A 60,948-nucleotide genomic window follows, 5' to 3' on the forward strand; every position below is an offset into this window, starting at 1 on the left:
CTGCAAATTGACAACTTTTATCACACCGTTCGGCGGATACTGCTTTAAAAGATTACCTTTTGGTATTTCCAGCGCACCTGAAATCTTTCAACGCGAAATGTTAGCGACTCTGCAGGGGCTGGACTGTGTGGAGGTTTTCATGGATGACATGCTTGTTTATGGAACTACAATGAAGGAACACAATGACAGACTGGAGAAGGTCCTTAACTGTGTCGAGGCGGCAGGCCTGAAACTCAACAAAGACAAATGCTCGTTCAGATAGACCCAGCTACGCTTTCTGGGACACCTCATTGACAAGACAGAAGTTAGGCCCGACCCGGAAAAAGTGGAAGCCATTTGCCAGCTAGCACCACCTGAAAATGTGCAGGAGCTAAAGAGAGTCCTTGGCATGGTGAACTCTCGTGGAAGATATGTCCCTAACCTATCCACAAAGGGTCAGCCACTTTACGAGCTCCTTAAGAGTAAGAATACTCGAACGTGGGGCCACTCACAGCAGTCAGCTTTCCAGAGCATCAAGAAGATGTTAACTGCACCAGTTCTCGCATTCTATGATGTCGCCAAGCCCACTGCTGTGTCAGCCGATGCGAGCAGCTACGGTCTGGAGGGTGTGCTCCTCCAGTTCCATGGAAAAGAATGGAAGCCTGTTGCCGGCGTATGGGCGTGTGAGAAATTTGATAAGTACGTACCTCTGTGGCTTGGACCAGTTTAGACTTGAGACAGACCACAAGCCATTGGTACTACTTGTCAACAGCCGAAGCTTAGGCAATGTTACTGTGAGGTGACAAGAGCGAAATATGTACCGGGCAAGACCCTCATCGAGGCAAACACCCTGTCTCGCAACCCTCAAACACATGTAATGAAAGAAGCGGACACACATGAAGATGTGGTCTGCTACGTAGCCACAATGCTGCATAGCCCGCAAAGATGGAGAGCATCAGAATGGCAACAGCTACTGACGGTGAACTACAGGAGGTCGCCAAATTCATCAGGTCAGACTAGACGGAGTACGGCAGCAAACTTCCATTAGAAACTACGCAAAAGTGAAAAATTAGTTATCAGAAACTAATGGACTGTTAATAAGAGGAACAAGGATTATAGTTCCAAAGACAATGAGAGCAGAGATCTTATAGAAGATACATGAAGGACACCTGGGGCTAACAAAGTGCAAAGAGATAGGGCCAAAGCATCAGTATGGTGGCCTGGACTCTCGGTGGGACTCAAGACCATTGTTGCCTCATGCCAGACGTGTCTGGAGATGAAACGAAGCCAAAACAAGGAGCCACTTATTTCTACAGTGCTGCCAAATCGACCATGCATGGAAAAGGATTGGTCTTGATCCCTGTGAACATAACAAAAGAAGCTACCTCGTGGTCTCCGACTATTATTCTTTAAGGAGTTTCCGGAGATACTGCACCTGCCAACGACATCTACCACGCAGGTCATACACAGACTGAAAGCTACCTTTGCTCAATTTGGCATCCCGGATGAGGTGGTCAGTGACAATGGACCTAAATTTTCCAGTATGGAATTTCGACAGCTGGCTGTGCAGCGCAACTTCCTCCACATGATCTTGAATTGGAACTGAACATCACGTCCAGTCCTCACCACCTTCAGGGTAATGGCCATGCGGAGAGGACTGTCAAGACGGCAAAGAGGATTCTTAAGCAGGACGACCCGTTATTGGCACGTCCTATCGGTCGACTCCGTGCATCTCCACAGGGGTCAGCCCAGCGGAACTGCTAATGGGTAGTAAAATAAGAACGACACTACCTACATTGGAGAAAAATCTGCAACCTAAATCGCCCAACAGGTTGGCTGTCAAACAGAAGGACGTTATGGAGAAGGCCAAACAAACCTTTTACTACAATCGACGACATGGCACCAGACAGCTACCTGCCCTTCTTTCTGGAGCCGCAGTTCACACCAAATTGGATCACAAGAAGGCTTGGAAGTCCCCAGGAGTCATCGTGAAGGCTGTGAGGCTGCCTCTTGGAGATCTTACCTCTTCAATGTGGACGGTGGGATGGTGCTACGCCGGAACAGACTCCACCTCCAAGCGAGACCGACTCCTCTTCTGACGACCGCTGTCCAACCGCACCCTTTCAAAAGTACGGGGAATGATGTCCAGTCCACAGGTGTCACCACTTCAGAGGCGATCCCCTCTAAACCGAGCGATGTCACTGACCCAACACCCAGTCATGACAGGCTCTCGGAAGGTCGGGACACATCTGTCAGGGGGCTTAACCTTTAGGCGTGGGGGTCATGGTTTCTGTTTTGGACCCTGAAATGTAGTGAGAAAACGGGTGATGTAATGTGAATGTTCAAGTGTTATAATCTGATATCCAAATGCAGATTTCGGGTAGATTAATATTTTCTGGTTCTTTGCATGATTCATAATTGCAGGAGGGCTATCCAAGAGAGACCTGAAGAATTTATGTCTGTTACTGTTCAGAGAAAGGCAGATTGAAATTTTGGGATAGCTGCTGCTTGAGTTAATGTGTGAAAAGAAAAAGAAAAAATATTAACCTGAAAAAAGGGAGATGCCACATATGCAATGTAATATGTAATGAGTGTTTTGCAGCAGTGTCGTAACATTTTTGACGTCAGTACGCTCTACGGCAGTAGAATGCTCGATCTCTCCCCGACCTATCACCTGTCATGGTAACAGACAATAGACATAGTTTACGAACTCGGATCATGGTGTGAAAGACAATCGGCTTAAAATATGTGTTATTACTGGTTAAGCACATTTTCGTCACGTACTATGACAATCGACAGTCACATTGTTGATATTAGGTTTGTCTCTGTTCTTTAAGGTATAAGGCTTTACCACACAGGAACAATCACAACACTTTGATTACAAATCAACAGTGAGAAGCAGATGCTCAACACCTGACCTTTTTTATCCAGATAATAATGTGACCAGATTTGGGTTTCTGAAAAAGAGGACACTTTTTTTGGGAGGGGGGGGTGGTCTTTTCTAAGGGGGCGTGGTTATTGGGGGGGTCCTTTTTTTTTTTAATGTGGGGTCATTTGTGTCATGTTATGACACAAGTGACGTGGTGTCTGTATAGCAATTGCATTTATTGGCCCGAATAACACAGAACAACACATATACAATAACAAAAACATATTTATCCATCCATCCATTTTCTGAACCGCTTAGTCCCCACGGGGGTCGCGGGAGTGCTGGAGCCTATCCCAGCTGTCATCGGGCAGTAGGCGGGGGACACCCTGAACCGGTTGCCAGCCGATCGCAGGGCACAAAAACATATTTACACTAACAAAAACATATGTGTGCACTGACATTTTTGAGTTTTACAGTGGTGCACTAAGTAAAAAAAAGACAAAAGAAAGACGGCCATCGGTGCATTTGAAGAAAAAAAAGGGCTCCTCTTCAGTCTTCCTCTTGCGGCGTGCGTTGGCACCTTTAATTGCCACAGACACGTAAGTGCCTGCCTTGCATGTCAAGCACTCAGCTTCATAAGGATCATTACCCTGGCGAAAGCACGGGAATTTTTTTATTCTACTCCTCCGTGAACGTGCATCTTCGTTTCGGCATTGCTTGTAAACACTCGGTGTAGACTGGCCATCCCACCCTACTTCGTAGCAAAGTGACAAAATTTGAGGAGAAGGATGTGACTTATTTGCGAACGATACAGAAAAACCTGGAATTTAATTTAATAGAACGGAGTGGCAATTCTATTGACAATGTACTGTACATTAGGTTTGAGGCAGTCCAACAAAATCCCGGACGATTGTTGACATAACCCTAACCCTAACCCCCAGACGTTTTTTTAGGGCTCAAAAGTAGGACATGTCCAGGGAAAAAAGGACGTCTGGTCACCCTAAGATAATATGTAAAATTTCTGCCTTTCGTGTTGGTGGCAAGCATGGGTGGGAGTTGATTTATTTATTTTCCAAGTATTTTCTTACTTGTTTTCTCCATTAATCTTTGTTGGATTTTGTCCACAATTTAGGGAGCGTGCTATATGCGCCTCACGGCAAAAGCCATTGCCAATCACCTGTTATCCAATTTACTCACTGCGTGCTCGTTTGATTTCTTCAGATTCAGGAAAATGCTAAGACACTGAAGCAGAAATTAGACTTACACAGGTTGGTTGAGTTCAATCACAATTCTTGTTAAGAAAGCTCTGTTTTCAGGAAAGTACAATACAGCGCTGGGCCTTTCGTGCGACCATGCTCAAGAGCAGAAAGTCTCCATTCAGAAAAGGCAACGTTCAAGGTTCTTTGGTCAGCTTATATTCAGTTGCACATGCCGGTGTGGGCCGAGTTTGATGGGTGACGAGTCTTTGGGGTGGGGCAAGTTCGCAGTAGAGTTTGATTCCATGGGAGTGGGTGCTGGTTCGGTGAGAGCTGGTTCCGTGGGGTTGGGTGCTGATTATGGGCGTGGTTTTATCTCCAAGTGACCTTCCTGTAAACATTCTCCTCCATTCTTGCACATACACCGTCGCACCTCATCCATTCATCATTCTTTCAATGTTGTCATTTTGTACGGAATTATGTGAGCTTTTGGCTGTGACATCATCAATTTATTAATGTTCCCTGACTATGCAAAGTTTGTACTCACCACTTACCATGTTTTTGTTTGTTTGTTCTTTTGATACACCATGTACTTGCTTACGTCATCATATTCTTAGTTTAATCATGCTTTCAACCATATCTTTTCTTTGTTAGGCAAAATATTTCCCTCTGTCCAGAACGTTCAGTAGTAATCGAAAACTGGCGTCTAGCATTAGTCAAAACATAAGATAAAATCAAGTACTGAACATTTTTAGACGACTTTGGCAGTGTCCGTGATTTAGAAAATCATCAGGCATGCATTATTTCAAAGTGCTCAGAAATACAGATCAGATCATAAAGTTATAAAAAAGTTTGTCATTACCCCCTATCAAAAATGTGTAGTTATGTCTTCTTTATTGATTTGGTGTGTCGGTATAATTATATGCTTAAAATGTTTCTTTTATTGATTTAATATGTGAATATACTTTTCTGCTTATGTACTTTATTCAATGAGGTTCGAGCATATCTGGTTTTGTAGCTAGGCAGGACTTTTTGTATTTTGACCCCATTCCTTCACTCCCTCTGTTGACCTCAGTTTAACTGAGGTCACCAAAACCGTTTATACCACCAGGGTCCCTCTGTTGGCACACCACGTCCCTCTGTGGAGCCGCTTCAAGTCCCTCTGTGGGGCCGCCAATGAGCGAGAAAAATAAATATAGATACAATTCATACCCAGACATTTGTAAAAGATGGAGAGTGGAAAGGCAATTGGCCTAGACGACATTCCAGTGACAGCATGGAACTATCAAGGAGAGATGGCAGGGGAGATTCTTAAAAAGCAAGAAGATTCCTGGAAAGGTGCTGACTCCTATTTTTTATTTCCGACCACGGCGATGCGCAGAACTGTAGTAGCTACACAGGTGTTGTTATGTTGATTAAGCAAAGCATGAAGTTATGGGAAAGAATGTTAGAAGCGAGGCTTGGAAATCTCTACTGGCCAAAATAATGGAGAGTGTGGCAGAGATGAAGATGTTGCAGGACATGCAGATGGTTGGTGTGACAGGACAGAAAGATATGGAAACGATTGCTCTGCTGTCGCGGCCCCGAACAGGAGCAGCCGAAAGAAGTGGAAGATGAGAAAGAAAATGTGAGAGAAAAATACATAAACAAATAACGAAATACATACATACATATAGACAGCCAGACATCGAACGATCGCCCATTCGGTCACTCAGTCATTTGGTCTCGGTCATTCTGTCACTCAGTCACTCAGTCGGTCGGTCGGTCGGTCGGTCAGTCGGTCAGTCAATCAATCAACAAATCAATCAATCAATCAATCAATCTCACTCACTCACAAGTGTTAACTAATTTGTAATAGTATTGCAAGCAGTTTAAACTCTAATGGAATATGTGGATGTCCATATCAGTTTTATCAAATTCTAATCCTACTTTACCTTTGTATAAGGCACAGGTGTCAAACTCAAGGCCCGGTGGCCAGATGCAGCCCGCCACATCATTTTATGTGGCCCGCGAAGACAAATTGTGCTTCATATTGTCAAACGCGCACTTTTTATCAAAGTGCCACCCGCTCCCAGGTAACGGGTTCAATAAGCCGGGGTGAAGGGACTCGTCCGTATCTAACCATCCATCCATCCATCCATTTTCCGAACCGCTTAGTCCCCACGGGGGTCGCGGGCGTGCTGGAGCCTATCCCAGCCGTCATCGGGCAGTAGACGGGGGACACCCTGAACCGGTTGCCAGCCAATCGCAGGGCACACAGAGACAAACAACCATTCGCACTCGCACTCACACCTAGGGACAATTTGGAGACTTCAATCGGCCTACCAAGCATGTTTTTGGGATGTGGGAGGAAACCGGAGTGCCCGGAGAAAACCCACGCGGGCCCGTGGAGAACATGCAAACTCCGCACAGGGAGGGCCGGAGGTGGAATCGAACCCGCACCCTCCTAACTGTGAGGCGGACGTGCTACCCAGTGCGACACCGAGCCGCCACGTATCTAACCACCCGAGTTAAATTAATTCTACCAGAATCAATCTAATTTCTTTACGACGCCAATTCCTCTCAAGTCATCCGACGCGCGAGCCGAGTATCTCAATTCGAGGCGAGTCGTCGAAAGGACCGCGCCATAGTGATGGCTCCCTTCGGTTGTCTGATGCTTGTGTTGTGTTACAGATATTTTTAGATGCCTTTGTTAAGGCCTCAGGGATTCGTTGTTCTAGCGCACCCTTGCACTAGTTTTGCCGAAGTAACTTTTGATATGGATCCGCTCTACTTGGTTGCGGAAGTAGCGAGCCTACTTCTCTTTATTCGTAGAAAAATCAAATTAGTAGAAGTATGACAATAATAGTATTTGAGAAGGAGTTTAATGCATTAAATCATTAATTCTAACCATTATATAAATAAACACTTAACCTTGGGAATGCTTCAACCAACTCGATTGTTTAAAAGGATTAGTATTTCTCTTAATACGAATCAAAATGATTTACACGAATTATAATTATCCTGCAATTAATTTTGAAGGCAAATTAATCCCTCAAAATCATCCAATGTAGCTTTTGACGCGGCCCGACAAAAATATAAACGGAGCCGCGCCCGACGGACATTTACTAATTATAACTCTACCACTAATCCAAATAATCGAATTTAAACACCTCCGTTATTTTACTCAAATAAAGCAAATATTTAAACGAATTAAATGTTTAACGAGGTGCACTCATCCCTCAAATAATTATGAAGGCAATTTACTCCCCAAAATTGTCCGATTTGGCTTTTGACGCGGCCCGACAAAATAGGAACGGTCCCGCGCTCGACGGATAATTAAATTACTTTTAACTCTACATCAATTCAATTACCGTAATTATCCATGTATAATACACCCCCGTGCATAATACGCACCCTAAAAATGGCATGTCGATGCTGGAAAAAAGCCTGTACCCATGTATAATACGCACCCAAATTTTGACTCTTAAGTCCGTAAACGTAAAATTATTTCAGAAAAAAGATCATCTTCGGGAACAACCGGATGTTATTCTGCTGGTCAGTATCACTGCGCATGCGCTAGCAAACTCGATAGCGAAGAAATGTTTCGGATTTGTGTAGGGTACATTGGGACAGCAAACGAGCAGGTGATCGAGCAAGCGTCTGATACGAGAGCATTGTGTTCATATGGAGCGTGTTTGAAGTGAACAGAAGAGAAGAAAGGAACAAGGCAAAGTGTTGTGAAATAAAATATTACCTGTAATACGCATTTAGGTAGAGAACTGAACTCTCACTCTTTATATGTATAGCTGACGTGTCTTGCGCATCCGTTCTGCGCATCTGTAATGGCGGCCTCCGTATGATATCCGGTCTGCGATGGAGATTAAAAAAGGAACAAGGCAAAGTGTTGTGAAATAAAATATTACCTGTAATACGCATTTTGTTATTTGCTGATTGAAACTGCTAATTAAACTGTGAATTGAAACTAATAGGTAGAGAACTGAACTCTTGCGCTTTATATAGCTGACGTGTCTTGCGCATCCGTTCTGCGCATACTGTCATGGCGGCCTCCGTATGATATCCGGTCTGCGATGGAGATTAAAAAACAAACAATATTTGACAATAACACACCAGCAAGGATTGCACCCTCGCATCAAACGACGTGTCGTCAATTATGAATTTTACTGACTAAGTGTGTTGGGCAGGATGGCTGAATGCGATGCGCGATTGACAACAAACAAGAAGAAAGGTGATTTCAAGTTTTATTTCGAGGGAGATTTTCTTCAAAAATTGTTGTACCCATGCTTAATGCGCACCCCAGATTTTAGGACAATAAATTAGTTACATTTTGCGCATTATGCATGGGAAATCACGGTAATCTGATTTAAAAACCTTCGTTATTTTTATTTATTACGGTATGATTTCATACCATAATAATCTCCCGTCAATAAATCGAATTATCAAACCAACCACAAACAATCGATTGCATATATCATACAAATTAGCGCACAACGAATTAAATGAGTATATGAAACACATTTATTGAAGAAGCATGAAATAAAATTACAAATCTTAATTCCTCCAAATACTGAACAATTCCACTCACTGATACCCGTACAAATAAAATCATTCAATCTCGGAGTAATTTGATTGTAAAACATAGATCTGAAAAGAAGGAAAAGGTAGCTACCATTTGGGTGTTAATTGTTTTGGTGGAAATAGTCGAGTGATGAGTTCGAGCTTATTTCTAAAATTCCAATTTGGGAACTAGATTGGCCTCGAGAGGACCGATGACTGTCCCCCCCCTCGCGGAAATACAGAAAAAGTCATTCCCCTCACCTAGCTCCTCATGCAATGTTGTCCAGTCCAATTCTTTTGAGTAAATCCAAGTTAATCTAGGCAAGCGATCTTGCGTCTCACACAAAGATCTCAAAGGCTTTAGAAAAAGTCTTGGAACTCATATGGGCTTCTTCACGTATGAACGCGGTTTGGGAGAGAGAGCCCCGTAGCTGCCTATGGCGGTCTTTTTATAGAACTCTCTGCCCCCCCCTTTCGCTGGCCTCTATACTGCCCAGTTTCCCATGCTCATACACCTGCTGCTTTCTGGCAGCTGCTTCCGTCCTTCATCTGTCCCACGCCCTATCTTCCACCAAAAGTTCGGCCAACACCCTGGTGAGCCCCTTACTTCCTCTTTTCTTCACTTCTCTTTTTATAAATATAATACTTCAAAGTTACACTTCAATCAACCAGAAAATCAAAAATCAAAACCCTGAAGTTAATCTTTTAAAAAAAATTTAACACACCATTTTCATAGTGGTGGGCACTTTGGTCTAATTGTGTGATAATATTGCTTTAAGCTGTTACAGAATATATTTTAGCCAAGCAAATAAAATAAAATAAAATAAAAACCACATTTGTATCAATCTTTCAAACGACTTTTGTCAGGTGGCTACTTTCCTGCAGTCCAAGGGGATACAGCTGGACTGCGACAACATCGAAGCTTGCCACCCTCTGCCCAAGAGGAGCCCCGGAGACAAACCCGCTGTCATCATGCGGTTTGTCAACAAAAAACACAAGATTGCACTATTAAAACAAGGAAGAAAGCTGAGAGGAATCGACGTCTACATCAATGAGCACCTGACCAAGCACAATGCTGATATTGCCAAAAAAGCACGCTACCTGAGGAAGCAGAAAAAAATTCAACATACCTGGACTACAAACTGTAAAATATTTATCAAGCTCAATGGAACACCGGAGGAAGCAAAAGTGCTGATGGTAAGGAGTATCGAGGAGCTGGATAGATACCAATGATCATCATGCAGGACTGTAAGGTAAACTCTACTCACAACCATGACACACATCGAAAGAAATCAAGCATCTACACCTGAAGACAACGGTAACATAACTCAGAGGATTAGTGAACACGACAAACTGGAACTCCAATCATTTCAATACACTGACCACAGTTCACTGGATATGGAACATGATATAGACCCGGATAACAACTTCTTTAACTCAATCAACAATAACTGCAGTTATTATACTGATGAAGAATTTAATAGAATCAATAAAGATAGCAAACTGTCTATTATACATATTAACAGTCTGTATGCCAACTTTACAAACATTAAGGATTATCTTCATCAGTTTACTCGCCCATTCAACATTATTGCAATAACGGAAACATGGATCAACACAGTAAAAGGGGCGGACTTTGAGCTGGAGGGATATGACTTTATACACATAGATCGACAAATCAAAGGTGGAGGAGGAGTTGCGATCTATGTGGAAAAGACATTAAACGTCAGGGTGATACAGGATATGTCAATGGTAGTTAACAACATATTGGAATGCATAACAATTGAAATACTCAAGGAAAAAAAGAAAAATGTAATCATTAGCTGTATATATCGGACACCAGGTTCTAGCATTGAACTGTTCACAGAATGGATGGAGGAGGTGTTTTTAAAAATCTGTTGCAAAACAATTTTCATCTGTGGAGACTTCAACATTGATTTACTCAATCCAAACAAGCACAAACTGACCGAACACTTTGTTAACACAATATATAGCATGAACTTGTATCCAAAAATCACTAGACCAACCAGAATAACTTCTCACTGTGCCACTCTTATTGATAATATATTCACAAATGACATTTTAAACAACACCATAAGTGGGTTATTAGTCAGCGACATCAGTGACCATTTGCCAGTTTTTATGGTTTTTGATGACAACTATAAAATTATCCAACCGGCCAAAAAACAGGAATACAGAAGAATTAAAACAGAAGAAACAATTATCGCATTTAAAAATGGTTTAATGTCACAAAACTGGGATATTATATACAATGAAAATAATATTAACTGTGCATATGAGGAATTCTTAAAAATTTTCAAAAGGTTATATGACAAATACTGCCCTGTAAAAGTAAATAATAGGAAACTAAAGTATGTAGATCATCCCTGGATCACAAAGGGCTTACAAAATGCCTGTAAAAAGAAAAATACACTTTACAGAGAATTTATAAGACAGAGAACTAAAGAGTCAGAAAATAAATATAAACAATATAAGAATAAACTAACTAATATTAAAAGAGCTGCTAGAAAAGAATACTATAGTAAAATATGAAATGATAATAAAAATAACACCAAAGAAATATGGAATATAATGAATACCGTATTTTCCGCCCTAAAAGGCGCACCTAAAAACCTAAAAATTTCTCAAAAGCCGACAGTGCGCCTTATAGGCCAGTGCGCCTTATATATGGATCAACTGATGAATTTGTTGATCCATACTGGTTGTACACAGTGCTCTGCCAAAATGTTTCAGTACGTTTTAGCACGACTAGTAAATTACAAGGTCGCATCGCTTCCCAGCATTACGGCAACTGTAGTCAGGGGGCGTCACCGAATAGCTGTTGTACCCGCGAGGCTATTTCATGTCAAAATAGGCTGCTCTGTTAATGTTTCGAGTAAATCTACGGACCGATATGGAAGGGAAACATAGGTAAGTAGTACCAATGCGTTAGATCGAACTTTAGTCAGTTCCGATCATTTTATAGGAGATCGTTTGAGAAACGCGATTGTTTACACTTTGCTGAGGCTCATGGGAGATTGCGAGCTGAGGCTCGTGAGACTTTGCGGATGGCTAATGCTATTGCGATAGCTGCTATACGTACCAGGCTATTTCATGTCAAAATAGGCTGCTCTGTTAATGTTTCGAGTAAATCTACGGATCGATATGGAAGGGAAACATAGGTAAGTAGTACCAATGCGTTAGATCGAACTTTAGTCAGTTCTGATCATTTTATAGGAGATCGTTTGAGAAACGCGATTGTTTACAGAGGGCTCGTTGGTTATTGGCTAGTGGATGCATACCGCAACCCTAGTCAACCTCAGTTTGATGCAGTATAGCTTCTATTTTATGCGCCTTATAATCCGGTGCGCCTTATATATGGACAAAGTTTTAAAATGGGCCGTTCATTGAAGGTGCGCCTTATAACCCGGTGCGCCTTTTAGGGCGGAAAATACGGTACTGTAATAAAAAATGGCTCTAAAAAAATTAATTATCCTAAATATTTTATTATCAGGAATACTGAGAAGTATGATATGCAAGAAGTGGCTGATAACTTTAATACATTCTTTGTAAATACGGGACCTGATTTGGCCAAACAAATCCCAGATTCAGTAACAACTGAGGAGCAGTGTAATAGTTTAATAGATAGGAATCTGAGCTCAATGTTCCTCAAAGCAGCGGATGAGAAAGAAATTATAAAGATAGTTTCCCAATGCACAAACAAGACATCCAAAGACTGTGATGACATTGATATGATTACCGTAAAACGAGTGATTGAGGGGATCTCTAAACCATTAACATACATCTGTAACCTATCATTTCAGACCGGTATATTTCCAGATAAAATGAAAATAGCAAAAATCATACCTTTGTATAAAACCGGGAACAAACACCACTTCACAAACTACAGACCTGTATCATTACTATCACAATTTTCTAAAATACTGGAAAAACTTTTCAATAACCGACTGGACAAATTTATAGATAAATATAAAGTACTCACTGAAAGTCAATATGGATTTAGATCCAACAGAGCAACATCACTGGCACTAATTGACTCAGTGGAGGAAATTACTAACGCAATAGACCTAAAACAATATACAGTTGGGATATTCATTGATCTAAGAAAGGCATTTGACACAATAAATCATGAAATATTATTCAATAAATTACATCGGTATGGCATCAGGGGGAAACCATTAGAATGGATCAAGAGCTATTTAACAAAAAGGAAGCAGTTTGTGAAGTTGGGTGACACTTGTTCAACGTGTTTGGACATTAGTTGTGGCGTCTCTCAGGGGTCAGTGTTGGGCCCTAAACTTTTTATATTATATATAAATGATATATGCAAGGTATCACATATTTTGAAGATGGTTTTGTTTGCAGATGACACAAATATTTTTTGTTCTGGTAGTGATTTAGACATCTTAACAACACTAATAAATAATGAATTAAGCAAATTAAAGGTATAGTTGGACAGCAATAAATTATCCTTAAACCTAAGCAAAACAAGAGTAATACTTTTTGGTAATCACAGAACTAATTTGAAACTAGAGATAAAGCTGGATGGGGTTATTATTGAAAGAGTGAATGAGATTAAATTTTTAGGGGTGACAATAGATGATAAGATCAGTTGGAAATCACAAGTTAAACATGTACAAACTGAAATCTCAAGGTGCATCGCAGTATTAAATAGAGCAAAACAGGCTCTGGATCATACAACACTTCGCATCCTTTATAATACACTAGTTCTTCCATATTTCATGTATTGTGTAGAAATCTGGGGTAATAATTACATAAGCACAATATATCCACTTATTATTTTACAAAAAAAAGCAATACGGATCATTCATGGGGCAGGATACAGGGATCATACAAATTCATTATTCTTAGAGTCAAAACTCATCAAACTCAAAGATATAGTGGAATTCCGGACAGCACAAATACTTTACAAAGCAAAAAATAATCTGTTGCCAACTAATATTCAGAATCTTTTCATTGGGAGGGAAGGGGGTTATAATTTAAGGGGGACATTTAATTACAGGATAAGGAAGGCACGCACAACAAAAAAAACATTCTGTATTTCAATATGTGGAGTTAAGTTATGGAATACTTTGGAGGAAACGCTCAGGGAATGTTCAAACATCTATCAGTTTAAAAAAAGATATAAAGAAGAAATTATTTTTACAAGGTACAGAAATGAGGGTGTATGAGTATCATGGGGTGCTTAGTAATTATTGATTTACGTTTCTTTGTTGGTTTTGTTTGTCTGTCATTGTTTTGTTCAGGCTGTTTTTTATTTTTAGTTTTTATTTTGTTTATTTCTACCATTCAGGTATCTTTGTGTTGTATTTGAGGTATGTATGTCTGTTAAGTGTCTGTGTGTGAAATATACGTATGTATTAATAGTGTGTAGGTACATGTTTAGTGTCTAGCGAGCAGCAGGTGGGAGATAATTTAGTAATTTAGTATTTTGTTGGGATAACTGAGGCAAAATGATTTATGGCTGGGTATTTAGGGATTATTAAAAGGGGGTGGGATTAAATAAATTATACTTCTTCCTACTCCTTTTCAGACATGTGAATGTGACTTAAATGTGATTTAACGTCATGATGGCGCCGCGGATGGCAGCCACGGTGAGTCGCTCTCTGTTTATTTGTCTTATTTTGTGTGTTTTCTGTGTCCTCTGCTGTCCATCCCGGATCACTTTTACTAGAGAAGCGCTGTTAAACATCGGACAGTCTTCTTCTGGTATTTTCTCTCCTGTTCTCTTCGATTCAGACTGTTTGTCGGAGATTCTAGCCGGAGCGGCGGTGCTGTACAAGCTAGCACGACGACGGCGGCGCGGAAAACGAGCGGGAGCACTCGTAAGGCTGAGGCAGAGAGGGTTCCGTTCTGCCCTACCGTCAATTCATCTGGCGAATGTCCGCTCCCTGGCGAACAAGATGGACGAACTGCTGCTCCTCACTTCAAGGAACACGGACTTCAGCAGATCCGCCGCGCTGTGCTTTGTGGAAACGTGGCTCAGCGAACGAACGCCCCACCACGCCGTGGAGCTAGCGGGCTTCAGGCTAACGCGAGCAGATCGCAGCGCGGAGCTCTCCGGAAAATCAAAGGGAGGTGGTCTCTGTTTCTACATTAATGAACGTTGGTGTACTGATGTCACGGTGTTGAAAGAGTTTTGCAGCCCTCTCCTAGAAACACTTTTCATAAACTGCCGGCCGTTCTATTCACCACGGGAGTTCTCCTCGATCGTCATGGCGGCTGTTTACATCCCACCACACGCACGTGCGAGTGAAGCCACGCAGATGCTGGCTGACCAGGTAACAGACATGGAGAAACTTCTACCAAACTCACTAATCATTGTTCTGGGTGATCTTAACAGGGCGAACCTCGCACACGAACTCCCCAGATACAAACAGCACGTAACGTGTCCCACCAGAGGGGCACAGACTCTGGACCACTGCTACACCGTGATCAAGGATGCATACCACTCTGCGGCTCGTGCAGCTTTAGGACTCTCGGACCACTGTCTAGTTCATCTGATCCCGGCCTACAGGCAGAAACTAAAAACTTCTAAGCCTGTGGTGAGGACTGTGAGGAAGTGGACAGTGGAGTCAAGGCAGGACCTCCAAGCCTGCTTTGACTGCACCGATTGGGGAGCTTTCGAAGCTGCAACTTCAGACTTGCATGAACTCACTGACACTGTCACATCATACATCAGTTTTTGTGAGGATCTGTGTGTGCAGACTAAGACCTTCTGCACGTACAACAACGACAAACCTTGGTTTACACCGAACCTCAGGAGGTTGCGCAAAGTCAAGGAGGAGGCCTTCAGGAGCGGCGACCGCGACCTGTTCAGGCAGACCAGAAACACACTGAACCGAGAGGTCAGGAAAGCCAAGAGGTGTTACGGGGAGAACCTGAAGAGACACCTCTCTGCCAATCCTGATCCCTCAACAGTGTGGAAAGGTCTGCAGAGCATCACGGGCTACAAGAAACGAACCCCCCGTCCTGTGGAGAGCCCAAGGCTTGCTGACCAGCTGAATAAGTTCTACTGCAGGTTTGATCGGTCCTCCCACACAACGGGACTTCCTGCAGCACAATCTACATACTCACCTCTCCCCACAACTGCTCTGTCCACACCTCTATCATCGTTGTCACCCACTCTCTCTCTTGCAGAGGCCGCGCCCGCACTCCAGGTCCGCGAGGAGGAAGTGCGCCAGATGTTCCGGAGACAAAAGACCAGGAAGGCACCGGGCCCAGACGGCGTGTCACCTTCCTGCTTGAAAGTCTGCGCTGAACAGCTGGCGCCCACCTTTGCACGGATCTTCAACCGTTCTCTGGAGCTGTGTGAGGTGCCCTCGTGCTTCAAGAGCTCCACCATCGTTCCAGTGGCCAAGAAGCCCGCCATCACAGGTTTGAATGACTATAGACCCGTCGCACTGACATCTGTGGTCATGAAATCTTTCGAGAGGTTAGTGCTGAACCACCTGAAGGAGGTCACGGGCCCCCTGCTTGACCCCCTCCAGTTTGCCTACCGGGCAAACAGGTCAGTGGATGATGCGGTCAACATGGGACTGCACTACATCCTGCACCACCTGGACACTCCAGGAACGTACGCCAGGATCCTGTTCGTGGACTTCAGCTCGGCGTTCAACACCATCGCTCCTGACATCCTCCAACAGAAGCTCATCCAGCTTGCGGTGCCTGCCCCCACCTGTCAGTGGATCACCAGCTTCCTGACCAACAGGAGACAGCGTGTGAGGCTGGGGGGCATCACATCTGACACCCGGACCACCAATACTGGAGCCCCTCAGGGGTGCGTCCTCTCCCCACTGCTCTTCTCTCTCTACACCAATGATTTCTCCTCAGATGACTCTCCTGTGAAGCTCCTGAAGTATGCAGACGACACCACTCTCATCGGACTGATCCAGGACGGTGATGAGACTGCGTACAGACAGGAGGTGGAGCGGCTGGTCCACTGCTGCAACCAAAACCATCTGGAGCTGAACCCGCTCAAGACCGTGGAGATGACAGTGGATTTCAGGCGAGACCCTTCACCACTTTTACCCCTCACTATCCGCAGTAATACTATTCTCTCCACAGACACCTTCAAGTTCCTGGGAACCACAATCTCTCGGGACCTGAAATGGACCGGCCACATAGACTCTGTCCGGAAGAAGGCCCAGCAGAGGCTGTACTTCCTGAGACAGCTCAAGAAGTTCAACCTGCCGCGAGAGCTTCTGAAGACCTTCTACACTGCCATCATCCAGTCTGTCCTCTGCACCTCCATCACTGTCTGGTTTGGATCAGCCTCCAAACAAGACAAGCACAGACTGCAACGGACAATCAGGACTGCAGAAAAGATCATTGGAATCAACCTCCCTTCTATCCAAGACTTGTACCTGTCCAGGACCAGGAAACGTGCAAGGAACATCTCTACAGACCCTTCTCACCCAGGTTGCAGTCTGTTTGAACTACTCCCCTCCGGACGGCGTTATAGAGCTCGGTACGCCAAAACCAGCAGACACCGAGACAGCTTCTTCCCCCAGGCTGTTGCTCTGATGAACTCACACCACTCATAGAGTCTCAGAGGCATTACTGTGCAATAACATCCTGCTCTTCACACCTTTTGAATTTGTCTACACTGTTTTTGCCATTATTCACATGTCCTGAGTGTTGTTAGTCACCTATATGTTGAACAGAGGGTGTGTTTTACCGAAGTCAAATTCCTTGTTTGGCACGCTCAAACATGGCGAATAAAAACTCTTGAATCTTGAATCTTATGGTTCTTTTGCGGTTATATCTTTATTGCTACGCTTGTAGTTTGTGTGTATGGATGTGTGCATGTGTATGTGTACCGTAATTTTCGGACTATAAGTCGCGGTTTTTTTCATAGTTTGGGTGGGGGGGCGATTTATACTCAGGAGCGACTTATATGTGTTATTTTTTTTTTTTTTCAAAAAATTTCAAAAAAAAAATGAAACCGCGATAAACGAACCACAATGTAGCAAGGGATTACTGTAATTTGAATTTCAAGTGACGACAGCAGCACGAAACCATCTGCGTCACTCCAATTCATTAAATCCATCAATCGTCCTTTGTCAACAATGCGTGCGCGCCGCTGACGGCTTTTGCACTTAAAAATATTCCACAGGCCCATATAACGATATATAAATTATATATCAAATAACTATTATATAAGCAATAATGTTATCAAACCATCTGTGCACTCTAAATCATTAAATCCATCGATCAAATTCCTCGTCCTTTGTCAACATCGCCGCGCGTGCGCCCTGACGTCAGCCTCGTCGTTATTCCACAGATCTACTATATAACTATATTGTAGCGTTAACAAAGTTCAAGGAAAGACGTGGGTTTGGTAAACGGCTCTTTATTTAACAAAACAAACTTACAGGCGTGTGGCGGCGTGGACGTCCAGCCACGGAAGGGGACGAGAGCTCCATACGATAGGACCGGGCGTGCGTAGAAGCCATGACCGAGCCCCATGCACCGTCCTCGGACAGCCACCCGGCTGAGCGCCGGCCCTCGACTTCCATCCACGGAGCTGAAAGGCAGCTCGGTAGAGTAGGACCGGGCGTGCGTAAAAGCATTGTCCGAGCCCCATCCACCGTCCCTGGACAGCCACCCGGCCGAGCGCCGGCGCCCGACTTCAATCCACGAAAGTGAAAGTAAGCTGGATGAGTGACGCGCGACGTCGCGCTGCTGACGTCAGCAGCGCGACGCGACGTCGTGGTCGCGCGTCAGCAGCGCGACGGTTGTTTACATAAAGGACAAAGATCGACTCGTCCAGCTTTCTTTCACGTATGGAGCTCTCGTCCCCTTCCGTGGCTGGACGTCCACGCCGCCACACGCCTGTAAGTTTGTTTTGTTAAATAAAGAGCCGTTTACCAAACCCACGTCTTTCCTTGAACTTTGTTAACGCTACAATATAGTTATATAGTAGATCTGTGGAATAACGACGAGGCTGACGTCAGGGCGCACGCGCGGCGATGTTGACAAAGGACGAGGAATTTGATCGATGGATTTAATGATTTAGAGTGCACAGATGGTTTGATAACATTATTGCTTATATAATAGTTATTTGATATATAATTTATATATCGTTATATGGGCCTGTGGAATATTTTTAAGTGCAAGAGCCGTCAGCGGCGCGCACGCATTGTTGACAAAGGACGATTGATGGATTTAATGAATTGGAGTGACGCAGATGGTTTTATTAACGTGTTATTTATGTAATAGTTTTTTGAATAACTCTGAATTTTACGTCAGGGCCGTTCTCAGCTCTTAGTTTGTGTTTATGTCACGTTAGCATAGCTATCGTTTAGCCTGTTGTTGCTCGTTCATGACTGTTCTTGGTGTTGGATTTTGTCGAATAAATTGCCCCCCAAAATGCGACTTATACTCCGGAGCGACTTAAATATGTTTTTTTTTCACTTTTTTGGGCATTTTATGGCTGGTGCGACTTATACTCCGGTGCGACTTATAGTCCGAAAATTACGGTATATGTATATATATGTATATGTATATTTTTATATGTATATATATATATGTATATGTATGTATGTAGGTATGTCTGTATGTGTATATATGTATATGCATGTATTTTGTCATGTCTTTTCATTGTGTACAATAATCTTATTCTTTTTTCACATGTTTGAAATAAACGAAACGAAACGAAACTTTTAACACACCACCATTTTCATAGTGGTGGGCACCTTGGTCTAATTGAGTGATAATATTGCTTTAAGCTTGTCAAACGCGCACTTTATTAAAGTGGCACCGGCTCCCCTGTAACGGGTTCAATAAGCCGGGGGTGAAAGGACTCGTCCGTAGCTGACCACCCGAGTTAAATTAATTCTACCAGAATCAATCTAATTTCTTTACGACGCCAATCCTTTTTAAGTCATCCGACGCGCGAGCCGAGTAACTCTATTCGAGGCGAGTCGTCGATATGCCAGGTCCTCTGAGGATGCCATCTGCTCTGCCCTCCACTCGGCCCTCACCCACCTGGAGGGGAGGGACTCGTATGTGAGGTTGCTGTTTGTGGACTTCAGTTCTGCCTTCAACACCATTGTGCCGCAGCGTCTCATCAGCAAACTGGACAAGCTGGGCCTCAGTACCTGCCTCTGCAACTGGCTACTGGACTTCCTCTGTCAGAGGCCGCAGGTGGTACGTGTTGGCGACAAGATCTCCGCCAGCATCACGCTGAGCACAGGGGCCCCCCAAGGCTGCGTGCTCAGTCCGCTGCTCTTCACCCTCCTGACGCATGACTGCGCTGCCACCTGCAGCGGCAACCGCATAGTGAAGTTTGCTGACGACACGACTCTGGTGGGTCTCATCACCAAGGGAGACGAGACTCAATACAGGCTGGAGGTTGACCTTCTGACCGCGTGGTGCAGGGACAACAACCTCCTGCTGAACGTCGACAAGACCAAGGAGATTGTTGTTGACTTCCGGAAGGGTCACGCCCAACACCTGCCGCTGACCATCGACGGTGCTGTGGTGGAGAGAGTGAGCAGCGCCAGGTTCCTGGGGGTGCACATCAGTGAGGATCTCTCCTGGTCCACCAACACCGCATCGCTGGCGAAGAAGGCCCAGCGCCGCCTGTACTTCCTTCGGAAACTCAGGCGCGCGGGGGCTCCTCCGGCCGTCATGACTACTTTTTACCGCGGCACCATTGAGAGCGTCCTCTCCAGCTGTATTGCTGTCTGGGGTGGCAGCTGCACTGACTACGACTTGAAGGCCCTGCAGCGCATAGTGAAAACGGCTAGTAAGACTATTGGTGCTTCTCTCCCCTCCTTGAAGGACATTTACACCTCCCATCTCACCCGCAAGGCGACCAAGATTGTGGGTGATGTGAGTCACCCCGCTCACTCTTTGTTTGAGCTTCTGCCCTCTGGGAGGCGGTACAGGAGCCTGCGCTCCCGCACCACCAGACTCTCCAACAGCTTCGTACTCCAGGCTGTTAGGATCCTGAACTCGCTCCCCCTTTCGGCGTAGCGTCCTGTTCTTGCTGTCTGCTGTATGCACACTGGCTCGGTTTTGCCCCTCTTATTTATTGGTCTATTATTTATTCATCGCTCATTTTATTTTATTTATTATTTATTGTTTATGGTTTGTGCCTTCTTGTTTTTGTTTTGTGTCGCCTACTTGTATGTCTCGTCACCGTGGGATGGAGGAAACGGAATTTCGGTTTCTTTGTGTGTCTTGACATATGAAGGGATTGACAATAAAGCTGACTTTGACTTTGACTTTGACTTTGATATGACCGCGCCGTAATGATGGCTCCCTTCGGTTGTTTGATGCTGGTATTACGTTACGGATATTGTTTAGATGTCTTTGTTAAGACCTCAAGGATTCGTTGGTCTAGCGCACCCTAGCACTAGTTTTGTCGAAATAACTTTTGATATGGCCTCGCTCTACTTGGTTTGAGGAAGTAACAAGCTTACTTCCTATTTTTCGGAAGAAAGTCCCATTTGCGGAAGTATGTCAATGATAGTGTGTGAGAATGGATTTAATGCATTAAATCACTAATTCTAACATGATATATTTAAACACTTAACCGTGAGAGTGCTTCCACCAATTCGATTGTTTCCAACAAAATAATATTTTACTTAATACGATTTAAAATGATTTAATCGGATTATTATTATCTTGCAATTTATTTTGAAGGCAAATTAGTCCCTCAAAATCATTCAAAGTAGCCTCTGACGCGGCCCGAAGAAACAGGAACGGGCTCGTGCCCGAAGGACATTTACTAATTATAGCTCTAACACTAATCCGAAAAGTCGAATTTGAAAACCTTCCTTATTGTTATTTATTATGGTATGTTTGCATACCATAATAATCTCCTATTTATAAACTGAGTTATCAACCCAACCTCAAACAATTAATTGCATACAAATTAGCGCACCACGAATTAAATGAGTATATAAAACACATTTATTGAAGAAGCATGAAATAGAATTACAAATTTCAATCCTCCAAAAACTGAACAATCCCACTCACTGATACACTTGCAAATAAAATCATTCAATCCCGGAGCACTTTTGATTGCAAAACAAAAATCAGAAAAGAGGGAAAAGGTAGCTACCAATTGGGTGTTATTTTCTTTTTGGTGGAAATAAAGTCGAGTGATCAGTTCGATTTTATTTCTAAAATCCAATTTGGAAACTAGTTAGGCCCCGTGAGGACAGACTACCCGATGACTGTCTCCTCCGCTTGCGGACATACAGAAGAAGTCTCCCCTCACCTAGTTTCTCACGCAAAGTTGTCCAGTCCAATTCTTTTGAGTAAATCCAAGTTAATCCAGGCCAGCGATCTTGCGTCTCACACAAGGCTCTTGAAGGCTGTAGAAAAAGTCTTGAAACTCATACGGGCTTCTTCACGTATGAACGCGGTCCGGGAGAGAGCCCCGCAGATGTCCAAGGTGACCTTTTTATAGACCTCTCTGGCCCTCCCCCCTTTTTTCTATACTGTCCTCTATAATGTCCAGCTTCCCACGCTCATAGGCTATGAGTCACAACCTTGCGGTTTGAGCAGGTGTCCGCTTGCCTCTATACTGTCCAGTTTCCCACGCTCATAAGTTATGAGTCATAACCTTGCGGTTTGAGCAGCTGGTTCCGCCCCACTCTCTTTCCACCAAAAATCTGTAGAAACCCTGGCAAGCACCCCATTTCCTCTTTTCTTCACTTCTCCTTTCATAAAACCAATATTTCGAAGTTACACTTTTTACTCAACCATTTAAATCAGAAATCAAAACCCTTGAATTTATGTTTTAACCATTTTCTTAACACACCACTCGTGGTGGGCCTCTTTTCCTAATTGTGTGGTAATATTGCTTTATGCTGTTACAGAATATATTTCAGCCAAGCAAAGAAAATAAAAGAAAAATTAAAAGAAAAATAAAACTCATTTGTTTTTCCCTTTCCAACAATTTTTAACACACCCCTATTCTTATATGGGTGGGCAGCTTAGTCTAATTCTGTGATAATATTGCTTTAAGCGGTTACAGAATATATTTTAGCCAAGCAAGTAAAATAAAATTAAAATAAAAACCATTTTTGTGCTTCCATGTGTGACCCATAATCCGACCCCTCTTTCTCTTTGGTCTCCTGCACCGGTTTGGCTCCATCTTTTGGAGAATTTTGGAATTTCAGTTTTGCCAATTCATTCAATATTCCCCCACCTAATTGTGCACCATCTGCTGTTAAAATTTGGAATGTCAGCCCCGCCAATTTATTACTGGGAGCAATCCACACTCACTTTATGCACCATTTGTTTCCCCCCCCCCCACTCCATGTTACATGACACGGCCCCTTTGGATTGAGAAGCAGGTAATAAATCACCCCGTCCACAACCCACTTCATGAGCTAATCAGTCATTTCATCGTCGGAGATATTCACAACCTCAGCGGTTGTAGATGTAGGGCAGGCCGTTGTCCCATCCCCCTGTCTGGCGATCTCTGCAAGGGCGTTGATCAGGCGGGACAAGCGGTCAGAAGGGTCGTCGTCGTCTCTCTGAGCTTCCAACGAGAGGACTCTCAGCAGCGGAGGTGTCGAAATCCCAGTTGCAGTACTCACGGCGTCATCCTCATCGTCCGCCTCATCTCCGTGCCAATCGCGAGCCCCGACGTCGTCTTCAGACACAGACGGAGTTCCAGGTGAGGAGCCAGCATGTGAAATGGGGGGGATGTCGCCGCCGGAGCCAGGACTCTCACGCTGACGGATGCCGCCAGGAGCTTGACGCTCCAAGCACTCATCGCAGGGTACTCCGCACTCAACGAAGGTCCCATTTAGGGACCAATGTCCAAAACAGCGGCCCCGACGTGCAGGCCGGACAAGTCCCACCGGGGCTCTGTTGGGCTGCTCCAACTCTTGAGGCGAGCCGCGTCCTGTACGCGGGGTGGTGTAAAAGTCAGCAGACAGCCGCCGGTGAACCGGACTTACGGTCAAGCAGCGGCCACACTGTGAATGTGATGTGACGCATCGAGCGCCGTTCTGTTGGCGCCATGTCATGTGGGTTAGGGGCCAAATGGTGCCGTGAGCATCCCCAGCCTCCTCCAGGAGAACCGTACATGTAGACAGGGACCCTCTAGATGTGTCGAGCAGAGTTGCGGAGGACATTAAATCCGCATATCCCTCCCATCCGAGATGGTCCAAGCTGTACCGCTCCCCTTCCTTTACATAAATTCCGTCTGGGACTAGCCAAGCCACATTAAAGCAGGCCGGGTAACAACAGTCCCCCACATAAGCTTTTCCGACCACCCAGGCCAATTTCATACGGTTCACTCCGCATAGGATGCACTCCGGTGCATCCGCAACCCGGTGTACAATCTGGAACACATGGAAGCACAAATATAATATAATATGTCAAATCATAAACCCTCTACCTGCCCTATGGCGCACAGTAGGGGGGCTCCTCGGCTCCCCCCCTCTCGCCGTAAGAGACGGGAGAGGAAAAAAGACAGAGTATGTAAAAAACCATGTGGTCATCACAACTTGGTCCACTATTTCGCACCAAAGTAACACCGACAATAACCCCCATACTGTGCACCAGAGCATGAGTTTGGCCGTGCGCATTTTCCACGTGACAGAGGAGCGAACCTTTCGGTCCAGTTGTGACACTGTCCCAATTACATGCACGGCCAACCCTATTACTAACATTGCTTCCAGTATGATAACTCCAAATATGATATAGTGATAAAACATTGATCCTATTTCCAAAGCCATCCAAAGAAAAAGCAGCACAATCACCGCGATGCCTCTGGACGTTTTAGGATCTAAATATATTCGGCCATGCATATACACGACAAAGAGACCCAAGCCCATCGTGTATATTTTGTACAAAAATCTCAAAAGCAAAACTTTGAGAATTGCCATCACCAAAATCACCGGCCGGGTCATTTGTCGCGAGTCCCATGACCCTGAACAGCAGTAGGCTGCCCAGATGCTGAACAAAATCCAATATTGAGGTTCATTACTCACTTTTAGTGCTCCGGGCCTCCCCATTGGATTAATAAAAATACTTGCATTACTCGCCATGACTTCTCTTACTTCCCCTTTCTATCTTCCCCTTTTTGTCTTGTTTCTTTTTTTCTCTTTGAACACCTCAGTCCCTGAGCTTCTTCGGTCTGAATGTGCGGCCACCGCCCGACTCCTTGTTTTTAAGAAGAAATCTTGACTCCCCCTCCTGAGAGGGGTGTCACTCGCGTAGGTAGTGACGCCCCAACAATTTTCAGAAGTCGAAGTCTCTTAACATTTCCTTTTAAGGCAGTGCCCGCTATGATCGCGACCCCAATCAAAACGAACACCAGTAATATCCCCGCCCCGGCTGATTTCAGCACCACCATCAAAGCGCCAGTAATTACATCACCAATAACGCCCATCGCGGCGTCTTTAGCCGCCTGAAGTGCCGATCCGATCTTTTCAAACCAAGTGCAGTCGTGAATATTTTTTCCATGGCCACACTTGATCCAATGCTCCCCGGGGGAGAAACATGTTCCATTATTATAAATTCTATTTGGCCCTACCCAATCAAATCCCATAAATTGTTGGCCTTCGCAAAGGCTCTTTCGAAACGCCCGCCCTTCCGCAATCTGTATTAGAGCTGGCAGCCGATATGGAATTGACACAGGTCTACTCAGATTAAGCAATCCTTCATTATGTAACCAGGTTTCACACGGCTGTCGGTCGCTAGAGGGCTGACGCCTCCATGTTTTCTGCGGCGAGATGAGCTCCCACAAGGCTCCCTCCACACTTCTGTATTTCTCGTCTTGATATTTGTCTGCACAATATTCTTTCCAATTAGGCAATGTAATACATTGTTCACGAGCTAGGGCCACTAGGCACTTTGTTTTATCTGCGTTACAAGTCATTGACCAAGGCCGAGGATTCACATAGATATAGGGGGAGTACATGCCCGTGGGCCAAATATCAGTTTCTTTTGAATATACTGTCGCCATAAATTGGTATTGGACCCAATAATTTGTAGTTACATTTAAACAGGGTATCACCCATTGTTTCATTTCATACCCATTAAATCCCCACCACGTCTTGGCGGCATCTCTAGTGGCCACCTCAGACCATGCCTGTAACACCCCTTTAACCGTTCTGTTTGCCAAGAGACCGGTACAGTTGTGAACCCACCTAGTGCCCAAGACGGATCGTTTGATCTCATCCAGGTCACATCTTGGCGACTTTCCAACAGTCCAGTCCCTACCATGCAAATCAACATAAATCTTTCCCACTACACATTGGCCAATTTTATCAAATTCTCCCGGTATCACTGTAAATAAATCATCAGGCGTGGGCAACCGCTGAACCCATAAGTGTCTTGCGGACGCGTACAACCGGTGTCCCCCTTGGTACCTGGCTGGCACAGCAATTTCTCTTTCGACCTGCCACAGCCATGGCAACGATTCATTCAACCAAAAACTCAAAATCCACCGGACCTTTATTAGGGTTGAATATCCTCCCCGCCTTTGTCGAGGCCGTGACAGGGGCCATCAATTTTTGGTACTTATATGCCCACATTATAACATGGTAATTGTCACTGCAAATTTGTCCCACGTTAAAATAACACGAATCTAACCCACTATAAACCCTCTGGCAATCCCTAAATGCCGACGTCCTTCCGTTGGGCCGGCTCCTACGCACCCTGGTAAGCCGACGCTTTCCTTTTGAAAAATTTGGTGTTTTCTCACAAACTAAATCTAAACAACTCCAACACGGTTTCCAGCCGGGATAAGCACCGTGACAAGTGGAGTTTTTCATCGGAGCTGGGAATGAAAATTCCTCCGGCCTCCTACTGCCCTTCTCCCAATAACCACCTTGAGATTCGGGCAACGGGACACACGAAGCATTACTATACCATTCTGCGTGCTCATGGCCCTCCTTGTAAATCCAATTCCTCTTAACAATTTTCCCCTCCAGTCTTATTTTGCAAATCAAGCCCATTGTCAGATTGGCATAATTTCTGGGTGCCGTAAAATACAGAATATCACAAGCACTGATGTTGTGCCTGGCATGTCGTGTCCCATTTACATGTTCAAAATGGTCGGAAAAAAGAGTCACTTCCCTCAAGATGTCCCTCTTCGTCTTATTCCGTTTGTCTTCCTGATTACCAGGGAGCGGAAATGCCCCTGGTTTGAACGGCAAAGCGGTCATCTTTCCTGGTTGTCGTAGCATCGTTGTCCAAAGTTGCCTCGCAGAAATGTCAGACGCTGTGGAATCGTTCCATTCCACGGTGATGCTTTCAAACTCCACAGCCCAACAGGTCTGGTTGAAAAGCTGTGTTCCATCATATCTGACGTTGATCATCTCCATCAGGTCGTTCCGGGTTGTACTCATTCGAAGCGCGTAGCAGACCAGGACGCATGCCAAAATGACTGAAATAAGTACAGCCGCCAGCCAGTCCATCGTCAGGGACCGCCTCCTTGGTAAGGCGGGCCGAGGAGAGATAGTCGGCTTCCAATCAATTGTGTCCCAATCCACCGTAGGGTAGTCGAGCAGGTCCAGTGGCTCTTCGTAAAAAGGTGAGATTCGAGGAACCTCATAACCATCGTTTGCTCTGAAAGCCTCCCCTTGCTCCCGACGGTGGACAGCATATCTATCCACCGGTCTTGAGCTTGTTTTGTGGTCCAGGGGAGGAATCACCCATGGCCAGGCGCCATCCAGGTTTGGCCCTGGATTATTCCTCCCGGATGCTGCGTTCGCATAAATTGGCTCCAAAGTTATCCATTCCTTATTCACATATATTTCTTGCCCCTCTTCTTCCCGTTGTAAAGCCCTCTTCCCAAAGGCCGGATTGTTCCAGCCCTTTGCCTCGGTGTGTGGGACCCCTGGTTCTGCGAGGTCGCAGCCAGGAAGGACAGCCACGCAGTCCAGGAGAGTACGTGGTGCCCCACCACCCTCTAAGCTCATTGTTCTCTTTCTCTTGGCTCCGTGCGGGTAGTTCATGGCTGAGCACTCCTCGGGGTCGAATGAAGATCTGGTACCTCTCCTTCTTGTTATACAAGATTTCCTTCAGCCCCTCCTTCGTCACTGGCCACTCCCCTGTGACTTCATCCAAGTCGGATGCGGCACTCCTTCCTCCTGTGGCCCCCGCAGTCCTTGCTGACAGCTTCTTTCACTCTGGCTCCTACAGTCCATTTACAACACATTGTTATCATATATCATATATATATACACATTCACAAAAAAAAAAAAAAAATCTTTTTGTCTCCTCTATTCGTTGTCCCCGCCCGGGGAGTCGGGCCGACTCCACTGCTTAGTTAGCTCATCCACGGCGGCTCGTCGACTTTCCTCCCACCGCGGTGGTAGTGATTTGTCAAACCACAACATGTAATAGGAAGCTGCTCGGGCCAACTCTGCTAACGATGTGTCAGACGCGGATGGCCCTGGTTCCTCAGGACTGGTATCCACCGTATCCTCTGACCTGTCACTTTCTCGGCCGCCGACCCGTCCTCTAGTCTCGTATGCTCTTCGCTTCCTCACCGCTAATATTGGACACGACTTGAGGGAGCGGTGGCGGTCCGGTCCCCATCTGGTGCTTCCACTTCCATCACATCCAGGCGTAGGACACGCCTCAAGGGTCCCCGCATACACCGGACATGCTCCGAGCGAGCGGTGGGTACTCGACCCTGGTCGGGTGTTCCCACCCCCATTACAGCCAGGCATGGGGCAAGCTGCCGGATATGACTTCGTCAAGCACTGGGAGGGGGACGGGAACTTTCCGGTTTGGTGACTTGCGCCACCGTCTTCCGCGTTTGGGCTTCTCTAAATTCTCCCCTTGGTTTGGTGTGGTTCTGGGGAGAGAAGTGGTTAAATCCCTTAAGTCTCCCGCCCCGCGTTCTTTAACGTCGTTTTCCTTAGTTATTATCGACTGAGGCAGACCCTCCTGTGTCAACTCCAGCTCCGGGCTCTCCTGACGTTTTCCTCTCTCTGGCGGCTCCAGGTCATTCATTTCCTCAACCGTTTCTTGAGGTTCCCTTGCCGCTGCTGCGGCCTCCTGTTCCCCTCTTTCTTCGCGAAGAGGAATCAGGATTTGCTCTCGTTCTTCTCTTGCTCCGCCGAGCGGAATCTGGACTTGCTCTTGTTCCTCCCTCGCCTGTCTTGGATCCCTGCGAAGAGCCCGGACCAGGACTCCGGCGCCCATTATGGCGAAGAAATGGCTGAGACGTTTGGCTTCGAATGTCGCTCCCAGCGAATATATTCCTTCATAGGGAATGATTGCCATCTTGATTGTAATCCCTACCAGTGCTGCCTCATTCTCATTTACTAAAAGGCCTGATCCGACTTTGTTACCAGGGGCCAAACAAAACATCCCCTTCTTCGTCACATACTGAAATCCTTTGTTACTCATGTCCAATACACTTCGGTAGCAATACATATTGCTCATGACTGGGTTGGTCTCCGTAGGGGCTGCCCCCACTGCGACCAACGGTGCGTCCTTGTACGCCACTAACTGGGCTATTGCCCGGGCCCATGTGATTGGCTTCCACGGCTCGTTCAGCAGGTCTCCTAATGCTGTGCTCCCCCCTACTGGAATAATCGATGCACGAGCAAACAAGGCTCTTTCATCGGCCTTGTCCGTGAAACAGCCGGCAGGCCGGCCAGCTTGCCCCGGCCAGGGCCAGCAATATCCCAGGGCCGCGTATAAATTCTTCATGGCCTGTTTGTGATCGTACGCAGGCCAAGCTGCTCCCCCCAATACTGGATAGAGGGTTGCCAGGGGAGTCATGGCCTTGGTGATATGCCATCCATGTGCTTCACCTACTCTTAATAATCTTCCTGTTGCCATGCGATCCAAACACATGGGGCAATATGTCAGTATACCGCCGTCCCAAGCGCATGTACACGTGGCCACTTGTTGAGCCCGTGCATCTATGATCGGTCCGGTCACTGTGCAAAGACCACCATTCTTGCTAAGATGGTGATCCGGCAAGGGTGGCACACCATGGCATCCAGCACTTTGACCGGGAGCTTGTCCTCGTTCCTCAGGGCAAACTCCACGTCCCTTACGCTGGTGGTCATATTTGATGGCATCATGAAACCTACTCCTGACCACCTAGTAGGCAACAAATTGGGTGTCGAACAAATGACACATGCTTCGTCGACTCTTGTCCAGTGAAAATGTTCCGGTCCATCGGGAGTGCCCCCCCGCTTGGCCTGTTTCACTAGATTTAGGGCCCTTCCGGCTTGAATCCCATACGGCGACCGTCTTACGATGACCGCCCCCTTGTGCGCGGCCAAGCGCACGAAGGCCGGGAATGTACTGTAGTCGGTTGCCATATATCTTCTAAGTTACTTCTTGGCTTGAATAGGGTCAGCCGGTAACGGCTTCAGCTGTTCAACCCCCTGGATTCCTTTCCTTTTCAGTCGTACTGTGTTTTCATCCAAAACCGCACTGACTATGTCCAAGCAGTCGTATTTGGCCTTTACTGCAGTCTTGCTGTTCAGGTCTCTCGACTTGATCCACACCTTCTGTCCAACGCTGAACCGACACTTCTCTTTATGCTGGATCGAGCCGAGCCGTCTTGGGTTCTGCCCACTTCCTGTGACACAAAGCGCCGTTGGTTGAGTTCTTCGGACGGGGAGGGCCGGCTGGCCCTAGTCCTCCCGTTCAGGTCTGCAACCAAATCAAGTAGTTTAGTACTCCATTCTTTCCCGTTTGCATTTTTTCCCAGCCAGGTCTTAACCAGCCCAATGGTTCTCTCTGCAACCCCGTTAGCCTGTGGTGTGTACGGAGGCGAATAGACTCTGATTATTCCCCGCTCACGACACCACTTGTCCACCTGGGCATTTTTGAAATGAGTTCCATTGTCTGTTCTTAATTCTTTGGGAATTCCTAGCCACATGCACCCGTCTTCTAGTGTCTTGATCACGCTGTTTGCGTTGGCTTTCCTTACTGCTTTTAGTCCGACATGTCCTGACATCGAGTCAACAAGCACAACAAGGTATTTCTCACCTTTAGTGCCACATATTCCCAAGGGGCTGGCTACGTCCATACAAACCGAGCCCCACGGCACAGTACTCCTGATCGTCAATCTGTCCGTGCGATGTCCTCGTCGCCCTGCGTTGTATTTGTTGCACAGATTACAATCACGCAGAACCGCACGAATCGTCCTGTCGGGGACCCAGAGTTCCAGCGTCTCTAACTCTTTTCGCGTAGGCAATGGACCCGCGTGGCCTAGTGCTTCATGCACTGCCGACACGACCTGCCTTGCGCTCTCATCTGGGACCACTTTTCCGCGAGGGGTCTTGTCCCAGTTTTCTGCCCCTACAACTATTATTCTTCTTTCTTGGACGTATCGATCAACTTCATTATTCCCTTTCCAATGAGCTCCTTCTTTCACATGAGATCTTTGGTGGACGACATCAAGACACATATTTAGCTGCAACTCAGCTATTTTCTTCCACACTTCATAGTGGGCCACTAGTTTTCCCCTCGCGCCTTCAAAGCCATTTTCCACCCAAATGGCTAGGTCGAATTTGAGCGCTTGTGCACAATAATGACTGTCAGTTACGAGTCTCACGCGTCCAGCGTGATTTTTCTCCGCTTCTAACAGTCCTTCCAACACTGCCGTAGCTTCTCCTGCCTGCGCGCTGCCGGGTGTCCTACCTTTACGGCGGCAACGCTCCACTCCATTTTGTTTCAGAATGAAACCCCAGTGGGCATTCTGGTCTCCTTCCTTTTTTGACCCGTCAGTGTAAAGAGTCCATTCATAGGGCTTTTCTTTTTCTGTTTCCTTTTCCAATATCTGCTTTTTGGTGGAGTTTGTTGTCGGACCAATGTCCAAGTCGGGATCTAGTAGGATGTCCTCCCATCTTCCCCACCTGATATTGGTCGCTTTTGTGCTCTCGATTGTGGACTTCCGAAGAAAACGATGCACGTTACTTCCGGTTTGGACTTTGATACCTTGCCCTTGTGCCAGGTCTTTCAAATTGCTCCAGTACTTGGCTAAGACTGCAAGTTCTTTCTCCTCCTGGGGAAATTTCTTCTCGACACTGGAGAGGGTATAGGTCCACAAAGCCACTAAGCCAGCACCTTCGTTGCTGACCGTCACCATTGCATCATTTTCCTCGCAATGCACCCTCGCGACAAGTTTTACTGTCAAACTTCGTGGCTCAAGCCGCACGGCTTCTCGGACGGCCTGTTTCAAGTTATTCAAATTGTGAGTGTCATTTTCTGACCACTGCCACTTCGCCGTTTTTTGGCTCTCCGGAGTTTTCTTCAAGCGCGCGTACAGTGGCCTTGCATGTTTCTGATAGTGGGGAACATGATCCCGCACATAGTTGCACAGTCCAAGTATTCGCTGCAACTCTGTCTCCGATCCCGGAGGCGAAATCCGTTCGATTTTTTGTCGAAATCCTTCTGAGATGCCCAGATCCTCGGTCACCTGGAATCCCAAGTAATCCACTTGGAACCGGGCTAGTTGGCATTTCTTGAGATTCAGCTTCAGACCCGCAGCGGAGACTCGTTCCACAACCCTTTGCAGCAAGGTTAGATGTTCCTCTTCTGTGTCATTTGAAACAAACACATCATCAATATACACCGTGACATCCAAGCCATCCAAAACTTGTAAGACAGTCGATTGAAACACATTCGGGGAATTCTTGTATCCTTGCGGCAATCTTTGCCACACGTACGACTTCCCCCTGTGTGTAAATGCTGTTTTCCCTTGCGATGTTCTGGGTAGTCGTAATGAAAAAAATCCATTTGCCAAGTCAATGCATGACTTGTATTTTTTCACTCTCAGCGTCTTGAGGGATGCCTGGGGATTTATGAGGCTCGCTCGATTAGCCACCGTCCGGCGGTTAAGAGCTTTAAAGTTGATTACCGGCCTCCAGCCTCCTCCTGTCGCCGCTGGTTTCTTTACGGCCTGAATTGGGCTGTTGGTCACTGGATTAGGCTCTTCTCGAATGATGCCAAGCTGTAAGAGTTCCTTCACAATTGTTTCCATTTCAGCCACTGCTTCAGGGTTCAGGGGATATTGTCTTACCGGTGGATGAACTCCCCCCTCTATTGTGTGGATGTACTTTGATCCAAGGTCTCCACAGTCGTTCTTGAAATGCGCCACGGCTGCTTTCTCCAATATATTGGCAAGTTTCTGCTTTCCGTCCGTGGACAGGTCGCTGTCCTGGACCAGTTGGCTCTTGACGGATTCCACATCCACAGGTTTGTACCACTCCTTAAGCGGTACAATTTTTGTCGGGCCCACACGGACTGTTTTTGCTCTCATCATTTCCAATCTTGCTTTTACTGACAGACGCTGGTGTTTCGGTTTTTTAAGATCCTCTGCGTCTCTCAAAGTCAGTAAATTATGGGGCCCTTTGACCCAAACTATTTTTTTCCAAATTCCAATGGGCATATTAGTTATTGATCCATCTGCCACCATCACAGGTAGGTGTCCTATTATTTTTAAGGCTTTGCGGGTCATTGACACCTCGGCTCCTGTATCCACCAAATATGGAGCTCCTTCGATTTCAGCGTAGAGGTTGTCTCCATCCCTGTAAACACCCGTCAGGGTGACCCGCGCCTCTTCTTCACTCATTTTCTGGGCCCAGCAGGGGCTGCAGCCTTGCGAGCCTCCGCCAGGGCCTTCCTTTCTTCTGGTGACATTTTGTCATACACGTCTTTTGCCACGTAACCTGTTGGATTTACTTTACTATCCATTGATTTGGGCTTGACCTGGGTGTTTTGCCTCTGGTCATAATTAAACTTTTGCCCCTTCTCATAAGTTGGCTTTGGTGGTGTTTTCCGCCCTGCCTGCGTCTCCTCTGTGCGAGAGCGAGCACTGCCCGATGGATTTGGCTTTTGTCTCACCATGTAGTGTTTTGTTACTCTGTCCCATTTCTTTATGGATTCTTCGATTCGTGCCAGAGTTGCCTCCGCACCCAATTTCACAAAAGTAGTGTCCCTGTCCTCGGTGACTGCTCTCAAAACTCGCACATATCTGCTTGGGCTTACCACTTGCTTCAACTTATGCCACACATTCAACAAGGTGAGACCCTGTTTCAGTGCTTCTTTAGCTCTGGTTATATGCACATCTTCGTCATCTTCTTCGTCATCCACCCATCTTTGATAGGCTTCCTGTGCTGTCTCATCTCGGCCTATGGGCTCGGCTGTAATGTATTGCAGCCACATCTTTTTTGACAATTCTCCACCCGGACCTTCTTTGATTACTGGCCAAGTTGCCGATAAGTATTCTTTGACGCTTTCCTTCTGGTACTTAACGCGCACCATGCCTTTTAGGGTCTTAAAGGCTCTTGTTTCTCTTTCCATGTCGTTTGCGGCCATCCCTGTGTTATCCAGGTAAGTCGCTCCCATTTGCGTGGTGCTCGGCTGAGCCTGCTGAGTGGAGTCTGCCATTAAGTTGGTTTGTGTGGACATAGCGGGATTAGTAGCGTGTGTGTCCAGGTCATCGCACGCTCTCAGTTCTTCTTGAGCGGCATCATACACGCCCTGCTTCATCCTTCGCAATAATACATCATACATTACAGTCACAAACCCTTCTCTAAAGTCCTTTGTCAAATCGGTGTAACTTACTAAAGTATGGTAGGCTGGTGTGTTTAACACGTTCATTGCCTTCCTGTAAGTTAATTTCACCGGGACGTCTATATTCCTTTCTATTTTTTCCCACCAGGCCGGCGGGAATGGGTATTCTTTCTGCCTGACTTCTGGGATGTAGGTTTTCCTTCCATCCTTGGTTTCTACCCATCCGAATTGAACGTCCCTCGCCAGCCTTTCCGAGGCCTGGTAGATGCTTAGCACCAGCCGTTGTTTCTTGATTCCTTTCCGGGTTGCTCCTCTCACAACTCTCGGTGGGGGGTCATTTGGATCAGGAGGGACCACGGCCGACATCACAGAAGCCTGATTTTCCTCTTCGGAGACCACGTCGTCGCTTGAGGTGGCGGCCTCCCTGTTTTCCACATCTCCATCTTCATTACGCCTTTCCTCGTTGGATGTAGGGTCGTGTTCAATGGCACCAACCTCTGCGTTTCTTGGTTCTGTTTGCTGACGGGGTCTTTGAACCGTGGAGGGACGGTTCTTGGGAGTAGACGTCAGGCGTGCTCGGTAAGAGACACCTGTAACTTCTCGGGCAGATCTTATAACCACTCTCCTCCCTTTTCCTTGAGGCGGTTGTTTTGGTGGAGCTGGGCTCCCCGTTGGTGTTGGATTTGGCCCCCTTGGTCCGGTAATTTCTGTGTTGATTCCGATTGCCACTACCTCCTCCTCATCTCCAGTGCTTGGCGATGGTGTCCTTGACCTTACGGTGTTCCTTTGCGGTTCCGGAATAGAACCCGAGCCAGTTTCCCCTTCTCCCTCCGTTCGAACTGCTTTGCCCGATGGATGGGGCAGGACTGCCACTGTGTGTTGTGTTTGCTGCTCCATCTTCTGTTCTTTCCGTGCCACCTGTAGTGCTTGACCGTAAGTGGCTTCCAGGGCTACCAGTTCCCTTTCTCTTCTTTGAGAGGCTGATATTGCCAGCACAAACTCCAGCCCTTCCACTGCTGTGATTGGGGTGGATATTTGCAGCTTATACGCCCCAGCAATTGCCGTCTCTGCAATTTTCCATGACATTCTTCCAGATCTAATACCATTTACATCCGTAACTATTCTTCTGGCTCCCCTCTCGACGGCAGCATCCACCGCTTTCTCCAGGATTCTTGTCATCATCTTCAGGTAGTCCTGCTGGTTCAGGTCCGCCCGCCACTTCTGCACGAAGGCGTGTATTATCATGTAGTAGTTCGATCTTCCTCCACTTGTAAAAATGAAAGTAAGATCTTCCGGGTCATGCTCCATCTGCCGTCTCGCATCGTGCAGGTCTTCAATATATTTTTCACCGGCCATTAATCTCAGCCGTGAATCAAAGGTTTGGTTCCATGCCCGGAATTTGTCGTTGGTGAAAACAATGAGGGCATCTCCAGTCAGTGACCAAATATCTCCGACAAATTGACACATCAGCACTCCATTTCCAACAATTACTTTCTTTGTTGATTCTTCTGGCAGAGACGGCAGGGGGTCTTTTCCGAAGAGGAGATTGAACTTTGGTGCATGAATACCTCCGCGCCGGGTGTCCCTGCCCCCCCAAACCTCCCCTGTGTCTCTGCTCGTGCCCAATCTTTCCTCCTCATTAGGCACTTCCTCTTCTTCCTCACTGGAAAATACTGGTCGATTGGTCTTTTTCTCTAAAATGCCTCTCATCCTCGCCAAATGTTGCATGCACTCATAATAGCGAGGCACTGCCTTCACTTCGTCAGGTAATGGAGTTGCCAGCTCGCCTTTGATGCCAGCTTCGTTAGTCAACATTTTCACTATTGAGTCCAACTCTGTACTTGTGCTTATCAGTTTTACCATATTACATTCCTCCACCATCTTTGCCCCCCATTCACACCAGTCAGGTGCTTCTCTTCTAGTGTAGCCCCTCTCAGGGTGGGCTGACACTATGATTGGTAATCCATCTTCTCCTGGTTGCTCGGCAAAAAATCTTCCATCTTTTTCGATGGCTTCCTTCACCCGTGTCGAGAGGCTTTCCGCCTCGATCGACGGGTTAGATCCTACTATGCAGTCAGTCCATTTCTGAGGCCACTTTTCCAAGCCTCCTCCATACAGTATCACACATACTGGTTCTTCATGTCGTCCTAAAGGGTCTGGATTAAACCCCTCGTGCCTGGTTCCTTCTGTAGGATAACCAGATTCGGGGTCCGTTCCTCTTATACCGCTAGCCATCTCTTCAGTGAATAGCAATCTTTCAGTTGTAGGGTTGAGCTGTCTCCTTTCGACTCCTTCCCGTGCGCAATCGGAATAGGGACGATACAGCTCTTAGTTACTCAGCGGCGCCTTTTGCGTCACTTCTACTCAAAACACCAATTCGAGAACTCCTGCCTCGCTTATTGATGCTCTCAACGGCGGGATGCACTTTTTTCTTTGTTCCGACTATCCCATCCAGTTACTCTACTGACAGGATATTCGAACAAGGGTACATTCAACAGCAAATTGCAATTTAAACGTTATTGAAGCGAACAAAAAGTGACGGCCAATCCTCAGCCCGAAGCCCCTTCTCTTTCCAATTCTTGGGAACCCTCGCTCAACTTCAACTGTTGTCCTCAACGGATAAACAAAAACAAAAGAGCGAGTAGATACTGGGAAAAAGGAAAGAAAGAGAGAGAAAAGAAAGAGAAGAGAAAAATTATTTAAAAAAAAAATAAAAAAAAATTAACTGTCCACTTTTGGTTTTAGTGATCACAAAAATTCTGTAATCCACAATGCGTCTGGAAACAAAAAAGTTGTAATCCTTTTGCGTTCAGGAACAAAAAATTTGTAATCCACAATGCTTCTGGAAACAAAAAAGTTGTAATCCTTTTGCGTTCAGGAACAAAAAATTTGTAATCCACAATGCTTCTGGAAACAAAAAAGTTGTAATCCTTTTGCGTTCAGGAACAAAAAATCTGTAATCCACAATGCGTCTGGAAACAAAAAAATTGTAATCCACAATGCGTCTGGAAACAAAAAAATTGTAATCCTTTTGCGTTCAGGAACAAAAAATTTGTAATCCACAATGCTTCTGGAAACAAAAAAGTTGTAATCCTTTTGCGTTCAGGAACAAAAAATTTGTAATCCACAATGCTTCTGGAAACAAAAGAATTGTAATCCTTTTGCGTTCAGGAACAAAAAATTTGTAATCCACAATGCTTCTGGAAACAAAAAAATTGTAATCCTTTTGCGTTCAGGAACAAAAAATTTGTAATCCACAATGCTTCTGGAGACAAAAAAGTTGTAATCCCTTTGCGTTCAGGAACAAAAAATTTGTAATCCACAATGCGTCTGGAAACAAAAAAGTTGTAATCCTTTTGCGTTCAGGAACAAAAAATTTGTAATCCACAATGCGTCTGGAAACAAAAAAGTTGTAATCCTTTTGCGTTCAGAAACAAAAATTTTGTAATCCACAATGCTTCTGGAAACAAAAAAGTTGTAATCCTTTTGCGTTCAGGAACAACAAAAAAGAAAAAAAAAAAAAGTGGAAGAGGAGAATGCAGAAGAGAGAAAAACTTTTTACTTTTCAGAATAAAGAATAGACTCTTCGTTTGGTCCTCAAAGTGTCTGCCTCCTTCTTGGCTTCGGTTTCTGGATGAAATCTAAAACATTCACTAGTTCTTCGTCTACTGGTTTGTCTTCTCTGTCTGTACCCAAAATTCGTGCCCATGTACCGGCCCCTCTAGCTTTAGCAAGTTGTGCCGCATACTCTGCGTACACCACCAACGTTACTTTTAGTACTCCATACAAGTACAAGTTAAGAAGGAGATTATCCTTACTCATCCTCCAAGTAACGTGCTAAGGGGTAGCGGTCACCGTTTACTATGACACAAAACAGTTCTAATCCTTCCGTGCTTTTAAAGGTTCTTTTCTAGGAAACTCTATTCCTTAAAGAGACTGTTCTTATGTCACTCAAGGCCGTTCTGACATTTGTTTGTATCAGTGAGTGGAATCATGACAGTTCTCGGAAAGAAAAAACTGAAAAAAACTCCACACAGGTTCGTTTTGGAGCTGCGAGCAAACATCTATTAATAAATCCTAACTCACAACCCCCCTCAACTCGTTGGGCGCCAAAATGTCAAACGCGCACTTTATTAAAGTGGCACCGGCTCCCCTGTAACGGGTTCAATAAGCCGGGGGTGAAAGGACTCGTCCGTAGCTGACCACCCGAGTTAAATTAATTCTACCAGAATCAATCTAATTTCTTTACGACGCCAATCCTTTTTAAGTCATCCGACGCGCGAGCCGAGTAACTCTATTCGAGGCGAGTCGTCGATATGACCGCGCCGTAATGATGGCTCCCTTCGGTTGTTTGATGCTGGTATTACGTTACGGATATTGTTTAGATGTCTTTGTTAAGACCTCAAGGATTCGTTGGTCTAGCGCACCCTAGCACTAGTTTTGTCGAAATAACTTTTGATATGGCCTCGCTCTACTTGGTTTGAGGAAGTAACAAGCTTACTTCCTATTTTTCGGAAGAAAGTCCCATTTGCGGAAGTATGTCAATGATAGTGTGTGAGAATGGATTTAATGCATTAAATCACTAATTCTAACATGATATATTTAAACACTTAACCGTGAGAGTGCTTCCACCAATTCGATTGTTTCCAACAAAATAATATTTTACTTAATACGATTTAAAATGATTTAATCGGATTATTATTATCTTGCAATTTATTTTGAAGGCAAATTAGTCCCTCAAAATCATTCAAAGTAGCCTCTGACGCGGCCCGAAGAAACAGGAACGGGCTCGTGCCCGAAGGACATTTACTAATTATAGCTCTAACACTAATCCGAAAAGTCGAATTTGAAAACCTTCCTTATTGTTATTTATTATGGTATGTTTGCATACCATAATAATCTCCTATTTATAAACTGAGTTATCAACCCAACCTCAAACAATTAATTGCATACAAATTAGCGCACCACGAATTAAATGAGTATATAAAACACATTTATTGAAGAAGCATGAAATAGAATTACAAATCTCAATCCTCCAAAAACTGAACAATCCCACTCACTGATACACTTGCAAATAAAATTATTCAATCCCGGAGCACTTTTGATTGCAAAACAAAAATCAGAAAAGAGGGAAAAGGTAGCTACCAATTGGGTGTTATTTTCTTTTTGGTGGAAATAAAGTCGAGTGATCAGTTCGATTTTATTTCTAAAATCCAATTTGGAAACTAGTTAGGCCCCGTGAGGACAGACTACCCGATGACTGTCTCCTCCGCTTGCGGACATACAGAAGAAGTCTCCCCTCACCTAGTTTCTCACGCAAAGTTGTCCAGTCCAATTCTTTTGAGTAAATCCAAGTTAATCCAGGCCAGCGATCTTGCGTCTCACACAAGGCTCTTGAAGGCTGTAGAAAAAGTCTTGAAACTCATACGGGCTTCTTCACGTATGAACGCGGTCCGGGAGAGAGCCCCGCAGATGTCCAAGGTGACCTTTTTATAGACCTCTCTGGCCCCCCCCCTTTTCTCTATACTGTCCTCTATAATGTCCTCTATAATGTCCAGCTTCCCACGCTCATAAGCTATGAGTCATAACCTTGCGGTTTGAGCAGGTTTCCGCTGGCCTCTATACTGTCCAGTTTCCCACGCTCATAAGTTATGAGTCATAACCTTGCGGTTTGAGCAGCTGGTTCCGCCCCACTCTCTTTCCACCAAAAATCTGTAGAAACCCTGGCAAGCACCCCATTTCCTCTTTTCTTCACTTCTCCTTTCATAAAACCAATATTTCGAAGTTACACTTTTTACTCAACCATTTAAATCAGAAATCAAAACCCTTGAATTTATGTTTTAACCATTTTCTTAACACACCACTCGTGGTGGGCCTCTTTTCCTAATTGTGTGGTAATATTGCTTTATGCTGTTACAGAATATATTTCAGCCAAGCAAAGAAAATAAAATAAAAATTAAAAGAAAAATAAAACTCATTTGTTTTTCCCTTTCCAACAATTTTTAACACACCCCTATTCTTATATGGGTGGGCAGCTTAGTCTAATTCTGTGATAATATTGCTTTAAGCGGTTACAGAATATATTTTAGCCAAGCAAGTAAAATAAAATAAAAATAAAAACCATTTTTGTGCTTCCATGTGTGACCCATAATCCGACCCCTCTTTCTCTTTGGTCTCCTGCACCGGTTTGGCTCCATCTTTTGGAGAATTTTGGAATTTCAGTTTTGCCAATTCATTCAATATTCCCCCACCTAATTGTGCACCATCTGCTGTTAAAATTTGGAATGTCAGCCCCGCCAATTTATTACTGGGAGCAATCCACACTCACTTTATGCACCATTTGTTTCCCCCCCCCCCCCACTCCATGTTACATGACAAGCTGTTACAGAATATATTTTAGCCAAGCAAAGAAAATAAAATAAAATAAAAACCACAGTTGTGCTTCCGTGCGTGACCCAAAAACCGACCCCGTGTTATTCTGTTTATTTCTATTTTTGCTAGTTCAGCTTGTCTTGCCTATCTTTGGTCTCCTGTAACGGTTTGGCACCATCTCTTGGAAAAATTTGGAATTTCAGCCCTGCCAATTTATTCAATAATTCTCAACTCAAATTTTGCACCATCTGCTGCTAAAATTTGGAATTTCAGCCCAGCCAATTTATTCCTGGGAGCAATCCATACTCACTTTTTGCACCATCTGTTCCCCCCACACCCCATGTTACATGACACGGCCCCCTTGGATTGAGAAGCAGGTAATAAATTTCCCTGTCCTCAACCCTCATCGGGAGCTAACCAGTCATTTCGTCGTCGGAGATAGAATAGAATAGAATAGATCTTTATTGTCATTGTCACATGTACAACGAAATTTAAAAAGTGCCAACCGATCCGCGCATGCGATAAAAAAAATATAGAATAAATAGAATAAAAAGATAAAAAAAACAAGCTAAAAACCCACAGAAGAACATACACAGACATAATCATTTACGTTTAGCTGCATTCAATGTGACTACCGCTGTAGGGTAAAAACTGTTGGCGAATCTGCTAGTCCTCGACCTAATTAATCTGTAGCGTCTGCCTGATGGCAACAGTTCGAAAAGGGAGTGGCCAGGGTGGGAAGTGTCCTTCAGAATGTTCTGTGTTTTTTTGAGACAGCGGGTTCTGTGTAGGTCTTCCAGTGTGGGGAGAGGGCAGCCAATGATCTTCTGTGCTGTGTTGATGACCCCTTGGAGCTTTTTCCTCTGAGCAGCAGTGCAGCTGGAGTACCAAACACATATACAGTACGTTAAAGTGCTTTCTATGGAGCAGCGATAGAAGGACACCAGCAGTCTCCGTGTAATGCTGTGCCTCCTCAGCACCCTTAAAAAGTAGAGTCTCTGTTGGGCCTTTTTAAGCAGCTCAGAGGTGTTCACGCCCCAGGTGAAGTCCTCCTCGATGTGGACTCCCAGGTAGCGGAATGAGGACACCCTCTTCACACAGACCCCGTCGATGATGAGTGGTGGAATATCCGTTTTATTTTTCCTCCTAAAATCAATGACCAGTTCTTGGGTTTTAGCCGTGTTTAGGAGCAGATTGTTGTCTCCGCACCACTCCGATAGCTGGACCACTTCGTCCCTGTAGGCAGACTCATCCCCCTTTGAGATGAGCCCCACCACGGTTGTGTCATCCGCAAATTTCACGATGGTGTTGCTGCGGTGGGCAGGGGTGCATGCATGTGTGTAGAGCGTGTAAAGCAGTGGGCTCAGTACGCAGCCCTGTGGGGAGCCGGTACCAAGACTGAGAGGTGTGGATGTATGACGGCCCACTTTCACCCTCTGGCTGCGACCCGTCAGGAAGCTCTTAATCCACCTGCAAGTATTATGTGGAAGTCCCAGGCCCTCCAGTATGTCCACCAGTCTGTGGGGGAGGATGGTGTTAAAAGCAGAGCTAAAGTCCACGAAGAGCATCCGCACATAGCTCCCCGGCTGCTCCAGGTGGGACAGTGCAGCGTGGAGGGCTGTAGCTACTGCGTCCTCTGTGGATCTATTTGCCCTGTAGGCAAACTGGTGGGGGTCAAAACCTCTGAACAGGAGTGCTGTGATGTGACCCCGTACCAGCTTTTCAAAGCACTTCATGACCACCGGGGTGAGTGCGACTGGCCGGTAGTCATTGAGGCTGGTGGCGTTTCTTGGGCAGGGGGACTATAGTGGAGGATTTTAAACAGGATGGGACGGTGGACTCGGTAAGGGACTGGTTGAAAATCTCTGTGAAGACTCCAGCTGATCTGCGCAGTCCTTCAGGACACGCCCAGTGACGCCGTCAGGACCCGCAGCCTTCCTCGGGTTGATGGTCCGCAGCGTGCGCCTCACCTCGTGCTCCTTCACTGTGAAGGTGAAGCTGCTGCGGTCTGTGGGATGTGATGTGGCCCCTTCAGGTGGCTCGGACTCGAACCGGGCGAAGAAGGTATTGAGGACCTCTGCCAGTGAGGCGTCCCCTTCAGCAGCTCCGATGGTGGTTCTGCAGTTGGTGAGATGCTGGACTCCCTGCCACACCTGCTTGCTGTTGTTGCTGTCCAGGTGATCCTCAATCCTCTTCTTGTAGGCAAGCTGGGCCTCTCTGATGCCTCTCCTCAGGTTGGCTCTGGCTGTGCTGTAGAGAGCCCCGTCCTCAGACCTGAGGGACAGGGCGGTGTCCCTCTCCTCCAGCAGCCGAAGGACCTCCCGGGTCATCCAGGGCTTCTGGTTGGGGTATATCCGTATAGGTTTGTCCACTGTGACAGTGTCTGTGCAGTGCTTGATATAACACAGAACACTGTCTGTGAACACGTTCAAGTCCCGGTGTTCAAAGATGTCCCAGTTAGTCCTGTCGAAGCAGTCCTGCAACTGCTGAGAGGCGTCATCAGACCAGGTTTTAACAGTTTTAGTGATGATAGGAGCTGATTTCCTGATGGTGGTATATGCCGGGATTAATAGCAGTGACATATGGTCAGACTGGCCCAGGTGAGGTAGCTGTTTTGCCCTGTTGGAGTAGACCTTGTCCAGAGTGTTTACTCCTCTAGTGGCACATTTAACATGCTGATGGAAACTAGGGAGTGCTGCTTTCAAATCTACATGATTAAAGTCCCCTGCCATGATGTGGACTGCGTCAGGATATCTGCTCAGCTGGCTGCTAATACTGCCATGTAAAATAGTCCGATAGCTAGCTTAGCATTAGCCTCCGGAGGTATGTAAACAACAGTCGTCATGACTACGGTAAATTCACGAGGGAGGTAAAAGGGCCTGCATTTAATAGTCACGTACTCCAGGTCCGGGCAGCAGTGACTGTCTACAGTCACCATATTAGTACACCAGTTGTTATTGACGTACATACAGAGCCCCCCCCTTGCTCTTACCGGAGTTCTCAGTCCTGTCATGACGCTGTGTGGTGTATCCTGCTAGCTCGATAGCAGAGTCCGGTATGAGTGGATATTCACAATCTCAGCGGTCGTAGACGTAGGGCAGGCCGCTGCCATATTTCCTTGTCCGGCGATGTCTGCAAGGGCGCTGATCAGGCGGGACAAGCGGTCAGAAGCGTTGTCGTCGTCAGCTTGAGCCTCCAACGCGAGGGCTCTCAGCACCGGAGGTGTTGAACTCCCCGCGGCAGCCCTCTCGGCGTCTGCTTCCTCATTCTCATCGTCAGCCTCTCTTCCGCGCCTTTCACGAGCCTCGACGTCGTCCTCAGACCCAGACGGAGCTGTATCCACTTCCAGAGGGCTTGCTGGCCGTGGGGGGCTAGCGGGTGAATTGGGGGGAGTGTCGTCGTCGTAGCCAGGATCATCACGCTCACGGATGCCGCCTGGAGTTTGACGCCCCAAGCAGACTCCGCACGGTACTCTGCACTCAACATAGGTCCCATCTCGGGACCAATGTCTAAAACACCGTCCTCCACTCCGACGTGCAGGCCGGACAAGCCCCACCGGGGCCTCGTTGGGTTGCGCCACGTCTTGAAGCAAGCCGTACCCTGTATGTGGGTGCGTGTAGAAGTCAGCAGGCAGCGGCCGGTGAGCCGGACTCATGGTCAAGCAGCGGCCACACTGCCAATGCGATGTGACTCATCGAGCGCCGTCTGTTGACGCTACGTCATGTGGGTCAGGGGCCAAATGGTGCCGTGAGCATCCCCAGCCTCTTCCAGGAGAACCGTACATGCTGATAGGGGTCCTCTAGATGTATCGAGCAGAGTTGCGGTGGACATTAAATCCGCACATCCTTCCCATCCGAGACGGTCCAAGCTGTACTGCTCCCCCTCCTTCACATAGAGACCGTCAGGGACTAGCCAAGCTACATTAAAGCCGGCCGGGTAACAACAGCTCCCCACATAAGCTTTTCCGACCACCCAGGCCAATTCCATATGGCCCAATCCGCATAGGATGCATGTTGGTGCATCCGCAACACGGTATGTAACACATGGAAGCACAAATTTAACATATTTCCTAACACATATCAAATCATAAACCCTCTACCAGTCCCTCGGCGTACAATAGGGGGGCTTCTTGGCCGCTCCCCTCTAGCCGTACGAGGCGGGAGAGGAAAAAAAACAGAGTATGTGAAAAACCATTGCAAACTGGTCCACTACTTCGATCCAAATTAACACAGACAATGACCCCCATATTATGCACCAGAGCATGAGTTTGGCTGTACGCCATTTCCAAGTGACAGAGGAACGAACATTTCGGTCAAGTCGTGATACTGTCCGTATTACATACACGGCCATCCCTATTACCAACATCGCTTCTAATATGACAAACCCAAAAACAACATAATAAAAAAAAATTGACACTACTTCTAAAGCAGTCCACAAAAAAAGCAGTACAATTTCAGCGATGGCTCTGGGCGTTCCCGGGTCGACATACATTCGGCCATGCATATACACCACAAAAAGATCCAAACTCATCGTATATATTTTGTACAAAAATCTCAAAATCAAAACTTTGAAAATTGACAATACCAAAATCACAGGGCGAGTGAGTTGTTGCAAATTCCATAACCCAGCACAGCAATAGGCTCTCCAGATACTGAATAAAACCCAATATTGAGTCTCATTACTCACTCGCATCGCCCCTGGTCTTCCTCGCGGATTATTGAAGGCGCTTGAGTTATTACTCGCCATGATTTCTCTTAGTTCTTTTTATCTTCTTTTTTTTTCTTTGGAAGTCTCAGTCTCTGAGGTCGTCAGGCCTGAATGAACGGTGGCTGCCTGACTTCTTCTTTTAACAAGACATCTTGACCCCCCCTCCTGAGCGGGGTATCATTTGCATTGGTAGTGACGCCCCGAAAAACCGCGGAAGTCGGACCCATTTTTTGATACTTCCTTTTATGGCAACGCACACTGTCATTGCAACACCAATCAAAGCAAATACCACTAGTACCCAGGCCCAGACTGGTCCCAGCACCACTCTTAAAGCGCTGGTAATTACATCACTAAAAACTCCTACAGCGGCACTTGTAGCCGCCTGAAGTGCCGACCCTATCTTCTCATACCAAGTACAATCATGAATATTTTTTCCATGGCCACACTTTATCCAATGTTCCTCGGGGGAGAAACATGTTCAATTATTAAAAAGTTTATTTGGCCCTACCCAATCAAATCCCATAAATTGCTGGCCCTCACAAAGCCTCTTTCGGAATGACCGCCCCTCTGCAATCTGTATCAGAGCAGGCAGCCGATAGGGAATAGACACAGGTTTACTCAGATTAAGTAATCCTTCATTTTGTACCCAAGTTTTACACGGCAAACGGTCGCTAGTGGGCTGACGTCTCCACCTTCTCTGCGGCGAGACGTACTCCCACAAGGCTCCCTCTCCACTTCTGTATTCCTCGTCTTGATATTTGTCTGCACAATATTCTTTCCAATTAGGTAGTGTAATACATTGTTCACGAGCTAAGGCCACCAGGCACTTTGTTTTATCTGCGTTACAAGTCATTGCCCAGGGCCGAGGATTCACATAAATGTAGGGGGAGTACATACCTGTAGGCCAAATATCAGTTTCTTTTGAATATACCGTTGCCATAAATTGGTATTGGACCCAATAATTTGTAGTTACATTTAAACAGGGTATAACCCATTGTTTCATTTCATACCCATTAAATCCCCACCATGTTTTGGAGGGGTCTCGAGTGCTCACTTCAGACCATGCTTGTAACACTCCTTTCACTGTTTTGTTTGCCAAGAGACTGGCACAGTTGTGAACCCACCTAGTGCCCAAGAAGGATCGTTTGATCTCATCCAGGTCACATCTTGGCGACTTTCCAACTGTCCAGTCCCTACCATGCAACCCAGTATAAATTTTTCCCACTACACATTGGTCAATTTTGTCAAATTCTCCCGGTGTTACCGTGAATAAATCTGCAGGAGTGGGCAACCGTTGAACCCATAAGTGTCTTGCTGATGGGTACAACCGGTGTCCACCCTGGTAACTGCTTGGCACAGCAATTCTTCTTTCAACCTGCCACAGCAACGAATCATTCAACCAAAATTCAAAATCCACCGGTTCTTTATTCGGGTTGAATATCCTCCCCGCCCTTGTCGAAGCTGTGACAGGAGCCATCATCTTTTGGTATTTATATGCCCACATTATAACATGGTAATTATTTTCACAAAATTGTTCCACGTTAAAGTAACATGAATTTAGCCTACTAAAAACCCTCTGGCAATCCCAAAATACTGACTTCTTGTTGTCGGGCAGGTTTCTTGGTACCCGGTTAAGGCGACGCTTACTTGTTGAATAACTTTGTGTTGTTTCACAAACCAAATCCAAACAACTCCAACACGGTTCCCATCCGGGATAAGTACAGTGGCATGTGGAGTTTTTCATCGGAGCTGGGAATGAAAATTCCTCCGGCTTTTTACTACCCTTTTCCCAATAACCGCCTTTAGATTCGGGTAATGGGACACACGAAGCATTACTGTACCATTCTGCGTGCTCATCACCCTCCTTGAAAATCCAATTTCTTATAACAATTTTTTCCTCTTGTTTGTTTTTGCAAATCAAACCTATTGTTAGATTAGCAAAATTTTCGGGCGTCCTAAAATTCCTAATATCACAAGCACTGATGTTGCTCTTTGTTTGCCTCGTCCAATTTACGTGACCTAAATGGTCGGGAAAGTGAGTTACTTCACTCACTATTTCCCTTTTCGTCTTATACCGTTTTTCCTCCTGATCTCCTGGGAGCGGGATGGCCCCTGGTTCCAATGGCAAAGCGGTCATCTTTTCTGGTTGTCGTAGCACCGATGTCCAATATTGTCTAGTAGAAATGTCAGGTGCTGTGGAATCGTTCCACTCCACGGTGATGCTTCCAAATTCCACGGCCCAACAGGTCTGGTTGAAAAGCTTCGTTCCATCATATCTGATGTTGATCATCTCCATTGGGTCGTAGAGGGTCGCACTCCTCCAAAGTGCGCAGCCGATTAGGATGCATGCCAAAATGAATGAAATTATTATAGCCGCCAGCCAGTCTATCATCAGGCTCTGCTTCCATGGTATCGTGGGCAGAGGAAAAATAGGTGGCTTCCAATCAATTGTGCTCCAATCTACTGGAGGGTTGTCGAGCAGGCCTGGTGGTTCGTCGTAAAAGGGTGAGATACGGGGAACCTCATACCCGCCGTCCGCATTTAAAGTTGCTCCTTGATCTCGACGGGGGACAGCATATATATCCACTGGTCTTGAGCATGCTCTGCGGTCAAGGGGAGTAATCACATCTGGCCAGGCACCATCAAGGTTTGGCCCTGGATCGTTCCTCCTGGAAACCGCGTTCTCATAGATTGGCTCCAGAGGTATCCATTCCTCATTCGCATAAGTTTCTTGCTCCTCTTCTTCCTTTTGTAGTGCCCTCTTTCCAAAGGCCGGATTGCTCCAGCCCTTCGCTTCGTTGCATGGGGCAGCCCCGGTCCCGGGGCATGTTTTACAGAAACTTAATGATTTGACCATCGAAAATGCCTCGCAAGTGATGGGTGTTAGGGTAGTGCTCACTCTAACTTATTTTGCAAGAACCACACTGGAGACAAGTTAGTCGTTTCAGACACCTGCAGGCGGAGAGTTCACTCGTCGCTGTGCTTACAGCGATGGTCGAATGAAGTCTGACTCAGGCCTCATCAGGTACATATTTATTGAGAAGAAACACAGTGGGGTTGAAAGTGGAGGTGTGGGAACACAGGATGGGGTGAAGCCGCTCCCCTGCTGATCAAAGCATAGCAGGGGGCCTTTTACGACTTTGTGGAAACAAAGCAACTTTTATTGCTTCCTCTGCAGCTAGTCAATCAGGTGAAAAGATCTTAGCACTTTGGTCTACTACTTTTGGTAAGACAGGACAAGCTAGGTAAATTATTACAGGTTACATTCCAACATAATCATACGATGAAGATATTCTGCAAACCCTAACAATGGGTACAATGATGTGCTGTTTCTGTGTGCAGTTTTTTTATTTTTCTTTCTTCATTATATTTTCTTGCTTATGTTTGATTGATTGGGGTGGCATAATCATATGATAAACAGGAGGGATATGTTAGGGTTGACAAATTATCTTGATTGTATAATTATGTTGGAATGTAGACTAGAATTATTAACTTTGTTTAAACCTTTTACCTTTCCTTGACTCTGAAAAGTTTAACCATTCAGTTGTTGAAACTTTCCAAATGGTGTGGAAACATTCTTGCTTAGTTAGTCATCTAAAATGCTCTACTAGTTTCTGTTTCCACGAACTTGTAAAACAATGAGCTGGGACCCTCCGCACTGATTAACCAGTTGCTGAGGTGACCACCAAACATGTCCAATGTCACCCCCACCCTGCTTGTTCTCAATAAATATGCTCTTGCAAGAGACCAAAGGCAGACTTTGTTCGATCATCACTGTATGTACAGTGACGAACAATTTCTCCACTTGCAAGTGCTTAAAGGGCATACTGTCTGCCGTGCGGTTCTTGCAAATAAGTTAGTGAGCACAACTCTAACAATAGAGGTCATGAAGTCTTCTCGAGCGGCGATGGAAAGTAATCTGGGCACTCTGTTTTCAGCGACTTTTCTCACTCTGTCGAAAATATTTGTTTTGTCAGCATGGTCAACCAAGAGCACTTCCACGATGGTTTTGATTCTGAATGCTTCATCATCATTGGTTATATGCAGCAGTCATCATTCCCTGTATAGCTGAAATAAAACTGTTGATACACAGCAGTTGAACATCCGGTTCAAAATGTCGACCAAAATAAGTCTTCCTCTTCCACACAAATGTCCTGATTCATGATAACTTGACAGCCTGTACAAGCATCCATACTTTGTTTCTGCAATAGACGCGATAAAGCAGCTAGCTCGTGTTTTATACAGTTGAATTTAGCTTTTAACCTGTGATCACTTGGAGGTCCTTTCCAAGAGATTTACCCGTTTTTGTCAGAGCTGGTTGTGGGAGACGGTGTTGGCAGGGGCAGGATGTCTGGCGTATTATGAATCAGCAGGGATGTAATGTGCACTACTGCGGATGTAGTTGTAACTGCGACCACTGTGATGGAGGGCTTGATTTCCAGCAGAAGGTTGAGGCAATTCAGTGTGAGGGTGATCAAATCCAAAGGGTGTGGGTTTTGGCAGTGGGTGAATGAATTCCATAGCCTCACCTCCTTTGTCGTCGTCAACTTCCGCCTCCTCCTTCATCCCCGGTCGAGTCTGCTGCTGGTGTTTCTGCTACGTATGCAACGTCCTCTGCCACGGTTTCCCATCAGTGAGTCGTCAACTTTCCCCTCCTCCTTCTCCACCGGTTGACTCTCTGCTGATGAGGTAGGAGCTACATCTACCGCCGCAAAGGAGTTGTTGTTGTTGCTGTTTGAGGTAGGCGGCGGTGACGCGTTCTCGTCGGACAGCCAAGCAGGTAAGCTGTAATAACAACTCTCAAACGAGAGTGGCGCTTCATCTTCGGAGTCTGAGACAATGAACGTCGTGTCAGCTTTGTTTAATGGAGTGTTCTCATCCTCTGCAACCTCCGGACAGGAAGTGATCATAATCAGCGGGTTGGATCAAGAAGAGCGGTTATCTTGCATCAGTTTAAACCGCGGTTCCTCTGCATCTTCCAAGAACAAGGTGCGTCGTGGGAGGATGGCTGCGCGGAGTGGGATGCGTCATTTCGGAGTTTGCAGGCTCTGGTCCATCATTGCTGCTGCTCGTTGAAGTTTGACTGTTAAGTCCCTACTGTTTTTACTCTCCTTCTCAAAGAAAGACTAAAGTTGAGGCCCAGATTGCAGGCTTTTTATCCACACGTCAACAGAAAGGGGTTGGGTACTGAGGTGCTGGGGGGGCAATAAAAATAAGGAGGGCGGGCGTTGCAGCTGGTCTGTTGGTTGTAATTATTATAGCGTAAGAGTTTCTTAAATCCCAATGAGTTTGCCCCACAATCGTGAATTTTTGAAGAGTTCTGAGATTTATTCACTGTAGACCGCCATTTTTTCACGCCATTCCGTCAGCAATAGTTAAAGAATCTCTGTGAAGACTCTACACTGTGTGCTAAAACACTAGAGCATGAAAATAGGTTGGGTTGAATGGTCGGCCATCATTTCTCGTCGACAAGATTTGCACCCTTAAACAGTGTTTTCTCTCATTTTGTGTCTGTGCAAACACACAATCTCCCTGTGCACACTGTGGACCACTGTGTGCAACACCAGATTAAATAAATAAATGAATAAATAAATAAATACAATTTTGCCAATGAGAACTTTAACTTGCTCGGGGTCGTATTTTGTTTTGTGTGACAGCTCGTTCCTTTTCTGTCGTTTTTTTGCGCTCTCTCGCAATAATGTACCGATCCCCTTCCCCATCTTGAGTCTTTGTACAATTCGAACAGCTTTCAAATGACATTTCTGCTGAATGTGACGCTTGAGGTAGTCCAACTTCCATTCCTTCCATATTCTTCCCTCCGTAAACTCGCCCGCCACATTGGTTTCACTGCATGTTTTGCAGAGAAGACCTTTCTCATTCAAAAAAGAGAAAATCTCACCCTGTTCCACCGTTTTCTCTTGTATTTGCACACACTCCGACAGCTATTCAATCTTAAAAAGAACTGGCACATCTATTATTTATTTTGGCTTGCCGAGTGGATGTGTCGCTGCACATTGGTTTCGACATGATTACCGTATTTTTCGCACCAAAAGGCGCGTAAGTGAACCATAGGCTGGACACTTGTCAATCACTGATTTACACTACAAAAAGGCACAGAAAGAAAATCATTCGTCCACTTACCGTTTTTTTCCGTGTATAATGCGCCCCCATGTATAATACGCACCCTAAAAATGGCATGTTGGTGCTGGAAAAAAGCCTGTACCCATACGCACCCAATTTTTTTTTTTTTTTTTTTTTTTTAAGTCCCAATGATCGTCACACACGCAGGGAGGCAATGGGTCCCATTTTTATAGTCTTTGGTATGGTCTTAACTAGGCTGGATGTATTTTTTTTTGTTGGCGTTGATTTCTCCGACTGCCCGTAAAGGCACCACCGCGATCAGATGAAAAGAGAGGAAAGTGACGTGCGGACATGTGAAAAAGGCGGCTCTGTATGGGAGAGACGTTGAAGAGGAATAAAAACACCCTTGGAAACCAAAACTTGCCCCTCGTCGTGACTCGGAGCCGCAACAAATGTTTCGGATTTGTGTAGGGTACATTGTGACAGCAAACGAGCAGGTGATCGAGCAAGCGTCTGATACGAGAGCATTGCGTTCGTATGGAGCGTGTTTGAAGTGAACAGCAGAGACGAAAGGAACAAGGCAAAGTGTTGTGAAATAAAATATTACCTGTAATACACATTTTGTTATTTGCTGATTGTATTAAACTATCACATTCATTGTCAGTCAAGAAGAGAAGAGGACTATTATCCCTTCTTTGACGAAATGATCAGAGCACAGTACAAACACACTATTGTTCTTGTAACGTGTTTTGTATTTGTCTGCCCCTCGCTCACCGTCGGATCATTGCATGTGTTACTGTCATGATGATTGATTGATTGATTGAATATTTATTGGTCCCCAGGGGTGGGGAAATTCAGGCCCCAGCAGTATCCACACCACAGAATGGGTATACAAAAGACACACATGGCATGAGCGCAACTCAATAACTCTCATAAGGCTGCCACACAACGGTGCCACAAAGAAAGTCAGAAAGTGCTCAAGATAAAAGCCATCAAAGCAAAACAAAGCTAAAAGACAAAGGAAAAAAAGTAACAGCGGCCAACCAGCACCCCCAATACAAGAGAACACCCCAAAACACACAAAATAGCCTCCACGGGGTCCATCGACAGGTGTAAGGGCAGTCCAGTTCAACGGCGCCCAATGGACCGTGGTCGTGAATCGGTGAAAACATCACAAAGCAGGCAAACGTGTGAGCAGCGTCCCGGGCACCCAGCCGGGGCACGTGCAGATGGTCACCACGGGGCTAGCATGGCGAAAGTCGTTGGTACCGACGAGCACGAGGGAGCGGACTCCCCACAGGGGTTGCGGCTGCAAGGCCAAGGCGAGGGACCCGGTCATCACTGGCCGGATAAGCAGGAAGCCGCCGTAGAGTTACGCCGGCTCAACCGATGATCCCGGTCCCAGGAAGAAAAAAAAATAAAATAAAATATCCGATCCGAAGAGATACCGAGGTGCGGTAGAAGGCACCAGCATCGCCGAATGGACAAAAAGACAGAAAGAAAAAGGAGAAAAGAAGGAAATAAAGAGGAAAAGAGAGAACACTGCTGGGAGGCAGCCACTCACGGCGCCATACCAAGAAGATCTGTTTGTCTGTTTGGTTTCTGTTCCTGTCTTTGGTAATGTCACCCTGTCTTTTTGTTCCACGTCTTTGTCGGTCAGTCCTGTTGTTGGTTTTGTTGTACCATGATTTTCTTAAAAAAAAATAAAAAAATAAAAAATTTAAAAAAAAAACAAATTAAAAAAAATTTGTACCCATGTATAATGCGCACCCCAGATTTTAGGACAATAAATTAGTTAAATTTTGCGTATTATACACGGAAAAAAACGGTAATTAGATTAGATTACGGCTAACAATAGATATTATTCAGTCGGTTTATGCTGAATTTTATTTTGTGCGCAGCATGGAGTTTCTTGTACGCAGAGTCTGCGCGACCAAAACGTGGAACCAGCTTTGATACGACCCCTCCCCCTTCAATCAGCTGACATGAGAGTCACATCCAGAGGCATGAATGTGAGTGCCAACTCTGAGCACTCCAACTCACACACACGGGTGGGAGGATGTTAGATTCCAAGGCCGTGAGTCAAATTCCGTAGGAAGGTTCTGGAAACGTCGTAAAGACATTTGTTTTTTGTGCAGAGAGGCGTTCATTAGTGATGCGTCAGAGGTGGGTCCCATGTTCAGGCGACTCAGAGATCATTTCCCTGTAATAATCCATAAATCCAAAGTTTGGCAGAAAGAAAATTCAAAGGAAGCTTCTGTTGTGTGAATGTTGAGTGCTTGAATGGGGGGGAGAGAGAGAGAGAGAGAGAGAGAGAGAGAGAGAGGTTACACACGCAAGTACACAAGTGGACAAGTACATCACAACGACACACAAGTACAGACATGTACTTCTACATGTACATGTACAGCATACATGCACACCTACACAGCCTATCAAACAACATCACTAGCTAACAAACAACACCTGCTACATTCTTACTCATTCTAATGACCTATATGAGTGGTCCCCAACCCCCGGTCTGCGGACCGTTACCGGTCCGTGGGTCACTTGGTACCGGGCCGCCAAGCCGCACAGAAAAAAATAAAATAAAATTAATCGACGATCAATTAATTCAGGTCAAGACGCTCGTCCCGGTCACGCGACATGTTTCGTTTCCCCAGTCGAGCCCGCAAAGCTAGAAAAAATGAGTAAGAATTTATTTGGAAAAATCTAAAAAAATTGGCGATTCTCTCCCAATTACATCCATCGGTACAGGTCAAGACGCTCGTCTCTGTCACGTGACATGTCACCTCAGTCGAGCCCGCGAAGCAAGCAAATATGAGCAAGAAACAGAGATGTTTGGAAAGCTTCTTCGAAAAGGGAAAAAAGCCCAATGAGGAGACGGAAGAAGAAGAGGGTACGGTACGACTCAGAGATGGGACCAAGTCACACGTGCAAGTCTCAAGTGAGTCTCAAGTCTTAACCTTCAAGTCTCAAGTAAGTCCCAAGTCATTTTTTTCTTGGGCAAGTCAAGTCAAGTCCTTAAATAGGTCAAGTCAAGTCCAAGTCAAGTCACCTTATTATTGCAATTTTACCCGCAGAATCTGATCTTAGTAACGTGAAAAGACAAGATATAAGTAACTTTACGTAACCATCATTGTCCAATGTGTCTAACCTGCTTAAAAAATATGACAATAATTTGGATTTGCACTGTAATTACTGATATTCAGTAAAATACACCATGGAATCAAACAAAAAAGAAATTACCTCATACAATGATTGACAGCTCAATCTAAACAAATGAACATCTGCCGACAGTGTCTGACACATTTGAGTTGCAAATATGAAAAAATAATCTGAGAAAAATCTGAAAGAAGAAACACATTAAAGAGCATTAGAAACATTTTATGTCTCATCTGTAACATCTGGAGACACCAGAGCTCTATAAACTTCAAACAGACAAAGTCGTCTGGCTGTCTGAAATGTTTCTGTTGCATATCTTGCACTGTGCTGTCCGTCTTTTGCCGTCATAAAGGTAATTACGATAGCCGAAGGTACCGCTCCCGCTGACATGTTTGTGCATGTCTGATATAAAGGGGAGTGATTTTCCAATAAACACGTTAGATAGGTAGAGAGGGCACGACTGATTGATTGACAGGGTAGCGATCCAATCATGACAACGCCATTCTCAGCCTGCGCTCCTACCATGTTATCGATCTTACTTTTTTAAAAGTATTATTAATTTTATATCCAAACTGAAAACATAAACTAAATAACACGGAAGTCATTCAAGTCATCGTGTCTCAAGTCAAGTCAAGTCCAGAGTCTTTAACTTCCAAGTCCAAGTCGAGTCTCAAGTTTTTTTATTTTTGTCAAGTCAAGTCACAAGTCATCAAAACTGTGACTCGAGTCGACTCGAGTCCAAGTCACAGTGACTCGAGTCCCCATCTCTGGTACGACTTCTAAGAAAAGGAAAGCTGCATTTTGTCATGTAACATGGAGTGTGGGGGGAACAAATGGTGCAAAAAGTGAGTATGGATTGCTCCCAGGAATAAATTGGCAAAGCTGAAATTCCAAATTTTAGCAGCAGATGGTGCAAAATTTGAGTTGAGGATTATTGAATAAATTGGGAGGGCTGAAATTCCAAAATCTTCCAAAAGATGGAGCCAAACCGTTACAGGAGACCAAAGATAGGCAAGACCAGCTGAACTAGCAAAAATAGAAATAAACAGAATAACACGGGGTCGGTTTTTGGGTCACGCACGGAAGCACAAATGGGGTTTTTATTTTATTTTATTTTCCATGGAAATGGTGGTGTGTTAAAAATTGTTTGAAAGATTGATACAAATGTGTTTTTTATTTTATTTTATTTTCTTTGCTTGGCTGAAATATATTCTGTAACAGCTTAAAGCAATATTATCACACAATTAGACCAAGGTGCCCACCACTATGGAAATGGTGGTGTGTTAAAAATTGTTTGAAAGATTAATACAAATGTGTTTTTTATTTTATTTTATTTTCTTTGCTTGGCTGAAATATATTCTGTAGACTTAGACTTAGACAGAACTTTATTGTCATTTTGTCAACACTAGGTGTGTACAAAACGAAATTTCGTTGCATACGGCTTTCAACAATGTAGTGGTATTTCGGCTGGTTAAAAAAAGTGACATTCTATATAAAAAATATGAAATAAGATAATTATAAAGTACAAAGTGCAGCAGTGATAAAGTATGTAAACAGTGCAGGAGACAAAAGCAGTATTTACAAGTGTGCAGAGGAATGCTACGTTTGAAAGTTCAACAGTCTGACGACAGCAGGGAAAAAACTATTGCAGAACCTGGTGGACCTGCAGCGGATGCTGCGAAACCTCTTCCCAGAGGGCAGCAGGGAGAACAGTCCATGGTGGGGGTGTGATGGGTCACTGATAATATTACGGGCTCGGGACACGCAGCGCTGGGATGACAAGTCCTGAATGGAGGGAAGAGGAGCCCCGATGATCCTCTCTGCTGTCCTCACCACTCTCCTCAGGTTCTTCCAATCGGAGGCGCTGCAACCTCCACACCACACCGAGAGACAGACAGCTTAAAGCAATATTATCACACAATTAGACCAAGGTGCCCACCACTATGGAAATAGTGGTGTGTTAAAAAATGTTTAAAATATTAATTCAAGGGTTTTGATTTTTGATTTTACGGTTGATTGAAGGGTAACTTTGAAGTATTATCTTTATAAAAAGAGAAGTAAAGAAAAGAGGAAGTACGGAGCTCGCCAGGGTGTCGGCCGGTGGAAGATAGTGAGTGGGGCGGAAACAGCTGCCCAAAACCAGCAGGTGCATGAGCATGGGAAACTGGACAGTATAGAGGCCAGCGAAAGGGGGGGGGGCGGCAGAGAAGTCTATAAAAAGGTCGCCATGGACATCTACGGGGCTCTCTCCCAAACCGCGTTCATACTTGAAGAAGCCCGTACGAGTTTCAAGACTTTTTCTAAAGCCTTCGAGATCTTTGTGTGAGACGCAAGATCGCTGGCCTGGATTAACTTGGATTTACTCAAAAGAATTGGACTGGACAACATTGCCTGAGGAGCTAGGTGATGGGAACGACTCTATCTGTATTTCCGCGAGGGGGGGGAGACAGTCATCGGGTAGTCGGTCCTCTCGAGGCCAATTTAGTTCCCAAATTGGAATTTTAGAAATAAAATCGAACTGATCACTCGAATTTATTTCCACCAAAAAATAACACCCAATTGGTAGCTACCTTTTCCTTCTTTTCTGATTTTTGTTTTACAATCAAAAGTAGTCCGGGATTGAATGATTTTATTTGCAAGTGTATCAGTGAGTGGGATTGTTCAGTTTTTGGAGGATTGAGATTTGTAATTCTATTTCATGCTTCTTCAATAAATGTGTTTTATATACTCATTTAATTCGTTGTGCGCTATTTTGTATGATATATGCAATCGATTGTTTGTGGTTGGTTTGATAATTCGATTTATTAATGGGAGATTATTATGGTATGCAATCATACCGTAATAAATACAAATAAAGAAGGTGTTTAAATAAGACTAATTAGACTGGGGTAGAGTTAAAAGTAATTTATTTGTCCGTCGAGCGCGGGCCCGTTCCTATTTCTTCGGGCCGCGTCAAAAGCCATACCGGACAATTGTGGGGAGTAACTTGCCTTCATAATTATTTGAGGGATGAGTGCATCTCGTTAAAACATTTAATTCGTTTAAATATTTGTTCTATTTGAGTAAAATAACGAAGGTTTTCAAATTCGACTATTTGGATTAGTGGTAGAGCTATAATTAGTAAATGTCCGTCGGGCACGGGCCCGTTCCTATTTTGTCGGGCCGCGTCAAAGCTACGTTGGATGATTTTGAGGGATTAATTTGCCTTCAAAATTAATTACAGGATAATTATAATTCGTGTAAATCATTTTGGTTCGTATTAAGAAAAATATATATATATATTTTTAACAATCGAGTTGGTTGAAGCATTCCCACGGTTAAGTGTTTATATATATAATGTTAGAATTAATGATTTAGTGCAGTGGTTCCCAAACTTTTGCAGGCTGGCGCCCCCTTTGGCTCCCCAGTGAATTCCTAGCGCCCCCCCCCCCCAAGGCACATATGGAAACAAACACCTCTTTCTTGATATTTGGTTTGCTGCAATTTGAAAAGAGAAAGGTTAAACACAAATGTGTATTTCACAAATAAAACCCAATTTAGTATTTAGTAAACCAATTTATTTTTTAGCAGTTTTAACTGTTTCAGCAACATAGAACCGTAAATAAACATTCCACCAGTAACCTTCATTGTCTCACACGTAATATTAATGGGATGGATGTGCTTGGCGCAGGGACATAAGCTTCTCAACATCAGGCTGGAACTCACTAAGAAGAAGTCGTAGATCCCCGCGGTCAGTAATTTTCAGTCGGTTTCTTTGCTTGGAAAGAAGCAAGGTGACTGCACTGAAGCCCCGTTCTACTAAATATGATGTTGGGAAGGCAATGAAGTACATCTTGACCTTGTTCCACAGCACTTGATAGCAGTCAGAGATTTTTTTTTGTAACCAAAAATCTTGATATGACTTTTTGAACTTTGGCCTTAGCTCAATGTCATTTTGAATTGAAATCAGTTCTTCCTCTGCCACTCCAGTTTCTTCACCGTCGACATTTAGGAATGGATTGATCACCCAGTCTGGTATTTCAAGCAATAAAATGTCCTCAAATCTCTCAGACATGTCTCTGTGCAGTTCATCCAGGTGTGTACAATACACTTGAAGGTCATCGTCTGGTATGCCTTTTTCCTCATCCAATTCAGAGAGGCTTGGGAACTGGTAGAGTGCATGGCGAGCGATGTTTCGTTTGAATAACTGTAACTTGGCCAGGAAGGTGGAGATAGCTGATTTGACTTTAATTAGGTTAGCCTCATTTCCCTGCAGCTGCAAATTAACTTCATTGAACTTTGCGAATATATCTGCAAAATAAGCAATGTCATGCTTCATGTTTCTTAGTTCATCACACAGAACAGAATTGGAGTCTTGGAAGAATTCAACAACTGTATCAAACAGTGAATAGAAACGTCTCAGGCAGTTTCCCTTTGACAGCCATCTAACTTCTGTGTGCAACACTAAACGTTCAAACTCTTCATCATTATCAGTGCACAGCTGTCGAAACAGTCGGGAATTGAGGGCATGTGCCTTGATTTTATTTATTGCTGTGATAACAGTACTCATTGATTTGTGTAGTCTACCACTCAGGTTTTTTGCGACCAGATGCTGCCTGTGGATTACACGGTGCACTGTAAGTACTCCAGGTACAGCTTTTTTCAAGAAACTAATGAAGCCACGATGACGACCTACCATTGATGGTGCCCCATCTGTTGCACAAGCAAGAATGTTAGAAAGTGGGATGTCTTTCTCTTTGAAAGAATCATCAACGACACGAAATACTGACTCCCCTTTTGTGTCTGTTTCAAGCTGTCTTGCAAATAACAGCTCTTGAACCAAGCTTTCATCTTTGACGAAACGAACATAAGCAAGAAGCAAAGATTCATTGCCTGGCAGAGTGGACTCATCTAACTGTAAACTAAATTCTGTTGTCCTAAGCATGTTACACAATGTTTCTTCAATATTTTCAGCCATTTCATCTATTCTTCTCTGAACAGAGTTATCACTGAGAGGAAAAGCTTTTATAATTTGGTCAGGTGACTTGTGTAGAACTGTGTAGAACCTCTCTTACTGCTGGTAGAATAAGCTCTTCTCCAATTGTATGAGGCTTACCAGATCTAGCAATCAGCAAAGAGATGTTGTATGACGCTCACAAACCGTCAGTAGATTGTTGTGAAATGCTGTCAAACATATTTCCGATGGTTTTCCGTTTCTGAACATTGTCTCGGAGTGACTGAAAATATGCCAAGTTTTTGTCTGCTTTATCAGAGTGCATTTTCTTCAAATGTTCCAAAAACCTCGAAGGTTTTATAGCTTCATTTGAAAACACTCTATCACACAGTAGACACATTGGTTGCTGTTGGTTGTGTGGTGCTGCGACAAATCCATATTTCAGATATTCCACACTATATTGCCGACACTTCTTTTTTGTTTGCTGTACCAAGGCCATACTTTATTCTGGAACAAAAAAATAAAACCATGTAAAATACAGCATTTTATCGCATTTCATAAATAGGCCTACTTAAAGACAAAAATGACAACATTGAAGGTATGAAAAGCAAGTTTACCCTCTCATGTATTCATTTTCTTCCATTTACTCACAGAAAAGGGTGGCGGACGTGATCTAAGGCAGTGGTCCCCAACCTTTTTTGCGCCACGGACCGGTTACATGTCAGAAATATTTTCGCGGACCGGCATTTATATAAATAAATAATACATTTATATAAATAAATAAATAATACATTTATAATATCATTACCATTCCGTTGCATTAGTGGGAGCACTGAGTTTGTTTCTCAGAAACGAGCCGGTCCCATCTAGACGTAATCGGAGACAATGACACCCGAAGTGATTTAAGGTTTGTCTTTTATTGCAGGATGCTTGGTCTCCATGTGTTGAAGCAGTTTTGAATGCTTCACTGCCTGGTTAGTTAGCCTGTCGCCACATATTAGCTTTGCGGGCTCGACTGGGGAAACATGTCACGTGACCGGGACGAGTGTCTTGACCTGAATTAATTGATCGTCGATAAAAAAAAAAATTCTGTGCGGCTTGGCGGCCCGGTACCAAGTGACCCACGGACCGGTACCGGGCCCTAACCAGCTCAACACAACACAACACAACATGGCGCGTTCTGGCGAGTCCCCAATTTCATGTTGACTTGAACTCAAGATGATGTTGACCGCCAGAATGCGGTTTTTATTATAAGATAAAATTCTGAACATTACAAGCTTGAAATTACAAACCTGAGCTTTTGCTTTTGTAGTCTATGCTGTCGTATCTGACTGGGCCAGAGCGGCGTGTTGTGTACAAATCGACTGCCGCCCCCCTACCGCCCCCCTACCGCCCCTTTCTTCCTCACCGCCCCCCCAGATCTTTCCACCGCCCCCAGGGGGGCGGTACCGCCCACTTTGGGAACCACTGATTTAGTGCATTAAATTCATTCTCAAATACTATTATTGTCATACTTCTACTAATTTGATTTTTCTTCGAATAAAGGGAAGTAGGCTCGCTAC

The 60,948-nt window shown here is 45.1% G+C and overlaps 1 protein-coding gene and 1 long non-coding RNA gene across 2 annotated transcripts; both read right to left on the reverse strand.

Annotated features, from left to right (window-relative positions):
• Window positions 1-37,942: 37,942 nt before the first annotated feature.
• LOC119115102 lies at window positions 37,943-47,537 on the reverse strand. The gene is made up of 3 exons (XM_037239287.1): window positions 46,372-47,537; window positions 39,382-39,519; window positions 37,943-37,989 (listed from the first exon to the last, which is right to left on the reverse strand). Exons 1-3 carry the CDS (start codon window positions 47,501-47,503, stop codon window positions 37,943-37,945), a joined length of 1,317 nt encoding a protein of 438 aa, XP_037095182.1. The 5' UTR covers window positions 47,504-47,537.
• A 10,592-nt stretch (window positions 47,538-58,129) lies between these two features.
• On the reverse strand, window positions 58,130-59,066 carry LOC119139738. The gene is made up of 3 exons (XR_005101436.1): window positions 58,896-59,066; window positions 58,823-58,824; window positions 58,130-58,344 (listed from the first exon to the last, which is right to left on the reverse strand). It is a non-coding gene; the product is annotated as an uncharacterized LOC119139738 (long non-coding RNA).
• Between the last annotated feature and the right edge of the window lie 1,882 nt (window positions 59,067-60,948).

Source organism: Syngnathus acus, chromosome 21, assembly GCF_901709675.1.
Source record: "Syngnathus acus chromosome 21, fSynAcu1.2, whole genome shotgun sequence".
Classification (NCBI taxonomy): domain Eukaryota; kingdom Metazoa; phylum Chordata; class Actinopteri; order Syngnathiformes; family Syngnathidae; genus Syngnathus; species Syngnathus acus.

Excerpts from the sequence above, each read along its gene's own strand:
- LOC119115102 (XM_037239287.1), bottom strand. The coding sequence starts at position 47,503 with ATGGAGATGATCAACATCAGATATGATGGAACGAAGCTTTTCAACCAG. Across the intron at positions 39,520-46,371 it reads AGTTGGAAAGTCGCCAAGAT|CCTTGTGTGAGACGCAAGAT; the intron begins GTGACCTGGATG and ends AGCCTTCAAGAG. Across the intron at positions 37,990-39,381 it reads GCGGAGGAGACAGTCATCGG|TAAACGGTGACCGCTACCCC; the intron begins GTAGTCTGTCCT and ends TTTGTGTCATAG.